Below are 72,089 nucleotides of genomic sequence, written 5' to 3'. Positions count from 1 at the left end.
TCCCATTCACGATGTATTCTGAAAAATTGTTTAATATATGATGAGTTAGATATAAAGGGTTTGAAGATTCTGCACCTAAATGTACACAGCCTCCTCCTGAAGTTATCGGAAATTAAACTGCTTTTGAGTCAGAATGATGTACATATACTTTTTTTGAATGAAACATGGCTTGATGATTCAATATTTGATAGCGATATTTGTTTTGAAGGCTATCGAGTCCTAAGAAAAGACAGAGACAGATATGGAGGAGGCGTAGTTATTCATATGAAAATGAATTTGAATTATTCAATTTTAGAACATAATTCTTTGAGATATTTAGAGGCAATACCAATCATAGTTGGAGAACGATGTCCGAAATCTTTCATCTTCGTATCATGGTACAGACCCCCAAACACTTCAGTTTGTATTTTTGATTATTATGAGCAGTTGGTGTCTTTTTTAGACAGCTTTAACAAAAATGTTTTTATTGTGGGTGATTTGAATTGTGATATTTCGAAAAAGAATGTAACAAATGAAACCAAACATCTGAATGAAATAAATAGATTGTATTCATTACAACACAAATAAATGGTAACATATGTACTAGAATAACAAAAGATTCGTCTACCCTTATTGATCATATGTTATCAAATGCTCCAAATTTTGTATCTGTGTATGGAGTGAAACATACTGGCATAAGTGATCACTCGTTATGTTTTATGGTTCTGAAATGTCACGTCAAAGATAATGCGCCCCGCACTGTTAATTACAGAAGTATGAAATATTTTGAACACAATTCATTCATTCGTAGCCTATAGTCCCAACCATGGTTCGAAGTGTATGATATAGAAGATATAAATGAAGCAGTTTTTCATTTTGAAAAATTGTTATTGTCTGCGATTGATAAACATATGCCTACGTGAAAAATGAGTTTAAAAAGTCTTCCTTTTGGATGTGTAGTAAAATTATCAATCTTATTTATAAAAGAGATAAACTTAAGGTTAAAGGGAATAAGCTTAAAAGGATGATATTGATTGAATCTGATGGAAATAAAGTAATATCAATGGAAAATAGATTGAATGATTTGTGGAATGAGTATAAGAAACTTCGTAATGCTGTTACTTTGAAAATAAGAAAACGAAAGAGATTTTTTTTTTCGCTGAAAAAAAATTTCTACAGCTAACACATCTGGTAAGATGTGGAATATCATAAAAACAGTGTTGCCGAAAGACGTTTCGAACATGTGTTAATCAGTTACAGGTAATAGAGATCAAGATAAATCCGATGAATTTAATACATTTTTCGCAAATGTCGGTAGTGATTTGGCTGCAAACATCCCGAATATCCATCACACTTTACAAGATTCTTACAATGTGTATGAACCGGTTGATTCGTTCTCATTGCAACTTGTCACTTATGAAGGACTTGATGGTATTGCTATGTATATGTTAAAAATGGCTGCTTCTGTTATAGTGTACTCCCTTACTCTTCTGATAAATAGGTCATTGTCCGAAGGCATTATGCCGTTACGATGGAAACAGGCAAAGATTATACCACTATTCAAATCTGGTGACAAGCGTCTCCCTGAAAACTACCGTCCCGGTTCTATTCTGTGTTCTGTTTCTAAAATCATTGAAAAAATCGTTCATAAGCAACTATCCCGTTATATAAAATTAAATGGTTTACTCTCATCAAACCAGTCTGGCTTTAGAGAAAGGCATTCGACTACCACTTGCACTGTTAAAAGTGACGGATGACTGGTTACACGCCATTGATAGAGGCAAGTTCACTGGAGCGGTTTTCATTGACTTGAAAAAGGCGTTTGACACCGTGGAGCATTGCACACTGATATAGAAGCTACACTCTATTGGAGTTTCCGATGAAAGCCTTCGCTGGTTTGAGAATTACTTGACTGGTCGACAAATACGTACACATTTTTGTAATGCAATGTCGGATCCCCTAGAAGTGTGTTACGGAGTACCACAAGGTTCCATTTTGGGGCCTCTCCTCTTTACAATCTATATCGATGACATTGTCAAACAGATTGAAGTATGCAGTATTCATCTTTATGCAGATGACACTATTCTATACTTTTCTCATTCTGATATCAATCAAATTGAACAGGCTATCAACATTGATTTGAATGGCATCAATAGATGGATGTGTTTAGATAAGTTGAGTTTGAATGTTGATAAAACTGAATGTTTGTTGATAGGATCACCCGCAATGTTAAAACGATGCAATAAATGTACAGGTCAATGGTAAGCGTATTTAGTCTAAACAAACAGTGATATATCTCGGAGTTATAATTGATCAAGAATTAAAATGGAATATTCATATGGAAATGTTGTGTTTTAAGATAAGTAATTTGATAAGGTTTTTTGGGTCGTCTCCGTTTCAATTTAAATGAACAAAGTATGAGGATAATTTACAACTCTATAATCAAAACTTTGTTTGATTACGAAGATGTACTTTTTGATTCTGCCCATAAGAAGTATACTGATCGATTGCAGAAATTACAGAATAGAGCGGGGAGAATGATCCTGAGAGACACTAAATTGGGAATCCTTAAAAACTCGCCGTTTAAAGCATACTTTGTTAATGGTATTTATAACTCTTAATAATTTTAGCGCTCCTTATTTACTGGATCGGTTTGATTTTGTATCTCATCAATATTCTTTACGATCTTCTGGAAGATTAACGCTGTCAAAGCCCAGAACAGAATATTGTAGACGCATGTTCGTGTACCGTGGGGCATCCATGTACAATACTGTTCCCTTGGATATAATATCTTCATCATGTAATTCCTTTAAGAAAGCAATAAATTATGTTCTACACTGGATGTTATGATAATGATCACGGATCTCTGTATTATGTTAATTCTGAATGATTATGTTACATGGGGAGGGCTGTGGGTGGGGGAGGGTATAGTGGTAGTCGGTATGGGGGGGGGGGTACCATTTTCACAAACATTTTTTTGTAATGTTGTTTTAGTTGATTTTGTACTGATTAACAATTTTTTGTTCGTATCATATTGTATGTAAGTAAGTGTATGTATGAGTAGTTTTATTGTATTGAGTTTCGACTATTGTACTTTTTCATGTGAAGTTGGACCCCTCGAAAGACCAGCACGGCCATGAAGGCCGAGCTGAGCAGGGCAAATCCGTCAGTTTTCCTTCTGTTATATATCCCAGTTGTATTGTATCATTGTTATTTTTGTGATTTTACGGTGAACAAATAAACAAACAAACAAACAAACAAACAAACAAACGTGTTAACTTTGATGCATTGTAGCAGACTCATTTATTATCATTACTATTATTGTTAAAGGACAAGTTCACCTTCATAAACATAAGGATTGAGAGAATGCAACAATATTAGTAGAACACATCAGTGAAAGTTTGAGGAAAATTGGACAATTTGTGCAAAAGTTATGAATTTTTAAAATTTTTGTGTTGGAATCGCTGGATGAGGAGACTACTACAGCTTGTGAGTCATATGCGTACAACAGTATAAAGAAAATGTAAAGAAAATTCAACATATTTTCACTTTTTTCGCATAATAAAAGAGCACTTGACTTGACTCTTTCTAAAGGCAGGGGGAATAATATTACCCATAACATTTGTCGGTAACGAGTCGGGGGAATGTGTACTTTTTGCAAAAGATGAAATTTTGTGAAATTCTCTTTATATTTTCCTTATATTGTTGTACGCATGTGACATCTAAGTTATTCACACACTGCAGTAGTCTTCTCATCCAGCGGTTACTGCACAAAAACTTCAAAAATTCATAACTTTTGAATGGATTGTCCAATTTTCCTCAAACTTTCAATGATGTGTTCTACTAATATTGCTACATTCTCTCAATCCTTATGTTTATGAAGGTGAACTTGTCCTTTAAGTAGTTGGAGTGGTACACATACACTCTGTAATTTTCCCTTTTTCCCCTAACCGATCGTTTACTTTTGTTTCTATAATTGTTTACTTACCTGTCCCATTTTCACCTTACTTCCTTTACTTGTATTGTTTCATTCTTAAAGTGCATAGAGACTTCTCCCTGAATATGATATGCGCTATACAAGTACAGTTTGTTATCATTATTATTTACCTTCCCCCCCCCTCTCTCTCTCTCTCTCTCCATTATTTTATCCAGGGTAGCTAGGTATAATGCTCTCCATACCATCAAGCCTCGGCTTATTTTGGAGACCCTTCTGTTTAAGTTCCCTAAGCTGTTTGTACCTGTTTTGTTTTGTACTAAAAACTATGTGTCGATATACTGTTTGTCATAAATGACTTGTACACACTCATATCTTATGTAACGGAATTAAGCAGGAATAAATCAAATCAAAATCAAAATGATAATAATGATAACAGAAACACTATATTAAAGCGCTCATTACACCTAAAGATACTCGTGACACACAACTGAAAGGACAAGTCCACATTCATATACATAAGGATTGAGAGAATGCAGCAATATTAGTAGAACACATCAGTGAAAGTTTGAGGAAAATTGGACAATCCGTTCAAAAGTTACGAATATCTTAAGTATCTGCGCAGTCACTACTGGAAGAGAAGACTACTACAGTGTATGATGTCACATGCGTACAACTATATAAGGAAAATAAAAGAGAATTTCACAAAACTTTACTTTTTGAATAAAGTACACATTTCTTCTAGTTGCTACTGACGTATATTAAGGGTAATATTATTTCCCCTGCCTTCTGAAAGAGAGAAGTCGAGGGTTCTTTTGTTATGCGAGAAAAATGGAAATATGTTGAATTTTCTTTATTCTTTCTTTATATCGTTGTACTCATGTGATATCAAAAGCTATTGTAGTCTTTTCATCCAGCCGTGACTGAGCAGACACTTCAAAAATTCATAACTTTTTAACGGATTGTCCGATTTTGCTCAAACTATCACTGATGTGTTCAGCGGCGTATCTAGGAAGGGGGTGGGGGGGCAAGGGGGGCACGTGCCACTCCTTTGGAGCGCCAAAAACGAAAAAACGGAAAAAACACGAAGAAGAAGAAAAAAAAAGAAAAAGAAAAAAGAAGAAGAAAAAAAAAAACAAAAAAACAAAACAAAAAACGACGCCCGGACGGGGGGGGGGGGGGGGCAGAAACCAAATCCAACAAGATAAAAACAAAACATGATGATGACGCGGACAAAATTACAATGTTTATTGTGTTCACACAAGAATTTCATGTTTTGTCAGCTGAAATACAAAAAAAAAAAAAAAAAAAATCGGCTCGCTCGCTGCGCTCGCTCGCCAAAATTTATGTATTTAAAAAACAGACGATAAGAACAAAACGTGATGATGACGCGGACAAAATGACAATGTATATTGTGTTCACACATGCCATCGTTAAAAGGCAAAATGTTACACGGAGCAGCCGCTGCAATTTCTTTCGTTCTGAAGCGATCGCCGATTGGATCAAAGAGGGCGCCAACGGTTTCGAACATGGGGGGGGGGCACAAAAAAAAACACCAAATCAAACAAGATAAGAACAAAACGAAATGATGACGTGGAAATATACACATTTCGGCTCACTCCCGCGTACTAATTTAGAGTATTTTTTCAAGTCCTCGATTTGTTGGTTTAAATCGTTATCTATAAGGCCGTCACTATATCTTGATTAGAATTGTACGTAAAGCAAAAAATGACAAGAATTCCATGTTTTGTAAGCTGAAATACAAAAAATTTTCGGCTCGCTTGGTGCGCTCGTTTGCCAAAATTTATCCCAAAAAAAGATAAGGACAAAACGTGATGATGACGCGGAATAATATACATATTTTGGCTCACTCCGCGTACAACTCTAGAGTATTTTTTCAAGTCCTCAGTTTGTTGATATAAATCGTTATCATAAGGCCGTCACTATATCTTGATAAGAATTGTAAGATTTAATAAGCAAAAAATGCCAAGAATTCCATGTTTTGTAAGCTGAAATACAAAAATTTTCGGCTCGCTCGCTGCGCTCGCTCGCCAAAATGTATCAAAATCTATTACATTCAAATCACCCTCAAAAGACCCCTTTTAAGTGCTTGAAAAGGCATATCATGTGGACGTTTTTTTAAAGTCCCTACCGGGATGGGGTTGGGGTTGAACACTTTTCAGAAATTAGGGGCGCAATTTTCGCGCTTGCCCCGGGGCGCCGTTTTCCCTAGATACGCCATTGGATGTGTTCTACTAATATTGCTGCATTCACTCAACCCACATGTCTATGAAGGTGAACCTGTCCTTTAATGGGCACAACTCCCTCTTTGGGCATATACAATATCACGCGGGATTATATCTGTGTTTTAAAGTTTCGATGGCTACACCATACATACAATGATGTTTCCTCGGCAGCAGACTCAGTACGTTGGATTCTTGAGATGGACTTTGTAGTAGATGCAGCGCTCGAAGTGGATGCCGACCACTTTGTTATCAAGATGAATTATCAAAGCGAGGAAAGGAGGATGCTTCGGTTTAGCCTGTTGTAGTAACACGGATCGAGACTTCATCCACATCTCCACTACGTTTTTATTGGAAAATGAATGGATCTTAGTAAACACGATATGACGACTGACAAACTGATGCAGGGATACAACAGAGTTCAAAGTTACTATATACACCAAAACAACAACCTGGCGTTCTTTGTAATAATCGAGTTATTATTGTTAGTGATTCTTCCTTCTCAACTTCCTCATTCTTTATGATATCAGATAGATAATGTCTCCATCAAAATACAATATATTTTTGACTTTCCTACGTTCAATTTCTGAAATCGACATTTATACACACATGGTCCAATGATCAGAAGCCATTCTGAAACATAAACGAGACATTATTGCTCAGCATGACCTAAATGAAAGAATCACCACATAGGCATAATGGCAGAATTCAAAATATTCATGTTACCGGCGAGGATTTCGCACGAACAGGCTTTTCTTTTAGACCTGGTGCACCCAGTGGCGTATCTAGGGGGGGGGGCAAGGGGGGCACGTGCCCCGGGCGCCACTCCTTGGGGCGCCAAAAACGAAAAAACGAAAGAAAAAAAACGAAGAAGAAGAAGAAAAAAAAAGAAGAAGAAGAAAAAAAAAAAAAAAACCTCGCCCGGAAAGGGGGGGGGGAATGGGGGGGGGGGGGGCACAAAACCAAATCAAACAAGATAAAAACAAAACATGATGATGGTGTGGACAAAATGACAATGTTTATTGTGTTCACACAAGAATTCCATGTTTTGTAAGCTGAAATACAACAATTTTCGGCTCGCTCGCTGCGCTCGCTCGCCAAAATTCATATAAAAATAAGAAGATAAGAACAAAACGTGATGATGAAGCGGACAAAATGACAATGTATATTGTGTTCACACATGCCATCGTTAGAAGGCAAAATGTTACACGGAGCAGCGGCTGCAATTTTCTTTCATTCTGAAGCGACTGCCGATTGGATCAAAAGAGTTCGCCAACGGTTTCGAACATACGGGGGAGGGGAGGGGGGCGCAAAAAAAAAAACAAATCAAAAAAGATATGAACAAAACGTAATGATGATGCGGAAATATACAAATTTCGGCTCACTCGCGTCTACTTATTCGAGTATTTCTTCAAATCCTCAGTTTGTTGGTATAAATCGTTATCTATAGGCCGTCACTATATCTTGATTAGAACTGTAAAATTTAAAAAGCAAAAAATGACAACAATTCCATGTTTTGTATAAAACTGAAATATACAAATTTTCGGCTCGCTCGCTGCGCTCGCTCGCCAAAATTTATCCCCCCCAAAAAGAGAGATAAGAACAAAACGTGATGATGACGCGGAAATATACAAATTTCGGCTCACTCGCGCGTACTAATTTAGAGTATCTTTTCAAGTCTCAGTTTGTTGGTATAAATCGTTGATCTATAAGGACGTTACTATATCTTGATTACAAATGTAAGATTTTATAAGCAAAAAGTGACAAGAATTCCATATTTTGTAAGCTGAAATACAAAAATTTTCGGCTTGCTTGCTGCGCTCGCTCGCCAAAATTTATCTTAAAAGAAAAGAGATAAGAACAAAACGTGATGATAACGCGGAATATACAAATTTCGGCTCATTCGTGCGTACTAATTTAGAGTATTTATTTCAAGTCCTCAGTTTGCTGGTATAAATCGTTATCTATAAGGCCGTCACTATATCTTGATTAGAATTGTAAGATTTTTTTTTAATAAGCAAAAAATGCAAGAATTCCATGTTTTGTAAGCTGAAATACAAAAATTTTCAGCTCGCTCGCTGCGCTCGCTCGCCAAAATTTATTAAAATTTGTTACATTTAAATCACCCAAAAAGACCCCTTTTAAGTGCTTGAAAAAGCATATCATGTGGACTTTTTTAAAGTCCCTACCGGGATGGGGTTGGGGTTGAACACTTTTTCAGAAATTAGGGGCGCAATTTTCGCGCTTGCCCGGGCGCCGTTTTCCCTAGATACGCCACTGGGTGCATCTTACAATGCCTTGTACAGGTAACAGTAGGAAACATGTTCAAATCATTGCAACTCATAGACTAGATCCATGCAAAATGTCATAACGTATTTGATTTTTTTCCCAATAGTTCACTCAGCCACTGACTTTCAATAAAAGGAAGAGGACCATGATGTGCGACTATAACGGAAAATGGAAAAAAATCAGGGAATGATAATACATCACAGGGGGCTGTGGACTGGATCGAAGTAAAGAAGAAAAAGAAAAGAGGTAATCTAAAACAACATAAGTCTATTTAGTGAAACTCTGTAACTCATTCGTTATTTTGATATCTCTTATTCTCAGTGCTCCCTCTCTATCTTTTTTAGTCAAATCCCTTTTTTGCTAATCCCTCTCATGACATTTACACCAGCGTAGGACTCTCCTTCACCCTATCTCAAAGTGGTCTCGTATCACCTGAAGAGAGCAAAAACGGTAACCATAGAGCGTCTTGACTTGGGAACAGATGTATCAATATAATTGCTCGATGATAAGTATGAAAATCAAATCAATTTTTATGGAATATGAAATCACTTGAACGTTTTAATGTAACCTCATAATTTGATCAATCTACATCGCTTAAACTGATAAGATTATAATCACAATGACTTTCGTTACAATTATGTGTACTACCGATTCAGCTTTGTGAAAGGGAAAATAATTTCAGATCATTTATAGAAGATGAAGATTTCCCAAAACATTCTAGCGACGCTTTTAATTCACTCATTCATCGTTTCTCAGCGGTCATCGCAATTGATATTCATATCGGTAATGCCATTTTGGCCCTTCGATGAGTTTTCAAATTTCAGCTTGTTTTTTCCTGATCCTATCTATTTCTATCGATCTTTCAGGAATTAATTCTGCACAAATTAGTAAGCGAGGCAGTGACGTGAATTGCTGAATAACATACAGCAAGGACATGAAGGAGGACAACAATGTATATATCACAGCCTATAACCCGAAACCCTTTTGTGTAGTAAACATTAAAAAAAATTGATCTCCCATATGCTTTGTGTTTTATGAAAATTACGCCCATACGCCGTCAAGTCGGTTGAAGCTTAAAAATCTCCTAGTCATAATAAGTCTGGTTTAGAATGTTCGAAATCAACAGTATGTGTACACCTGTGAAATTTTGGAAATTTTCAATCAAAAGGCGAGGATGATATATATTCAGTGTATGTGAGAAATGATAAAACTTGTTATTTTTGCACCTCTTTTTTCATTATACGAGGATATTTTATTGCGAAGCCCATTTAGGTGCGCAGAGTACGACCATGTATCTGGCCTCTTTCATTCACGATAATGGTGAATGATTTCACAAAAATATTACTACTACAGAAGTAAAATGATGATGTCTACGCAGATGACAAGTGAAGTGCCACTTGTATGTTAATGAAATTGAAGCAGCATTGAATGATTATTAGAAACATATACACTACTGATGAGAAGTAATGTTTTGAGTTAAATCCCACCAAGATATAATTTCTGACGTTTTATATTGCTTATAAGTTAGACTATTTTACGACATGTTTTTTTTTTTTTTGGGGGGGGGGGGTTTAGAGTTGACGAACATTATTCTATCAAGTCAGTGAAGACAACCGTAACTAGTATCTGGGCACACATCTTGAGCCTATGTTTAATTGGAAAGAGCATGTACACTACATTGGTGGTGAAATATCACAGAGACTTGATCCGGCTGAAAGAATTCCTCCTGGTACACAATAGCAAGCTTCTTGCAAATACCTTAGTGTTGCCTGTCTCTAATAGTGGCCTGGTCATGTTGTAACAAGACAGACATGCAGAGAAATTGTGTAAAGGAATAGCAAGGATTGTGTTTTGAAGTTTGAAGTTTGAAGTTTTATTAGCAACAACATTTGAACATGTACATTTTCAATCATTATACAATTGTATTTACATACATATATGAAAAAAAATACTTATCTATTACTCCTTTACAATAACATGATTAAATGAAGACATTTGAGATTTAAATGTGATACATGTAGCGTAATTCTACAAAGTTGTTGTTAACAAGGAAACCAAAAGTTAGCACACGTGCTAGTCGAGATTGGTCACCTTGATCTTCATACTAAAAGCTAAACACAAATGAAAAATTATTACATGGTTGGTTGAAATGGCTGTTAATATTTAAATACAACGTACATCATATATTTTCTAACATAGAAAACTAATTATACTTGACACATTATATAATATCTATTAGAGAAGGAAATCTGCAAGGCATTTACGAAATGTAGATCTTTTGCTTTGTTCACGCATTTCACGTGGCAATGTGTTCCAAAATTTTGGTCCTAAGTAAGAATTGAAAATTGTCCCTGTGTGGTTCTAAATTTTGGTAAGTACAACATCCTTTTTTCATTTGTTCTTGTCCTGTAAGTATGATGCACAATTTGGCAATAGTCATACAGAGGGTGCGGAATAGTTCCATTGCAGAGATCGTACATAAATGTTAAAACTGAGAACTTATGTAACCTAATAACATCGAGAAGTTTGAATCGTTGGAACAATGGTTCTGAATGTGTTCGTAAAGTCGAAAATGTTATACCTCTCAGAGCCATTTTTTAAAGAAATATGTATACAATTTAAGTGAGATTTATAAGTACTGCCCCATACCTCAATACCATATAAGATGTGTGGTTGTATAAAAGATTTATACAAAAGCACAAGAATGCGCTGCGGAACATACTGTCTTAATTTATACAATACACCTACTTTCCTTCGAACACATTTATTTACCAATTGAATGTGTGGTTTCCAAGTGAGATGACAATCAATCTGAGTTCCGATAAAGGATGCAACACTCACTTCATCAATGTCTGTGTCAGATAGTTTTATGGCACCCCTCATCGCAACTAACTGGCGTTTTCTTCTGATTACCATATAATTGTTTTCTTTAAATTGATTGTAATCTAATTGGCATTACACCATGTTTGAACTTTGTGCAGGTTTTCATTTACTTCATTCACATCTATTTCTTTTTGGCGAGCAGCATAAGTATGAGAAATATTTGAATCGTCGCAAACAATCTGAATTTAAAGAAAGAGCAAGAGCGTGGCAAATCATTTATAAATATCAAAAAGAGTGTTGGCCCCAAAACTGACCCTTGCGGGACACCACAAGTTATAGTCTGCGGTGTCGAGACCATTCCTCTATAAGATAGCAGCTGAGATCTGTTGGACAGATAATCAGCAAACCATTGAAGTGGAATTCCACGAACACCATAATGAGCCAGTTTACATAGAAGAATATCATGATTTATCGTATCAAAAGCCTTTTTAAAATCTATAAAGATACCAAGTGTTACTTTTCCTTCATCAAGTGATGTCATTAGTGTATTTACAAGATCAATTAAAGACAATTTCGTACTGTATCTTTTACGAAAGCCATACTGGTGTTTATAAAAGATATCATCGGACTCAAAAAAATCAACCAGTCTATCATTTACAATTTTCTCTAAAACCTTTCCAATTATTGGCAGAACGGAGATAGGTCGGTAGTTTCCAGGGTCCGATTTTGGTCCTTTTTTATATATTGGTGTTACTTTGGCTATCTTTAAGGCTTGAGGATAAATTCCAGTTTCTAAGGACAAATAAAAAAAAAGTAAAGCAATGGCTTACAAACAAAACTTGCTGCATCCTTTAATAATCTTACTGGTAAATTATCATATCCATGTGATTTCTTAGAGTCTAATGCGAATAAAACATCGAACACTTCTTTCTCTGTAACTGGCCTCCAAAATAACGATTTATTATTCTTTTCCCCCAAGAATTATTTTAGATTAATTTGTGTTTCAGGAATCATAGTGGCCAACTTTGGTCCTACAGTAACAAAATAGTCAATAAGCTCTTCTGCTATTTCTTTTGCAGAAAAAACAGAGTTAACTTCATCAACTTTATTAACCTCCAACTCTTCAATTTCTAAACTTGCAGTATGTTCTTTACCAGGATTTAACAACTCATTGACTATTTTCCATGTTTTACCCGAATCTTGCTTATTATCATTAAACATACTACTATAATAAACCCGTTTGGCATTTTTCAAAACAGTAGTTAAAATATTTCGATATACCTTGTACTCCCTTTCATATTTTAGATCAAAATTTGATGACCTATACTTTTTATACAATTTGTGTTGGGAGTAGATTCCCGTGCCTTCCCATGCGGAGTATTAGTACAGTTCAATTGGATTACATTTTGTACTGTTGAGGACATATGGAAATTACTCCGATGTTTGTTTGTTTGTTTGTTTGTTTGTGCATTTCAATTTGTGAACATGGCTGGATAGCCCATATTCAGCTATGTTAAGCTGGTCTTCCATGGGGTTGAGTTGGATGTGAATAAGTCTATAAAGGTCTAAATGATCAGGCTCCATAATGCATCGTGATACAGAGCAGAATTTTTTCTCTTGTCAAACCTAGCCCATTCTTACAGAACCCGGTCCCCCAAAACAATAGTTATAAAATCCCTACAGATAGATCGAACACGGAGAAAAGTGTTATTTATGTTTTATATGCATGTTATTGTCATATAGTACCTATAAAATGCAAACTTTGCTTTTTAGGTCACCCACAAATCATGTTTGTAAAATCGTCTTTACTTGTCTTCTCTTGTAATTATATTATAATTATTATTTCTAGTGTAATGTTCTGTCACTGAAGAAATTATCCTGTCTAAATAACAAAAATGAATAAGTAGATAAATACTGACTGTCTCTTAAATTTTGTAAACTATCGTTCATTACGCTGTTTTTGTTTCGTTTTGTGCTTGTTTTGGCTGTTTTGAATTTGATGATGTTCTTCTTTTTGTTTTGTGTCACTGGGATAAAACCTTTTGTATGAAATACTAACTTTTTTATTGATTTAATTCGTATATTTGTTGTAGATTCATTTATGGATTAGGTATACGTCGATGAGACAACTGAATTACTAGTCCCACACTCAAATAAATTAGTACGAAAACAGAACAGGGAAATGCAAAATTTCAAAGGCAAGTTTAATTTTGAATCAATTATTTCAAGTGCTTTTCAAGTACATTGGAAGAACGGACCTGCTCTACAATCTTTCTCAAAAATTTCAAGAACTGTATAGGCAATCTTAACTACGAGTTACCATGCAGAAATAAATTCAACCTCTCGGAAACTTGGAAAGGTATCAACAGTCGATTAATAATCCCGGAGTATATTCATGATAAAAGTACGCGTTGCAAGTGTGAAACTTATGCAATTGAGTGCATAATGTAAGAAGAGGTAGGTACTATCGATTGTACGGTAGAACCTATTCTTATAAATGATTTCGTTGAAGTATCAAAAAGTCATTACTCTTATGTAAATGATTTCCTAAATACATGTAGGCCTACTTACATACGCCGTCACAATTGTTTCAATGACTAATATATACAAATAACGATGAATTTCAGAACAGAAAAAGATTCGTTTCTACTTAACCCACGAAAATGAAAAGAACTTTAGCGAAATTAATGGCAAAGCATACCGAACTGCCCTCAGCCATTCTGTTTCTTGTACGAATTTACTCACAAACACACACAACACACACACACGCACACACACACAAACAAACACAATTTAAGTCATATGAGGATGTACTTTGAAACGACTGTAATTCACAAAAATGAGACAAAAGAATTACAGCTACTTCTGGGTACTCGGGAGGAATAAATCTCCTTCACTCACTCCCACTCTCCCTCCCCTCCCTTTCTGCGTTCTTTTGCTCGACGACTCTCTGTCACGGTATCGTTATTTACATCGAATGATCCGAATAATCATCATCATATTCAAACTCATATTATTCACTTCAACCTGACGAATAGAAATGCTAGTGCATCAGACTTTACTTACTTTAGGTTTCCAACTTGACCAACGGGTGACTGTGGATAATAGTAATAATACAACGCTCTTCATTCAGCGCAACTCACAACAAGGATTATATTATTGATGTCTCTATGCTCATTTAAGGAGGGAAATAACGATATAAAGGAAAAAAGATTTAAGAGGTAGAAAACGACATGGACTGAAAAGTGTTAAAATGACACAGTGTACACTTTTATCCATCAACAAAAATTGAGAGAAGAGCAATACTTTTTCAAAAAGGCTTTTGAAATCATTTACTCTATCAGCCTGTTTCATATTATGCTACTGTAAGCTTGGTAAGTAACTTTCGTATAGCTCTGCTGTCTCCAGCTGGAAAGATATTGAAGCGTAGACATTTGTTGATATTTTTTGGGTGGCTAAAAGAAATTTTGACTGGGCCTAGTTCTTGACGCACATGAACACCGCTGTTGAAATCTTGAAACGTACAAGACTAAACGACCCCCCCCCCCCAAAAAAAAAAAAAGAAGAAAAGATCCTTGCTGGACCGCAAATGAGGATCTTCTAACATCCAGGGACGTCCATCCGTTTGTCTCCTCAGTATTTTTATGGGGGTATATGGGCTGCCCGACTCAAGGATCGACGCCCCTGCTATCATCTGACTTGCAATTACAATGTATCAGTTATCACGACACGTGTCATTCTCAAAAGAAGATTGAAAACGGGGACATGTTGATGTGCTTTCTGCGATACAGGGCAGGGCTCGACATAAGCGGTGGACCACTGGCCCGCTGTCCCGGGGACCCTAAACAACTATGTCGGGCCACCAAATTTAAAAAAGCCTAATTGTGGTGGCTCGATGTGGCACGTCTAATTCAATATGGATTGTTTTATTTTTATTCATTTCGGGCAAGATATTTCTTTTCCGGCCACCAATATCTCATTTAAATTTCACAATTCCAGTAGCCCGAACGGGCCATCAGGGAAAAAAGATTGTGTCATGCCCTGTATTAACAATCAATTAAGGCTGCTGAGAGCATCGCTCGACAAAAACATTAGACGAGTAACTTTCTGTCGTATGTGATTTCCCGAATGTCTAGCTACGATGTGTCACACCATTAAAAACATCTCGCTATGGCCACTTGAGTTTAACACGCGCTCGCATCCCCTGAGACAGCATAGAAGAGAGCGATCACGCATTGACACTCGAGGCGTTGGTACTGAGGGTCCCGCCACTCGTCAGCTGGATACTCTCGGGATCCAAAGAACTCCCGTTGGTTGACTTCTCTGACGTCACACGCGTGCCGGAAGCTGTACCGGATCCCGTTCCCGATCCCGGTGTCGGCTTGGCCTTGACTTTCTCTCCGCGGAATTGTCCTGGCCTCTCCTCTCCGAACTGGCAGTGGAGCCAGCGCCGCCACTGGTCGCGGATCTCCTGCTGCCGAAGGCAGAACATGACGAAAACGAAGAAGCCCTGTAGCGAGTTAAAAATGAGGAAGAGAACGTTGAAGACAATTCGAGCGCCCCCTATAGCCAGGAAGCCGAAGATCCAGGTCAAACCCAGCAGTACCGAGATGGCCATGGCGTTTTGAACTCGTCGCCATGTCTCTCCTTGGTCGGCCTTGTGTGCTGCAACGGTCTTGCGACAAGTCAACCGCTGTATCACCAACGCGAAGATAACGAAATTAACGAGGAGCAGTACGGCCACTAAGAGAAGGACGCCGTAATACAGACCCGGGCCAGGACTGACGAAGCAACTGGAAAGAAATTAAAACAGCGTATGGAGATAATGCATGGACCCCTTGATTAATTACGCTCTACAAACACAAAAAACAAAAACAAAAATATATCAATGCATATGTTATTGTTGTTTGAAAAGAAAAAAGAGAAAGAGAGAAAAATTGGCGCCCTAAACATCAAATTATTTGCCCATAATCATAATAAAGCATATTAGGAGCACAATAATTGGTCTATCATAAAAAGAATAATTATTGCTAAAAATAAATGTTAACTTTTAATCTTTCATGATTATCATAAGATACTCGATCACAAATGACTATCTTTGTTGCATGACAGCGACTTTGCATACTTTGATAATTTTGTTTCGTACATTGAAACTAGGGATTTCGCGTTATCTCAACTGCTAATACAGCTATTATGTATTTCTGTATCAGCGTCGATAATTAGCAATTAAAGGACAAGTTCACCTTCGTAAACATAAGGATTGAGATAATGCAGCAATATTAGTAGAACACATCAGTGAAAGTTTGAGGAAAATTGGACAATCGATGCAAAAGTTATGAATTTTTAAAATTTTTGTGTTGGAACCGCTGGTTGAGGAGACTACTAATGCTCATGATGTCATATGAGTACAACAGTATAAAGAAAATGTAAAGAAAATTCAACATATTTTCACTTTTTTTCGCATAATAAAAGAGCACTTGACTTGCCTCTTTCTAAAGGCAATGGGAATAATATTACCCATAGCATATGTCAGTAACGAGTCAAGGGAATGTGTACTTTTTTCAAAAGATGAAATTTTGTGAAATTCTCTTTATATTTTCCTTATGCTGTTGTACGCATGCGACATCATACACTGCAATATTCTTCTCATCCAGCGGTAACTGCACAAAAACTTCAAAAATTCATAACTTTTGAACTGATTGTCCGATTTTCCTCAAACTTTCAATGATGTGTTCTACTAATATTGCTACATTCTCTCAATTCTTATGTAAATGAAGGTGAACTTGTCCTTTAAGAATGATATTATTTATGGCGAGATGAAGATCCTACTTAGGCATTCTAAATTAAAAAAGATATATATATATATACATGTATATTTATTCTCATTCGATATACTCATCCATATGCATGCAAGAATTACTGAATTTTTGTTTGCACCTCCTGCATTCCAAACGGATAAAGTTTATCAAATCCTTATGACAAGAGATGGCAAAATAATATAATACTGCAAAGAAATTACCGTATACGATGACAGCAGGGAGGTGTTATACAGAGATGGAGTGGCAACTCTTCGTAATTCATGCGAACACATGCTTGGGTTCAATGCGTTACAATGGGATGTCTAGTATTCCACTACGCTTTTAAGTCATGTGCGCGGCACCCCTCTAGTTGCAAGACGAAGTTCGGAGACGAAGAACGCATTTCACCTAATTACAAGCTTTATTTCACCGTAAAATTTTAAATGAAATACTCGAATTGATTTAGAATAGTTTAGGAAAGAATTCAATATCATAAACATGTATTTCTATTTTCTTCGTAATGCGCAAATCGAAATTAAATGAAAATTAGTCCTTCTTTAAAAAAACAAAAACTAGTATTTTTCTGTAATGCGCACATCTCCGCATGTCAGTTTTTTATCTTTCAATCTGCGATATTTTGATCTTTCAAAGAAAGTACTCCGCTATAGCGTGTTCTATCGTGTTTTTAAACTACTTGCGGTTAAAATTGTCAGTTGTACACTAAATTTTAAATCGCTGCTCAAAGTCAAGTCACACAAATTCATTGTTGCCATCACATTGAAAGAGAGAGCGAATTGCAGTAGGGGCAAGTATTCTAGATGTGAGAGCGCTAGTCCCGATTATTGATGCTCTCTTTTGTCAAAGCACATGGGTAACACCTGTAGTTGAACGCATAACTTCTCGGCGGTGCCGCGCATGACTTCAAAGGAGAGCGAGAGTTGTCTCTCCTTCTCTAGCACCTTCCTGATGACAGTGATTGATCACACAATACATATCGCTTTGAAAGACTTGAGTTTTGAAAGGGATTACAAACTTACTAAGTGTTGTCACCCAAGTACATGGAATGGTCCGAAGCTACAATTATGATGCACACGACAAGAGGCAAACCTATGTGGAATCAAGAACGTATGATACAGTTGATGATAAGGCGGTAGAAACTGACACGGCGAACATGCGTTTAGGACTCAACAGGTTCGTGCGAGCTTTCTTCAATGACACTGCATCTACTACCTCAACCACAACCACTACTACTTCTACTACTGCTTCTGCTAGTAATACTGCTACTACTACTACTACTACTTCTGATAATGATAATGATAAGGATACTAATGACAGCAACAAATAAAGATATCGGTAAAGATAGTATCAGTAATAGTAATGGTGTTTATAACAATGATAATAACAATAACAACGACAAAAGCAACAACAACATCAAAAATGATAATAATCATTTAACATGCAATTATTATCTCCCATTATAATTACGATTGTAATCAATAAAAACATCATACATGCTATCGTTACGAGAGTATTATACGATCTATTTTTATTAGTTATACTGTTATCATGCTGATCAGAATTATTTTGCCATTATCACTATCATTACTACTATTACTTCTACGAGTGGTAGTACTACTACTTTTACTGCAAGTAGGCCCCCTATTACTAGTAGTAATAGTGGTAGTAGTACTTTTGGAAGTACGTATAGTAGTAAAGGCAGTGGTAGTAGTATGTGACGTCATTCAGTTATTTTTCATTACATGGTCCTCTCACAAGGTCAATCATAACTGTATTGTTGTTAATATCGTTATATCAATCATAATCTATAATTGTATGACGGTTTACAGAGGAATATCCATGTTAATGATTATGGACGCTCAGTAAGGAATTTTTTTTAACAAAAACATATACATTATCTAATAATCTTATTCATAAAATCAATCATCTGCATTCTGCAAGCCCTCACCAAGGGATTTATCCGATTATATTAAAAAAGCGTTGGGCCATAAGTTCTTAGTTATTCCAAACTGCGAGCAGATCTTCTTCGAATATCAGTTTTTGAAGAGTTTATAGTAATGATGTTTTTTCCTGGAGAATATAATCCCAGAAAAGATGCATTTAAGAGAGGCATATGTATTGCACTATGCGTAATACTGGTTCACGACTATTCTCGAAATATCGCATGCAATCGGGAGAGGAGTCTCGACTATTGAAATAGTTAATATCATTCGATGAGTCAAACGTATCGTTTCGTATTTCAACACCAGACAAGTGCAGTAATGCCAACAGTTATGTTCTGCAAGAATTGACAGCAACTAGAGTATTGAGTGCGACATGATACTGAACTCTCATCATTGGGAAAATAAACTTCACACACTCTTAAGATGCGACAATAATGAATCTCTAATCAGAGAAACGAGAAAAAATTCCAAAGGAAAGAAAGAAGAAATATCTTTGCTATAATTTATGTTACAATCACCCGCTTCTTAAAACAAATGAGTTCTGACTCCGCCCGCAGCATCACATAATTGTAAACCTTGACCGTTGATTTGTGCTAGTGTAAAATTAGCTTTAGATTGCAGGGATTATAATGGATACAGGTAAGGAGACGGACTGTGTAACTTACCCCACGCACAGAGACAGGCCTTCAGCATAAACTTCGACACGTGGGCGTTGAGAACCTTGACGAAGCGCAGATACATATTGGCGGCCTCGACCGCCATCCAGCACATGGAAGCTAGGAGGAAGTAGTGAATGAGCAGGCCAACGATCACGCAACCCGCCGTAGGGTATCGTCGGTCGATTCCGATGACGAAGACGAAGTAGAGACCGAGTAGAGCGAGACAGAGGTTGAGTAGAATCTGTTGAGGCTGTTTGGTGCGGAGTTTCCTGGCAGTTAAGATATAAGAATAGAGTGCAAGATGGCATTGAGATTGAAATTGCAAATCTGAAAGTGGTACCCCCCCCCCCCAAAAAAAAAAAATACAAATATTGATAATACTATTGATAATAATAATAATAATAATAATAATAATAATAATAATAATAATAGATGAATAACTTTAAAATGGTGAAAATAAAATCGTGAAAACTTCTTCTGCAGTATACGAAATCTTTGTAGATACTTTTACGTTGAAAACCAGACGAAACGTGCTTAATTCCCTTCACTTTTGCAATAAGATTCTGGTAACGAACTGCAAATCCAGCCAAAAATAACTAGCATCGCCATAACCTGTTACATTGTGTTCCTTCATAGCGCTCACATGGGGTAAAGGATATTGTTTTGCCAGTTTATTTACCTTCACTAATTGCAATAGTATATAATCATTAATTCTCGCATTTGTCTACCACAACGAACGATGGCAAAAAAAAAAAATAACAACAAGAAGAGAATAAAGATGTATTGTGTATCTAAGACCGAAAAGGTCGATCACCACACCGAGGTCGCCGAATACCTACTTCATGCCCAGATATGTGACGATTGTGATGACGAGACATATGATAGAGATAACACAACCGATGATGCCGAGTACGTCGAGAACACGGTGCCCGATATCCCCAGAAATGTCCTATACGACAAAATAGATAGATAGATAGATAGATAGATATACAGATAGATAGATATACAGATAGATAGATAGATAGATAGATAGATAGATAGATAGTTAAATAGATAGAAAGATATGTGCATAAATATCATTAAATCAAACGTGATCTCGTGCAACAAAATAATACATTCAGGTTGATTCAGCACTATATCAGCAAACGTGATCTCGTGCAACAAAATAATACATTCAACACTATTATCAGCACCAAACACAGTAATAACAGAAGTCACTGACTATCAAAATGTGTCAGTCATGCCCTACTTTGGGTTGATTTGAGTCATTTAAGTGGCATATGTACTGACAAAACTCATCCTGATTGAAATTCAGATTCGTATCGATACATCGCAACATAATAACGGCGTAAGACGCCCCCCCCCCCCCTCACAAAAAAAGACGTTCTCACCAGAAGCACAGCGAAACTTGTGAGATGATCACAGAGGCAACGAATGCGGTCAACGTCGGGTAGATCCTCTCTTCGACACCCTTCGGATGACCATCGTCCTCCCAAAATCGTCTCCTCCCAAAACACACATGTCCGACCGTCCACCTGTTCGCCTTGCAACGTGACCTGCGTTAAAGCGTTATATGAAAAGAGTAAAGAGATTTGGACCAGCAAGGCATCTTCAGATTTGGACCAGCAAGGCATCTTCAGATCTCTGCCATCGCAATGCATCGCACTTGACAGTGTAGTAGATAGTGATCACAGACTTGATCTATTTCTATTTCTTTCCTGACGATTTTTGCACATTCCATGCACCACAGCGCGGCATCCTTTCACAAGTGAGATTGGTTGTTTCCGAAAAAAAGGCAAATAGTAAACTTGAAGAGATACATCACTAGCAGTAATATTCTACTTAGCGGAGCATCATGAGATGTACATTGCATACAAAAATAATGAATAAAGAACAATGGCTATGATATATATATATATATATATATATATATATATATATATATACAATTAGACAGAAGTATTGGAACAAGTTCACGCGGTTGACTGCAGGTTCATCCGTATTTATTGCTGCTCGGAGTTTCATGCCACCTCCATGAGGCGCAATCATCAGGCAATTCCTGATGATGAATTGCCTGATGATTGCGCCTCATGGAGGTGGCATGAAACTCCGAGTAGCAATAAATACGGATGAACCTGCAGTCAACCGCGTGAACTTGTTCCAATACTTCTGTCTAAAGCTCTTCCTCTGAGGATATCGAGCACTCTACATAGAAGGATAGAATCCCCAAATGTGTAAATACAATTATATATTCATGTATGCTTTAAAAAAATCCAGTGCACACATTTGTGTATATATTCCCAAACTTATTTGAGTTGCTGTCAAAGCAGAAAACGTAATTAAGCGGCTATGTAGTACACGATTTATAAATCAAATCTATAGAAAACTACAAATACCTCGTTGTCCTCGACTGGATATCGTAATCAGTATATGCAAGGGGTGATTTAGGGACAATGAGCAGTAAATAAGAACTGAGAAAAATATTTTTCGACCTTGTACAATACTGACTGTCTGACGTGTAATGTTCCACCTAAAATTGTAAATATACATCAACAGTTACCCCGAGAGTCAAGTATCGGCTGGATGGGTAAATATGTCGGGATCCGTAACGAAGTTTGTTGTTTCTGTATCTGATTGTCATGACACCAGACTCTTTTATCGTCCAACGTCAACATTTTAATACAATAGGTACCGCACTACCAGACCATATTTCTTCAACTTGATCTGAAGTACACTCTATATTACGCTCATGCACCTTACTGTAAATATGTTTCAGTGAATGACTGTTAATACCTTCCATGATTAATTGTACTCACATTACGTTCCAAGAATACGGTTTCCACTTCTTGGCCGGCTGGTAGCCCCTTGATTATGACACCCTCAACTGTAGCCGAAATTACACTCGTGCCAACAGCCAGGCGACGCCCCGGACCAATATCGTACTGTTGATCTTCGCTCTGAAACAACTTACTTTGCTTGAAAACGAAGAAACTGATGGGGACATTGTCTTTGTCTAGCAATAGAATGAGAAGATTTAGTTTGGTACATAGAATTACCGTTGGTACTCTGGAAATATAGATGTATCACTTTGTAAAGAAGGCCTGTTGACTCCTGGTATGAAGTCTATTCAATCGTGCTTCGATGTCTCATCATCGGGCTTTCTTTGTTGGACCAGAACGGCTCAATATTATGCACCCGTTTTAGGAAAGTGTGTTAAACAGACTAATGCATTTCGCAAAAAGTGAAGTGAGATCTTTAACTCGTGGAAGCTGTTACTATATAGCTTATATTCTGGAAGTCTATTCCTGTTCCTATAAAGTAGACGGATGTATTTGATTTCCAACGGCTCAAAAGAAAGCGAACAACAATATTATTCTCGTCTGACGACCTTTTCATGCAGCAATCTTAAACACAAGAATGCATCACAAATGAATAAGACACAAATAAATCCTCCAAAAAGGACCAAAGCGATCGATGCATTTCCTATGATACTGTTGCATATTCTTAAAGAAAAAATATTGCTTATCATCATCGATGCACAATTATCATTTCATAGCAACAACGGCAATAGATGAGTTTCTTCCGAAAACTTTCGATGCATATAACAATTAAGAAATTACGATAAAATCAATTGTAACTCCATTGAAGATGATAAGACAGTACAGGAGATATAAGGAGAAGACTTACCTGGCGGGAGGAAGTCCAATATGCCCTCTGGGAGGTAAATGGAAGCATCAATTTCAGGTCTCGGGATATCCTCCGTGTCGAAGTAAATCATAGTCCCGTTTTCTACCACTTTTTCGAAATACCGACTGTCTCCTCTGAAACCATCGTCCGAGAAAGCAGCAAACCCGAGACCCAGCACCAGCGACTCCTTGGGGAGTTGCAACGCCACCACCGTCAAGTTCTCACCAATTACAGTGAGATTGTTGCCAGGTCCCTCTGTCTGAAAGAGGGTAACCTGGTCCTCCAAGGCGTATAAGATCTGAGTTGGTGCTTCGAATTCAACCGAATCCACGAACTCAACGTTGTCAACAGTGAGCACATTGTCCACCACTCGTATTACGTTTGCGGTCACCTAAAATGTTGGCGGTGACGGGAGAAACAAAAAAGAAAAGAAAAGAATGTTGCGTATGAGATCATGTCGATAGCTTTTCATATTTTGTCATAGTTGGGATAAAACAAATAAAGGTTGATAAATTGCTAGGAGAATGCAATGATTAAATTATAAATAGCAGTTTTATTCCGAAAATACAGATATATAAATGATGCAAACTGGTTCACAAAATGTAACCAAGAGATGGAAATAAAATTGACAAACTGCAGGCCTAGATAATATACAGGATGAATCGTGGGTAGGCTTTCTTATACCTCTGAAGATGAGTTTCGAATGGCTACAATGTTGAAGAGAGCAGTTGCTATAGCAACAAGCCCATTGGCGTCTATCTCGTTGCCGCCTTCAGTTGCTTCTGCCAAATCGCTGGAATACGCTGTCACGTTCTCCGGAGTAACTGGAGCCTGTGAGAGAAGACAGATACATGTACTAGTAATAACTCCAGTCAATATTCGACATTACGTGATTCGTGATACTTCTGGCACGCGCTTCACACTTCACTCTATACATGCCACATGCCACATGCTACACATTGCACGCTGTCTACTACACGTCATGATCAAGCGTATGCTTTAATGTTTCACATTGACATTTCTACAGTAATTAGACTCGCCAAATGGAGAATCATAAGGCCACGATTTAAATCTCACCAGCGCTAAGTCTTGAAGAACTTCGTTCACGTCATCCTCGTCGGTGAAGCAGTCGGTGAACATTAGTTCTCCCCACATAGCTGGTGAGAGGAGATCGCCCATACACTGAAGTCTGGCGCGCGGCAAGTAAGCTTCAGACAGACGTAACAACCAAACAAAATCAAACCATAGTGGGTATTACCGTACATTCCAGGAGTAACATACTACTGAAGTGTATGCTTGGAATTCCGATGGGTACAGTAAACATAGTAAACCTAAAGCGTTGTACACAATGGCAGACAGAGAAAAGGTCTAACAGAGAATCTGAGTTCAAATCCCTGGACAATGTTTGACTAATGCCCTCTTTGATGGTGAATGTTACATCTTGAAGTATAATTGTCAAAATAATGGCAGTGCCATCGCCTGACGGCATGATGAAAGAGCTCTTGTCTCTTTTAAATTAATATCTATGTCAAAAAGCATAACATTACAGTCGAAGATATGTGAAAGTTATTTCAAAAATTAAGTTTTGTTGACTTCTCTCTTTTTTTCATATCGATGTACATACAGCACGTGATGTCACGAACTGCAATAGTACTCTCATCCAGCAATGGATGCACCCAAACTTCAAAAATTCGTATAAATTTCAAAGGGATAGTCCGATTTTCTTTAAACCTGATTGATGTGATCTACTGAAGATTGCCTATTGCTGCATCCACCCAATTCAAAGGTTTCATTCCCTTTAAGGATGAAAAGAATAACAGCCGTACTTTTAAAATGTAAAGTATTATTGTGGCTTACTATTCCTGCTGTAATCTTGACATGATTCCAGGCTGTCCGCAGTCTCGCCAATTGCTGTGGGTTCAAAGGTTAGGGTACCGAACGCCCCACTCACTTCAGAACGCGGGCAGGATGCTGTAGTAATTAATAACCGATGTAATTATAGTTACTTGGTGCAGGGTATTACTGATTCACTGAACTGCGTTATTGGTTTTAAAATCATTAAGTTGCAGAAGCCAACAAATCATAAGTGAATGCACAAAGGTGAATCAGCAACTTCTCACTACCACGCCCTACTATACTATACCAAATTGATCACCGCTTGGGCGTCACCAGGAGAGGTGCGTTTGGTGCGGACGCACCCCCCTTCCGACCAAAAAAAAAAAAAAAAAAAAAAAAAAAAATCACCTCTTCAGTCTGCGAGCGGCCTCAAGCTGGACGCTAGATAATTATTCTTGTTTGTTTGTTTGTTTGTTTGTTTTTGCTTTTTTATTTTGCACCAGGGACAACAAAATCGTGGGAAAAAACAATTCTCATCCTGGGCTCTGTCAGCACTGATTTTATACATATCTACGAGTATTCTACAGTGTTTACTATTCCTCGTACATCCGTACATCCGTACATCCGTACGGTCCGGAGCACGCACACGTTTGCATGTAGTTGTGCTACTTACAAGTACATTATGTAGGGTCTATGTACAGCACGTTACTTCTGACAAATCCATATTGATAATGCGAGCCCAATGCGAGTCTTAGCCTCATTAAAAAAAAAATGGAGGGCAAGTATATCATTTTGCCAACCCCCCATAATTCCCAAGACGAGAAGATTTTCTTGCTTTTTTGCCACAAAAAAAAGTTTACCCCCATAACAACATAGGAAGAGCAAGCATATTATATTTTTGCCCCCACCCCATATTGATAATTAGTGAGATGAGAAGATTATCTTTTTCTTGCTTTTTGACGGAAAAAAAGTTGCCTCGATAAAATGTTCGTGGGGCAAGCGCACCATATCTGCCCCACCCCACATAATTATAATTATAATTCCGGAGATGAAAATATTTTCTTCCTTTTTGTTAGAAATCTGTCCAATTATTTCACCCAAAGTGTGCACCAGATGGCAGGTTGCTGAATTTCAATTCTAAAAAAGCAAAGTCTCTCTCGTGTTGAGGGGGATACCTCTTCCCACACCTTCCCCCGTTCGGTCTATTTTCCATGGACTTAATTCACCTATAGAATGACAGATTTACAAATGTTTCATCGAAAGTGTGCACCAAATCTGTCACTTTACTTAATAACAACAAATGCAAAAGTTTCGTCGTGGGGGAGGGGATATTATCTCTGTTCAATTAACAATTAACCCTTTCCCAATGGTGTAGCCAAGGGGGGGGGGGCGGGGCGATGGGGCAGTCGCCCCCCCCCCCCCCCCAAGATTTTGACCGGGGACTTGAAAGGCGGAAAAAATATAATCGAAAATGGGAGACGAATCTTACCACCCTCCCATTGCCTTGTCCCTTCTATAGACTTTGTACACTGTGGGGAACGACAATTTCCGGATTTTCCACAAAAAGTGTGCTTTAGATCGCTTTATTTCAATTCTAAAAACTCAAAAGCTCCGTCGAGCGGGAGGGGGTATCCCCCCTCCCACATCCTTTTCTAAGCTCTACCTCACTATACTTTTTACATTACACAGAGTTGAAACACACTCGGAATAGGAGCCATTAAGAGCCAAAAAAAAACCGCTTTGTTTAAATTATTATTTTTTGGAGGGGGCTGCAAAAAATTCAAGTACACTGTTGTATTGCACTAAAAGTTTGCACCAGATCGCTAAATTTCAGGTCTGAAAATACAAAATCATTTTCGTTTGGGAGGAGAAATGCCCCTTATGTACACCTTCGTGTGCATGCTTTTTTTCTGTTTGATTGTTTAGCAGACAACGTTCATAATATTCAGTGTAAGAATTAATACAAGAAGGTTATTTAAATTACACCATTTTATAGGCAAATTGTTTAATACTGATTTACATCAAAATGTACTGCTACCTCAGTAGGATTGTTTCAAGTCGATAAAACACGCAAAAACCTGCATCAAATTGCACCATTTACAACATAAAAATGCAGAAAGTTCTCACCGTGGGAGGAAGACAACCCCCTCCCACAACTTAAACCCTCACTCTCTCCGCTTGCTCGGGCTCGGTTGCGTTCATGACATCAGTGTAAAAATTGATACAAGAAGTTTATTTAAATGATACCATTCTATAGGCAAATTGTTCAATAACAATTTACATCACAATGTACTGCTTCCTTAAACAAGTGGGACTGTTTCAAGTCGATATAACAAAGCAAAAACCTGCATCAAATTGCACCATTTACAACATCAAAATGCAAAAAGTTCCACTGTAGAAGGGGGACACCCCCTTCAACAACCCTCCACCTCGCTCCCTCCGCTTGCTCTTGCCTGGTCGCGTTCATGATTTTCGTGTTAATATTAAAACAGGAAGTTTACTTTGATGATACTATTTTATAGGCAAATTGTTCAATAATAATCTATATCAGAAATACACTACCTTAAACAAGTGGGACTGTTCCAAGTACATAAAACAAGCAAAAACATGCATCAAATTGCACTATTAACAATATCAATATGCACAAACTTTTCACCGGGGAAGGGGGACACCCCTCCCACATTCTCCCCTTGCTCACTCCGCTCGCTCTCGCTTGCATGGTAACATTCATGATGTCCAGTGTAAATATTAAAACAGGAAGTTTACTTCGATAATACTATCTTATGGGCAAATTGTTCCATAATAATCGACATCAAAATATATTGCTACCTTAAACAAGTGGGACTGTTTCAAGTAAATAAAACAAGCAAAAACATGCATCAAATTGCACCATTTACAACATCAAAATGCAAAAAGTTCTCGCGGGGGAGGGGGACAACCCCCTCCCACCCCCACCCCCCCACCCCCCCCAAAAAAATCCTAGCTATGCCAGTGCCCTTTCCCTGCTTGGTTCCCCCCCCCCCCCCAAAAAAAAAAAAAACAACAACAACAACAACAAGAACAACAAAAACAAAAACAAAAACAAAAAAAAAACCCAAAAAACAAAAACAAAAAACTCAAAGTCGGGGGATTGAGAGCTTCCTGAATTCCAAATGTCAGTCAAAAAAAAAAAAAAAACTCATGTTCATGTTCATGTTCATTTATTTTCATTTCCAACAAACAAAATAATTGGAAGTACAATGAAACATTCGTATAAACAGATGTCAGAAAATCAGTACCACAATGCGATCAACAGAAATAACATTGTAACATAGATACAGGTAAATTTCCAACATAGGTACAAAAAATAACTCGTGTCGCTGTGGTAAATGCATACACAATATTGCTGGAAATGGAGGGGACTGCTAAAAAGCAGAGCTTGTAGAGTGCAGTCCCCTCGTATATAAAAAAAAAAAAACACACACACACATAGTAACAAAAACAACAAAACAACAATTTCCCTAAGCGGAAAAAAGAAAAAAAGACAGACAAATACACACATACATTCACACATACCAATGCACATTGACAGACACAAGGCGGCTCTCTGTAAGGAAAGATAGATGAGAGGATAGAGATATAGTGAGGAAGGTAGTAAGTCCCGAAGTGGGCAAGAGGGGGGGGGGGGGGCAGAGAGAGAGAGAGAAGGAAACGATGGGTCATAACCAGGGCACTAGAGGCACAGAAGTACGGGCTCACTGATAAACAAAGTGTGTATAGTGACACTACCGAGCAACAACAGTTTTGGAAATCACAAATATATATATATATATATATATATATATATATATATATATACATATATATACACATATATATATAAAGAATGAATCATTATGCTGCATACGACATTTTTAAATATTTCTTTAACTTTAAAGAAAATGTATGAAAACTTAAAGCTTCTTTGATGTTATTATCAAGAGAATTCCAGAATTTTGGTCCAGAAAAAGAGAATAAGGATTTAGCAAAAACCGTCCTAGTCAAAGGCAAATGATATCCATGGGATTGACGGGTTGGATATGCATGAACAGTTTCATTCTTTAAAAACATGGAATCAAACACCAGGGGGAGAGAATTGTTGGTGAGTTTGTACATGAATTGTCCTAATTGCAAACGATAAAGATCATAAATTTTCAGAATATTATTTTCGTGAAATAAATTATTAGTATGACTTCTCCACGATTCGTGACAAATGATACGAAGAGCTTTTTTCTGTAATAATAATATTCTTTCTGTATAAGTAGAAAAAGTGTTTCCCCATGCGAGTATCCCGTAGTTTAAATAAGGTAGTATCAAAGTAGAATATAACATAAAAAGTACATTTTTGGGAAGATAAAATTTGACTTTGTTTATAATACCTATATTCCTTGAAATAACACGACATACAGAATCAATATGCAAACCCCAGGTAAGTTTATTGTCCAGGATCAAACCTAAAAATTTGATGGAAGAGACTTCTTCTATGACCGTGTCTTCCAGAAGAACATTTCTCGGTAAATTTTCCAGCGAATTACTGAACAACATACATTTAGTTTTTTGCAAATTTATTGACAGTTTGTTCGCTCTTATCCAATGAAGTAACTTCATTAATTCACTATTTAAAGTATCAATTAATCGATCGGGATCAGAATCAGATAAAAACACATTAGTATCATCTGCAAATAATAAGAAAGAGAGGATGTTTGAAGAATTTGACATATCATTGACATAAAGAGTAAATAAAAGGGGACCTAGTAAACTTCCCTGAGGAACACCACAGTCAACATTTTGCGTAGTCGATGCGTGACCGTTGATAAATACAAATTGTTTTCGATTAGTAAGGTAACTCGTGAACCACTCCAAGGCCTTTCCCCTGATACCATAATGTGATAATTTGTGAAGCAGTATGTTGTGGTCTATGGTATCAAAGGCCTTGGAGAGGTCCAGGAAGACTCCAATAGTATGATGAAATGTATCTATCGCTTTTGAAACCCTGTCAAGGAAAGTAAGGATTGCATGAGATGTGCAATGCTTTTGCCGAAATCCGAACTGATAATCAGAAATTATTTTATGAGTGTCCAAGAACTTCAAGAGTCTGGTGTAAACAACCCTTTCTAACATTTTCGAAACGGAGGTTAGCAGGGATATTGGTCTATAATTGGAGACATCTTCCCTTTTCCCTTTTTTATGGACAGGAATTACTTTCGAGACTTTCATAGCCTCAGGGACAACACCGTTACTTATAGACAAATTAAATACATGTACAAGTGGATCAACGATATAGTCAATAATATTTTTGAAAAGGACATTATCAATGCCGTCATAACCAGAGCTTTTTTTATTTTTTAAATTCTGAACTATATCTAATAATTCATTTCTGTGCAAAGGCATGAAAAACAATGAGCTAGGATTCGGGCCTTCTAAATAATCTTGAAAATTCAGATGAGTATGTGGAATATTTTGGGCAAGATTACTTCCTATTTGTGAAAAATACTGATTAAAGATATCAACTATTGAAGAAACATCATCAACAAATAAATCACCATATTTGATTGATGTAATACGGGGTTTGTCCTTATTTTTGTTGATAGCCATATTGATAACTTTCCAAGTATTTTGAATATCATGTTTAAACAAACTTATCTGATTAGTGAAATATTTCCGTTTCTCATAACGTAATATTTGTGTGAGGACGTTTTTATATGAAGTGTATCTATCATGAGATTGCTGGGTACGTTTAATTTTGTTAGCATAATACAAATTATTCTTTCGATTGATTGATCGCAGTAAAGACTTAGATATCCATGGAAGTCTAGGGGATCTCTTATAATTTCTAGATTTCTTTTTAACAACAGGAACATTCTTATCCATAAGCGATATTAAAATACTCATGAACGAATTATAAGCCTCATTTGTATCTTCGGTATTATATACAGAAGACCAATCCACATTACCGAGGTCGTTTTGCAATCTCTCTATATTTCCAGGTGTAACTTTCCGGAAAGTTGACACCGGGTCATTCATGGTAATGTCTTTCTGAAGGGGTATGTGAGTGAAAATAGGGTAATGGTCTGATAAATCTGAAAGAACAATACCAGAGACCGGTAAGGGGTTAATGTTACAAAATATATTATCAATAAGAGTTGCCGAGTGATTGGTTACTCGAGTTGGTTTGGTAATAAGGGGTAAAAAAGATGTGGACATCATGATATCAAGAAAAGATTGAGCAGTATTCATTGCTTGGAACTTAGATAAATCTATATTAAAATCTCCCATAATATAACAGTCTTTATTATGAAATACTGAATTATGGAATAAAATTTGCAAATAATCCAAAAAGTCTTGGGTGTTAGAATTAGGAGGTCTATACATCATGAATACAAGTATGTTTTTGGCATGGGCGACCTTGATTTCAACACATAATGACTCGATGACTCCGTTCATGCACATTAAATCTTTGTGCATAACATAATCAAGGTTTTGTTTGATGTATAAACCGACACCTCCGCCCATTCTATCGCGTCTACTATTTTCTATGAAATCATAGCCTGGAAGAGAATATGCGGAAGCAGAATCCTGAGTAATCCATGTTTCACTAAGACCTATTATAGAAAAAGATATATCATGAGTATTGTCCAGAAAACAACAAAAATTATCAAAATTCTTATTCAAACTCCTAATGTTCAAATGCAATAATGAGAAACAATCAGTAAGTCCGGTTAAGGATTTGAACTGATTCATAGTATAATACTTTGAACTTACATATTGTTCATGATTATCCTCATTAAATTCTACATCTGTTTCAAAAAAATCGAAGTCATAAACAGCAGGATACTCATCATTGGATTCATTAATTGTATATGACACAGGGTCTTGATGAAACATATCAAAAAATTCGTCGTCATTTAGTAAACTGAAAGCGAAGTTTTCAATTCGCATCATCTAAAATATATGAGATGAATGACAAGACCGAACTCGAGTTTCAGCGAGAACCATGCAGAGTGCGTTCGAGGGCACGAGGCGATGACCCAAAGAACAGAAGAAAAGGGATAACGGAAGAATGCGAGCATCGCTGCGGAAAGAATGAAGTCGGAATGGTAGAAGGGGGAGAGGGTAGTAGGAGAAGAATACTCGTTACATTTAGTGTCAAAACGCACCCCCCCCCCCCTTGAAAAAAAAATCTGGTGACGCCCCTGTTCTATGACATGTCTAATTGACGACAAGTTTATATAGGAATAAAATATGTAACCTTTAAAAGGAGGAGGGATGTTCAGATTTTTGAAAATCCAAATATGTGACAGTGACTGAGTGTCCTGTACGCTCTACAGTCCATGCTTTACAGTGTGTTCATGCCAGGATATCCTGAATATAGTTAGCTCTAAACGTGATGACAGAAAAAGCAATTCCCTACTTATTTAAATCAGCTCAAATAAACTCAGTAGGCCTTAACAAGTAGGTACATGAAGGCATGTTCTAATAATGTGATTTTAACGGATGAGTCGTCCTATTTGACTCAATACTAATGATTTTTTGCCACATCTTCAAATTGACAATACGAAATTAATTTCTTTCAACAACTTTTTAATCTAACGTGTTTTTTTTTCTCAGTTAAGTCTCATAAATTCTAGTCACACACCACTTTAAAGTTGTCGTGGAAGAAACGCAGCTCTAAGTTGGCATCAACGTCACATACCAAATACTAGTGATATCAAGATTGCGGTGGGACGTCACATTATTTTGATCACTTTTTTATCGTTAGAATCAAGACCGTAAAGGATAGTCAGCTGATTTCGCGAAACCTTTATAATTGTTTGCTTTTTATAGAAAGGTTCGCCACTGAGGTGTAAGTTGCCCATTTAGGTGTTTGTCTGTTATCGATATTATATATATATATATATATATATATATATATATATATATGTAATTATATATACATATATTTATATATATAATTATATATATATATATATATATATATTTATATATATATATATTTATATATATATATATATATATATATATACGTATCCGCGTATTCGCAGTGCTAGAATAGAGAGAGAGAAAAAAAAGAGAGAAAGAGATTAATACTAGTAGTGTGCTGTGGCAAACACGTCGTTAAGCATAATTTTGAAAATCCCAAAGAGATCCCTGTCTATACTGTATAAAAGACGAGCGAATCATCAATCTGTGGAGTAATTTGTCTTGAGATAAATATAATTTTTGTGTGTTATATATATATATATATAGTTTGACGGAGAAACAACACTACTATACTTAAAATGCAGCGCCTATCACGTACAAAACGATATATATATATATATATATATATATATATATATATATATATTTATTTATATATATACATACAAGTATTAGGCAGTATAGATATATTTATATGCCTGCTCGGAGGAACACTTACATGCACTTCCCACGACGAGACTATTGTCGACGTAATTACCGCTTGCCCTGCTGCTCTGATCGCCTTCAAAACTTGCGTAGAAATCCTCAATAGCGGTTGTGAAAGAGTTCATGAGGGTGGTCTCGTTTTCCCAGCTGCTACTGTTAAAGGACGCCACGTAGTCGATAATCATGCTACCGGGTCTGGTGTTGACGATCCGGGGAAAATCATCTGGTTCATCGAGAAGACTGTCTGACAATCGACCGTTTCCAAAATCTCCAAACAAAACAGCAGATCTAATCTGCATACGAGAGAGAGAAAGAGAGAGGGGGGGGGGAAGGAGTAAAGGTGACGGAAGAAAATTCAGGAAAAATATTAATTTCTGCTCTACGCGAAGGTGCAGAGAGCGATAACCTACCCTAAGTTGCCTTCGTTTTTCATCACTTACTCCAAACAATTCTCTTTTTGCGCTATACTGACGAGCACACATTAACCCTGTTTACTCTCAGACTAGAAATTCGACAGTCGCATCTCAAGTATTCATCAAAACAAACACTTACATAAAACAACATTTTTGAAAAAAAATAGTTTACACATCAGTCTTTCCTTTCTTATCTGTAGTACGTGTAAGGTATATTTCCGTATTTCTTCTTCTTCTTCTCCTTTTTTCGGGGAGGGGGGGGTGGTGGGTGGGGTATTGGGTATGGTTCTATATTCTTTTCAGGTCTTTGTTTTGGCCGGCATTAAAGTCAGACTGTGGCTGAAATCGTTTCTTTTATCTTTTATCTTTCATCCACTTACACATGAAAGATCGGATCGATGCTGCCAGACGTGTTTCCTGTCCCGATCTAATTGTTAAAAAACATTCTTAACTTTCTCTTTTTCATGGGATATCTGTTTATGAAATTAGTCATGGTTATCTTTATCTCGGACTAAATCTCTCCCGGGTCGTGAGATCATTGGAAACTGAATGAGTCCGTTTTATGAATATTCAAGAATTTTTTCTGAAGACCCCATGCCCGTTTTTAAATCACTGGACTCGCAAGCACGTTGTAGGCCTACATTATATACCAGTGTGTACCGTCCTTGTCGTATAACTGACACATATCCGGGCTATTTTGCCTTATTATCGAATAATTTTTCATTTTTGCTGAATGACTATAGTATTGTGGCACCCCTTTGAGAATTTCAATAATATCAATGCTAGGTGTGAATGAATGCATATCCATTATGTAATTACTATTCTGAGACATTACACACATAAATATTATATTCAAAATTTACACCGTGATACCAACGAAACGCTTGTGAATCTTGATGTACCATTGGAAATGTCGTATTTCTCCAAAAAGTCCTGTAGCATGCCTTCTTGTGATCCAAGTCTTGTTTTCGGGTCATTCATTTACTAAACTCATCAATTTTGTAATTATGGCATCTCCGTTCATTGACGAAACTATTTCAGCAACAACAACAAAAAAATCTCTACAGTTGTCCTTCAACAGCTTCAACAGCAAAGGACATAACAGCATCTGAAACTTATCAATACAACTTTTCATGAAGCTGTAAAGTTTACAAAAATACCACTCGACTATCTCGACAAACAACAAGGGCGAATTCACGACCGGGACGTAGCCCAGCAAAGTCAGGCGTCAATAACCTGCATCGTTTAATTACGAGCAACGTTTGACGTTCACTTTGACACAATTCAAATTTTAAAAATTCCAGCGCCAACTTAAAAAAAAAAATAGAACCGACGAAATCGTCTGCAGATCTTTAGATTTCTTGAGAGTTGTGGTGAGTGCACTGACGACACTGTATGTGAAATTTGCGATTACCCGTCTGAAAGTGTCACTGTTAACATATAGAGCCTTTGAATGTGTAATGCAGAGACTGAAATTAGTCAGTCATGTTGTGACTTCTTATAGCAATTGGAAATCTGAATCACAATGTTTGAAATCAGTGTAAATTATTGTAAACGAAAACTTTATTTGATATCATGGAAACATATAATTTTTTGTTTGTTCATTTTCCATCTGAGAAGATGGCTGGATAGCCCATATTCAGCTACGTTAAGCTGGTCTTCCATGGGGTCCAGTTGGATTTGAGGTGGGACCACTTCATCGGGCTAAACACCCTGCTCTTTACGATGAATGAATGAAGCGGGATCTTTTACGTGCATGAGTTGTTACTCTCTCATACACGGGACCTCCGTTTTATGTCCTATCCGAGGGACAATTGTACATGCAACTAATCTCACACCCAACAAGGGTAATAAAAGCCTCATCAACTACACAGTTGACATAATATTACTATTATGCACTTCCTGTATTTGCATCCGATGGTCTATATGAGCTAGACATGACAGATCATTTTATGATAAATTGTGCCTTCGGTGAAGGTAAACTTCAAAGTAAATAAGTTCAGCTTGTTCGTAGTTACAATACAGTTGACGAGGAACGATTACCGCGGAATATTCAAAATACTGCATGGATCCTGTTTACATAACAGCCGATCAAGGGACGATGTATAACATTGTTAAACACAATAATTATTCGATCACCATGCACAAATATGTAAAGTGCTGGTTAAACAAAAGGAACCTCTACGGATTGCAAGCAACATTTTGGTTCAGATAGTACCTCTACTTTTTCTCTCTGTATGACTGAATAACCTTCTATTTTAAAGCGCAGTGAAATGTCACCGTAATATTCAGACGAAACATGTTTATTTTCTTCTGCAAAGAAACCCGGTGATGTTGTTAAAAGTGTAAATAAAATCTTGTTTCTGTATCGCATGATTATCGGATAATAAGATGTATTATCCGATAAGATAATAAATTTTATGAATAAGAAGAAATGTATTATACTTGATTTTCTGGGTACATCATCATGTCTGAAGAAAACAGAAACAATCGTGAAGACTTATGTACTTATTGATAATAATGTCATTCAGAGAGTCAGTTATATGTGTGGGGTCATTCCACGAGACCGACATCAAAAATAGGCCCATGAGTCATACAGCCCATGAGTTATACGACTCAAGAGTAATACAGCCCATGAGTTCAACACTACGTACAAAAGGCTGACGAGACCGACACACGCTACACAACAAAAGCTCACGAGACCGATAGTACGCAAAGAAGGCTCACGAGACCGACAGGATAAACAGCACCATCTACATGTCAATTACAAGTATGTACCTGTACAGGGTGTTCCAAAAAGGGGAAAATTACATACTGGCGAGTGCAATTTCGTCACGTTGTCGAGCGAGAGATTGCAACTAATTGAACAGCACCATCTACATATCACCGACATTAAGTGTGTATTTCTACACGTGTGACTTTTATGGGGCAGTTCTGTCACGCTACGGGAAGCGCCATTGAAAGATCTTGAACCGTTCAGGGGGTGAGGGAGGGCAACACGACGGGGCACTACACTAGCAACTCTCCTTTTCCACCTCTTTATCTTCCTTCTGTCATCATCTGGACACCCTATACAAGTAATTGGTCTAAATGTGGCGCTGTTCATCCTGTCGGTCTCATGGACCTTCTTTGCGTATAGTGTCGGTCTCGTGAGCCTCTTTTGCCAAGTGTCGGTCTCGTGAGCCTCTTTTGCCTAGTGTCGGTCTCGTGAGCCTTTTGTGCGTATACATGTAGTAGTTTCGAACTCACGGGCTTATTTTACTCGATGTCGACCTCATGGGCTTAATTTACTAAGTGTAGAACTCGTGAGCTGTATAACTAGTGGGCTGTATGACTTATGAGCTATATGACTTGTGGGCTGTATGACTCGTGGGTGTCGGTCTCGTGACATGCACCCCATATGGGTGATTACCAGGGAGAACTGATAGATGAGAACCTACAACCTACAAGGGAAAGCTCATTATCCACATATTAAGAAACATAACTTTGTATTTGGCGGGATGCACGTATGATTTTATTTGTTAACAGTTATCTATCCATGTAAAGTTGAATACATGCCTATGTTAAAATTCCTTATTAATTCTGTGTTATGTTTTGCTGGGGAAAAATGAAAATAAATGCTTTGAATTGAATTGAATTGTTATTAGAATATACACATATATTTTTCCTGATTTGATTGATTAACGTACTCGTTATTCTATAAATAAATTATACAGTCACACTTTCATCATTGTAGGGTAGTTTTGGGGAAATATAGACAAACATTATCATATAATTGCAGCATCTCAAAAATATTTCTTTGATAATCGTTTAGTGTTATGTTCTCCACAAAGGGCCAGTGCCATCCCCTATTATCTTGATCGTTAAAATGTTTGTAGGTCCTAACAATTAGCTCATTATCTCTTTCAAGCTGTCAGGCGGCTTACCCTACTTCCATCCCCCCCCCCATGTATCAGTGGGCATTATTTCAAAGTCTAAAAAAGTTACACGTTCTAGATACACGATCTGAATATTCTCAATTGAAGTTGCCTATTTAAGTCCAAAACCAATTACTGCATACGAAGATATACATTCGTATAGCTTGCGTTAAATGTTACATTTTTTGATTATCTTTCTTGGAGGATTTAGCTTTATTTTCAGATTTATAGAGAGTTTAATAGAATGTATTTTTTGTTGTGTACTTGATATTTGTTTGTATTTGAGCTCTAAAATATTCCCTGTATCTTATTGTTATTCAGGTACGTGGACCTCTACCTGAGGTGTTCCAACCCATGATGAGGAAATAAATTCAGTTCAATTCAAGTCACTAGAGTATACAATCACACACACACACATTCGCAAATACGCAGTCAGGACTTAACTTTCATAGAAATACCTTAGACAACAGCAATGATCACTTATCTTAAAGGGGCATTCCAGATTTTCATAATGTCACATCATGTAGTACATAAATCGACAATTCCATGTATAGTTTTGTGGAATTTACTGTGGCCCGTTCTTGAGCAGAGAAACAATACTTTGAAAAACCTTAAACAAATTGCACTGAACAAGGATGATGACATAGGAGGTTCACATATTTCAGAAATGTAGCAGTGTAATTCCATCACAATACCGCTTGCTTGCGAGTTCACCTGTGTATAATCTATGCATGCCTTCTTCTTTTGTTCTGCTTCCTTGAGCCCCAACTCATGCATTCTTATGGTGATTCTGCCATGTCATCATCCTTGCTTATTGCAATTTGTTCTTAATTTTGAAAATATTCTTATTCTTCATCCCAAGTATCATAAATGCAGAAACTCGGTTCTCAGTATAACTAATTTATAGTTGTTCAAATGTACAAATTTGAAAATCATCCGGAGGTCTCCTTTAAACCAGTCCGCTATTATCAATATCTGTTGACATCTGACATTATCTCTGCACAGTTTGCACTTCGTTCTGTAGCCGATAATAAAGAAATTTCGGAAAATCCAACCCAAACGCAGCCGTTTAATTCCTTACCTCCTCAATATATCTGAAAGCAATCTCTGTCAGGGTTTCACTCCCAAACTCGATGTACTCCGTGTCATAGGTCATCGAAAATGCCAAAGTGGTCGCGTCTGTGGAAGTGGCAAAAGTTACGCATTCATCCAGCAGTGAAACCACACCAAAAGGCAGATGACAGAAGGCTTAAGAAAAATTACATTCATTTAAAAGAAATCGGTTCAAGATGTGACGCTAGGCGGTAGAAGAGAAACAATAAAGAGAAGTGTTAAGGAATTGAGGTTGAAAACAGTTGCTAAAAATTAAGGGGAGGGATAAGAAGAGTGAAATATTTCTAACGACGAGCGTAGACAAGGTGAACAAGATATAATTTCAGAACTAAACCTTGTGAATTGTTTCAAAAGAATTGGTCGTGTGCTTCACACTATAAAATGATACATTAGTACGTTTGTGTGTGGTGTGTGTGTGTGGGGGGGGGGCATGTGAGGGATAGAGAAGAGAAACGTATGCTTTCTATTTGAAGTAAGCAAAGTATTGATTGCCCTTGTGGGTGATATGGTATCTACATTGCCTCAATAGGTATGATGTCGTCTCACGGCTTTAGACGAGGTTCAGAAGTCTGATTCTGAAATGTGAGAGACAGATACTATTCAGAGAAGAATATATTAATCGGAGTCATCTTGTCCTTACCATTTAAGGCGATGAGAAGAGGTTCGGTCGAGACCGTTTCGTCCCTGAATTCTCCCCCTCCAAGTCCCTCGCAATGATAGTAACCCTGGTCTTGGGCCCCGAAAGTCTGAAAGTGTAGGACAGGCGAAGGGTTGTCAAACAGCGCCACGGTTCCCTGACTAGTGTGGCGCAGCCATTGTCTTTGCACCGCTCCCTCGATGGGACAAACGAAGGTGATGTTCTCTCTATACTGGATGGGCGCAACAACGATCTCACTGGTCACCTCTGGAGCTGTACACAGTGGATGTAAAAGTAATAGGTTTGAACATGTAGCTCCACAGTTAGAAGGACAGAGCAAGAGATGGGTGGAGGGAGGGAAGGAATGCAATGGAATGAGAAAAACAGCAAGAATGTTTCAGTCAGATAGTGTTGAGCACTATATACAATATCATTTCCAGTTTTAGAGCTCCAAGCCATGGTCAACACTATTCTGCTCGGGGCCAGCCTCCCTACTCCATTAACCACACGCTTACCGGGTCTTTAAAGGGGGTCCTCTCTATGATTCTCAAATGATGGTACATGTATAGGATTCACTTACGCGGTCGAACGCTAGATGGAAAACGCCACGTGAGACATTCTCTCGTCATACAGAGAAAAAAAAAACGGTTTGATAGCAACTGACAGACCGGAGTGATCAATATGATCTGAGTTGTAGCTGCAGCCAACACTTCCTCGTGTCTACCCCCCCCCCCCCCCCCCCCAAACACACACACCCCTTTCGATTCCTCCAGTTTGACTTGATATTTACTTACGGGTATTTGTCAATCTCAGACATGCTTGGTAGGCTTGGAACTCAACGGATCTGTCTCCAACGCAGCGAAGTCCAACCAGCTCGTCTTCAAGACTCTCCCATATGTCGAATGTTTCGTAGCACGAAGCGTTGTTCACCGGATCCAGAGGAGGGGATTGCGGACATGGCAAGAAGTTTGCTGGTCTTAGAACCTCGAAGAAGAACGGATCAAGGGGTTGATCATCGAGAGACAAAAAATTGACGTACAGCTGCGATCCTCCACGCACGAAGACGGCGGGGAAGAAATCTACTTGGACGTTTGACAGCTCAACTTGAATTGGAACATCTATGTAGTCTTGCTGATGGATGACGGGTACTATGCTCCTTCTCTTCCTCCGTTGCGGTAAAGCGAGAACAAAGTAACGCTCTGTGGTTATCAAAACGCGAAAACTGAGAGTTGGCACCCTCAAGGAAAAGGGGGCAAACACGGATACGAGAAACCCATCTTGTGGAGCAGAGTACAGTAGAGATGAGTCAAACTGGTTTGGACCAGGAGGAGCAAATCTTAGCGTGGGACAGGGAGGTACCAATCCCTCCTCGGTGAAGTTTATGACATCAGTTTCCAAACCACTGCATCTATAATCTATCAAGAGGACCGAAGAGGAAACAAAGAACGAAATGGAATCTTGGAAACTTGAACCTGAGCAACACAAGAAATATAATTCAATAGTGATAAGGTTATAACTGTAATCGTTTCCTTCAAGACGTGGCCACTTTGCATTTGTAATAATAATAATAATAAGGTCTTATTTACCCAGGGTAGCCTCTTCAGTGTTGCCACTGCTCTACCAGAGGGCCCTTAAAACCTCTTTTTGTAACAAGAGAGTGCCGTCTTCGCAGTTTAGTTTTGGATCATTGTCTGAGTAGATCCGAACTAAAACCGAACAAACTGTTTTATTTATTTCATTTAGTGAGGGGAAAAAAAAACAATGTCTGGATGATGGTGTGGGACCACAATAAATGAATAAAATCATGAAAATAAACACGAATACAAACATGCAAAAAACAACAATAAAATATGTAAAATAATTTGAGCACAAATAATAAAATTATTTTAAATTGACAATCGGAAAATGCAACAGTCCTACTGCCCAGCAGTCACATCTTTGATATCTTATTACAATTACGATTACAGTTCACAGGGTAAAGCCTTCATGAGACAGAAAAGTGCCTCTTGTACAAGGATTTACGTGGATTGTATAAAACTTATGAGATTTTCCTGCTCTCTTCAAAATTAAATTTCTCACCTCTCGCCGTTACATGCACCTGCGCAGAAACCATACCGGCCAGGTTTGTTGCAGAGCAGGTAAATCTGAAGTAGAAGTAGAAATGACAAGATACCATATCAAAGGTTATTTAATTGGCTATCAACCTGGTAGGTATAAAGGGAAATTTCTCGCATGAGTGAACACATTCATTTTTGTCTTCAGACAAAAAGGCAGAAAAGTAAAAATTGCAGAAGTTGACATATTGAAATTCGTTTGCAAGTGCCCCTCAAGACAGCAATGAAAACAAATGACCGATTAAACTCAATGAGAGACATGAATGAAATAGCAGAAATATATTTCCGTTCCCTTGTTTCTATTTATATTCTCAAACAAAACCATAGTGGGGAAACTGAAGGGGGGACATAAGAATTTTTTGTCAACTCAAACGTTAAATGGCATAGGGAGTACGCCACAAAGGTAATACAATGAACAGAATTTATCAGACAACAAAATTGAAATTTTCTTAATTTGGAATAACATTCCAAATTTCTACCATCTTTGTTACCATTGCTTCTTCTCTAATGTGTTTTAACTATGAATTTGACTGAATATTCGTCTTTATACTCCATTATTGTTTGTTATTCTTTATCTTTGGCGGGTTACAGAGACATTATAGAGATTGCAAATTAATTTTCATTTCTTACAGTGATAAATTTCTTTCTTGTTCTCATTGTTATTGGAAGAACACACATACGTACACTTGAATAAGAGCTTGTCCGTGTTTGCAATTTTTACTTTTGTGCCTTGGAAGAGAAAAATGAATGTGTTTACTCACGCTTAAGGTTGGAAATGGGGTAATATTGGGCGAAAGAGCATGTTTTGATCGGATGGGTCGTAATTATGTAAATATAGGTCGAACCTCTACAAATTATATACCATTGGAAAGCTTAGACAATTTTCTACATGATGATTACAGTTTTGATGATGTTTAGAAATTGAAAAAAAAATATGGGTGGTCTTGTGTCAACTTTTTTTTCTTCAAAGTTCTCACTTGAAAATTCAAAATGCATCTACTCCTTAATGCTAAGTCTAATTCAGATAATTTCTGTTTATTATCAATATCCAGAGTGTCATTACTGATGCTATTGGAGCTTTTTAATCCTTTTCAATCAGAAAGTTCTTGAATATATATTTTTGCATAACTCAGATGAATCAAAAAAATTCACTGAAATTTCATCATAGCTCCACCCCTGAAGCAGATATATAAAAAAAAGCCCAAATACGATTATTGCACACAATCAGATCTTTGTTCACTCCAAAGTTCATTACAATTGGAAAATTACTTTCTCAGTTATTACAATTTTTGTCTAAAAAAACATGAATTTAAGCAATCGGAAGTCTAAAGCGAGGGTACAAATACGCAGTATTTGATATATTGATTTTTGTCGATATACAGACATTTTGATGCCATCGAATGGTGTTTGGACCATTTTTAGACAAATATGATGTAAAATTATAATTTCTTGTCTTGCATGAAGGAGATAAGTCTTATTTTTACCACTTTTCACCACTTTTCACCTCTATTTTCTTCAAATTTCAATTTCTCACATATATTTTGACAAGAATTTCAATCGTTGAATTTGCCGGCTCCATGTAACTTCCGTTTGAAAATAAGCACTTCCGGTTTGAAAATAAGCACTTCCGGTCTGGATAGACAGTGGAAGGGGTATTTCAGACCCTATTCTTACATGAAATAATGTGAATTTTGATAAAAATGTCAATTCCATCTGAAAGTACATTATATAAAAATAGTGATTAGCCATTTTTTTTTTCATTTTTTGTAAAAAAATATTATACCCCATTTCCAACCTCAAAGTTTCCTTTTTTGACCTACTAGGTTAATAGCCAATTACATTTCCTTTAACATGGTATATAAAACATTACACAATTGTATTATTAGCCAAATAATCTATGAGAAAGATGAATGTGAAAAAGTGATTACTTTCTCTTTTTTTGCTGAGTGTGTATATATAAATTATGGATCACATATAGCCTTAAAAAGGAGGGACAAGAGTTTAAACTCACGTGGTATCAGTGCCATTCTGCAGAGTAAACGAGAGTGTCGTGATAGGTTCGCCCTGGCTACCTAGAGAAATTCCAACCTGGGGTTGCCACGACGCGATGGGGCTAGGGGAACCAGAAGTCGCACATGATAGGAGAATTTGGTCTCCTGGGTCCCCTGTCTGGTTGCCGGATACCTGTAAGATGCTTGGAGCAGCTAGAGAGATTAAAAGAAAGAGAAGAGATACAGCATACAGCTGCATAACATAACATCAACAACAACAAAGGCTCAAAATAGATCGGAGTGTAATACATGACAGTATTTGTAAACTCAATAAACAGTTGCGCATATCTACACTTGAAAACGGTGCAGTGTATGGTTACAATCATGTTATATTGGTGTGTGTTGTGTGTTGAGCCATGGGTGACGCGGAGAAGGCATCCATACGATATCATAATTATGTATACTCACAGAAGCAAGTTAAGTATTCATGCTGGTAGACTCCTCCGAGTCTCTGCGATTCGCATCTCTCTCCCTTCATCACGGCATTCTCGAAAGCTTTTTGAAAGTTTGACGCCGCCAACAGACACGTGTTGTTGTTTGTAGACGTTAATGTTTCCACGGAAGGTTCCACTTCTAAGGCGCAGTCCGGATAAAAACTGCAACACCCACACACGTACACACACCAAATGAAGTAAATATAAACAAACATTCTTAGCCAATCACCTATTTGAGTACGGATATCAATGATAACCCGGATTTTAAGAGACAGACACTAAATGCAGGCGTCACACTGTCCCGAAACTGAGCAAAGTTGGACCCACAATAAAGGAAAGTTTCAAACTCGACCATCCTCGTACAAACTTTTTTTTTGTCATTCATGAGGCCATCTTAATAAAGCCATCGATTGACCGCGATAGCTTTTCTCAGGCTCCGGTAGCAATTTGGTGAGCGGGGCAAAATCTTTGGGAAGCCAAAAAGTAGTCCAAAGATCTGAAATGGTTGATTTGGTTATTATAGATTCCAATCTTCGTGTGGTCTTCGAGTGTACATGGTTCAGGTGTCATAATGTGACTTTGTATAAGCATCGTATTTGCTTCGGCTCTGACTGTCTTTAACTACGTTGGGAGCGACACTTGGACGAAATTTGCCATTTTATAATCGTTCGGCCATCTTGCGTCAATTTCAGGACAATATGACGTCAATCAAAGAGTGACGGCACAAACGTTCTTTGAGTTCTAAAAGAATAAAATTGTTTCCACTTGTTATTATTCCTTCAAGAAGATAATAACGGATGATGATAAAGATGAAAATAAAACAAACCAAAAACTTGCGTTCCTCTTGGATAGATTGTATTCAGCTCAGTATGATAATCATCATCTATTTCAGCTCCAAATTATGGTATCCGTTTGAAAAACAAGTGTTGAGAACTTTAAATCAGTACAAAAAAAAATGTCTTGATCAGGAGATAGATATAGATAGATAGATAGATAGATAGGTAGATAGATAGATAGATAGATAGACAGATAGATAGATAGCTAGATGGATGGATAGATAGATAGATAGATAGGTTCCTAGTAATGGTCTTTCTTTTTTTTTCGTTCATCAAAGGAAGAATAGTTTACTTTATTCCTACGTTTGTACTCAAGAGAAGGATGCTTCTGTTGACAAGTAGAATTGTGAAAGAACGCAATTATCCTTGATATTTAAAGGGACTTTACAGTACTGGTTGAGGTGGAGATTCATGTATTGAACATTCGTAAGTGTGATTATAAGAAAACGCTTATGAAATATGAAAGAGCATGTAATTTTAAGAAGGATTCAACGTTTATTTGATGAAAATCTGTTTTCAAATGGCTGAGATATCCAAGAAAGTGATAATAATAAAAGGCGACAGGCCACGCCTTTTATTAGGATCTCTTTGTTTCACCTTGTTTTTGGATATCTCAGCCATTTCAAAACCAATTTTCATCAAATAAACTTTTGATACCCCTTAGAATTGCATGCTCTGTGATGTATCATAGAGTGGTTTCTGAATATCTCGCAAAACGTTAAAAGCTAAATTCTCACCTCAACCAGAACTGAATACACCCTTTAATGACGGAGAAAAGAATAATATGCTTTGATTCGTCCAAAACTTTGATCAACAAAATATTCAAAAATCTTCTTAAAACTCCTCGATCCTAGGAAAGTTTCCACAGCCATGTTGCAACACACCTCGGCCTACTTCACAAATACTTTGTTTTTGTGAATTAGATTGAGTTATCTCATTACCAGTTACTTTAAGCTCTATAATAATCCTTAATGTATTGTAAGACTTTGGGTTAAGAATTAATTCATGTTATTTGTTTTCTACAATATCATCGGTTTGTCATTCTGTAATTTCTGTCATATTGTTATGGGCAGTACAGTATATATTCCTATAGACCCTGCACAACATAAATTCACACTTACTAAGTATCATCAAGAGAAAATGGAATGGTCGCCACTTACGTTCGCAAACCGAGGAGAACACTGTCAAGATCCAGGAAATCCGGGCGTCTATACGGGTTCGTATCACTCGGAGGAGCGTCGGGCGCGTAAAGAACTTCGACAATCACAGAATCGGGGTCAACTGGAATGGGTCTTTGTAGTTTTGTGCCAGCTGCACTGTTTAGATCCTGGTATGTTTGAAATTTAGAGGGAAGCAGTGAACAGTAATGGTACGTATTGTCAAGATTGAAGGGAAATTCACCTCGACTGTATTATGCATGTACACGTATATTCAATCGCTAAGTATTGCAGTATTACAAATTATTGAAGCTTGAGGAAAATCGCACAGTCTGTTTGAATGTTATGAATTGTTAAAATTTAGGTTAAATTCATGACCGTCATGAAAGAAGGCTGAGTAAGATCATTCCAATTGGTGATGTCACTGAAGGGTAATGATAAATAAACATAATGAGAAGTATTAATATGAAAATTTCAGTTCTTAATGAAAAGTACTCCCCTGCCTTCCCTGTCAATTATAAAAGCAGTATATAACATAAGTGTTTTCTCATTATGGCAGAAAAATGAAAATAAGTTGGATTCTCTTATATTATTTTCTCTAGATGCCCATCCCACAGTCCTACTGTGTTAGTGTGTTATCACACATTGTAACCTTCATACCAAGAAACAAAAACTGAACAGATTCAAACCTTTCAACGGGCTTTCCGAATTTCCTCAAACTCACTGACGAGTAGAGCTACCATTTGAATCCAAGATATTACATATGGGTAAACTCCCCTTAAACTTGTCTCAAAGTGTCCCGTGAATTGTCAAACAATCGCAGAGTTCCTTTTCAAGATGTTATGCTATTTCTTCATCAGATTTGACTTTTTGACATGTTTGTACTCATTTTAGTAGTTCCATACAGTAAACTTTTAAAGTAGTGAAATTCTAGTGGAAAGAAAACAAAACAGAGGCCTCATTCAATGAAAATTGAGTTTGGTTCCAAAAGGTGCGAAATTCACAAAGATCCCAACTCAAAAAATTGATTCTTCAGAAATTAGTGTAGACTCGTAGATATTTCCTAGACACATTTTCTTTATCCCATTATTAGGTACTATCATAACGGGACGTAACGTCATTGCCCGAAAGGAACTCTTCGTTTTACTATTTTCTAATCTATCTTGAAAAAAAAATGAGAAAATAACAGGAATAGATATTCTGTTCCTGTCTACCTGAGGTTCAGATTTCTAACCTTTACATATATCGTCACATATTCGATGTTTTCAGTCAGTTGCGTTGTGGATATGTTGAAGAGGAAGTACGCGCTCTCGTTCAAGCTGATACCGCCGAATTCAATGCTCATCCCAAGGGTGAAATACACCTACATTTTGACGGAAATTGAAGGTACTGCCGTTAAGAAATTTCCTTCTTTCTTGTTTGTTGATATCGAAACAGATTCCAAGCCCTGTGTCCACAATGGTGAAATCTCCCGAACTCGACACCAACGACTCATACAGCTCATGAACAAAGCTCGACATGTTTACTCCTATTACTCTCTTTTTTTTTAACTTGTCAGCTGATGGAGCTCGGAAGCCGGGAGTGGCGCTAGAAATATAAACTGCGCCCCCACTCCCCTTACGGAATTCCTGGATCCGCCCTGCATAATTACGTAATACGTCTAATTCTCTCATTCCACTTAATGAATAACATTTGCAACATTGTATAGCGAACATAGTACAATGATGATTACCATTTATTATCTTATCATTATCAATACCTATTATTTGTAAACGGATATTAAGATTAAAGATTCTTTGGCGGAAATCGTTACTCTCACCGAATCAATCCAGGAAGGTGTTTCTATTGGCAGCACAAAAGTAAATCGGCCACCTAAGGCAAAATCAAATTGGCGCTCTGCGCTGCTGTTCACTCTGAGGGCTGCGCATCTTGCTTCAAAGTCCAGAGCCAATTGATCTGCTTCAGCACAGTCATCTGGCGAGGAGGGGCCGAAATTAATGAATTCATTAATATTAAAAAAAAAAGAAAATGAAAATTTCCTGTCTCAATCATGGGATAAGGCAACTCATTTTCATTTGTGATATCCCTCGTTCAGCACTAATCATACACTGTAGGCCTACATTCAGCACTAAGCAAGTTTCCTTGCATTTTCAAATTCGGTGGCATGAAAAGGTTTTCTCTACGATAGACACTGCAAGTACAACTTGTTACATATCGGACCTGATATATCAAAACAAGTTTTGATATGTGAAATTTACAAAGTAAGCCTTATATTGGAAAACAACTTGATAAAGTTTACGGACTGAAAGGTTAGGTGTCATTAATTTATGTAAGCCGTATGACACAAATCCCTTACAGTAAATATACAAGTATAGTCTTTGTCCGCAGTAGTGCAAACAGAAGTACACACAGAGCGGGATAAGACGTAGGTACACTAGGAAATTAATGATGCTGGTAGCTTTGAAAGTACAATCATGATGTACTGGCATAAGCAGTTGTATGATACTATACGGTCCTAATGTATTTGTTAATGTATTTCAAACAACTATTTCTTTCTTTTTTCTAAATCTTGAGGGTCACATCCAAGCAAAATTGTTTTATTATACTAGTCTATTTACTTCTACTTACACGTGATTTATCGCGTATTTATTTTCCTTTGTTGTATGATGATGTGTGAAAATAAACGCTCTGTTATGAAATGGACTTACTATTTACACATGCATCTCGAATTATGTTAGCCTATTCGGTTTCTTTGTCAATCTGTGCCTGGAAAAATGCAGAAACAAATTTCAATGAAATCTCAACTTTCAATAAAATCTGACGTAATCTTGAATATTTGTCAAAACGATATTAGAGTCTTCACAATACAGAATAAACTTCCATGTTATTCTGATTATTTCATACCAACTGCTGACACGCGAACTCTTCCGCTTGCGTTGCCCGCATCGTTTTCCACGGAACATGTAAGACTGCAAGAAAACACAGAAATATGAATTGATGGAAATCACCTCACACAGTGTGCTCACATTTTCCTAGAAGTTGTACAAGCCAAGGGCTACCAGGAAATATCAGGACACCGGCATAATTGCTATCCTCAAACCCCGAATGAGTTCATACATCGCGGTACATCGCGGAAAATGGAAATATCGAGTACATCTAATGTGAAACTGAAACAGATGATTATGCATAATTATGTCGCATTTATTGCTTGTCCTCATTTTCCAATATTGCAAAGTTTCATATTTGGACAAACCAACTATCAATGGTACCTGCAGCGTTGATTGCAACTCTACATCATGTTATAGTTGGCTTCAATAAGTAGAGTACAATCATATGAAAAAAGTACATATTATCATTTTTATCAAAATAGGAACAAAAGTGAGAAATGTATCGCTGCTTATGCACGTCTATATACATATTCTCGTGCTTTCACGAATCAGATACAGTATATCGTTGCAACCGTGCACATTTTTTAAATGACAGAGCTGATGATGTCATCACCACGATGTGTACGTTAATCTTCACTAAACTTCTCTTTCGATTGAAGTCAATACATGACTACCATGTGTCCTTTATCAATTATTGTAGTTTTCTAGTAGAAGCATATTAGGGCCATTAAAAGTTTGATTTTCCCGTCTGTTTTACATACAAACCATTAGGACAGTAACTGCTGAGACATGATATCTCTCTGTGTGGCATATTAATCAGGTATGTGTGTGGATTTTAAAAGATTAGATAGTAAATACTCGGTGAAAAAAAAAATGTCTTATAACTTTCTTACTATACAACGTCCAACTTTGAGGGGGGGGGGGGACATCTGCTGTTTTGTTGGTCTGATTTTACTCTATCTATGAGAGCCAGGTTTGAAATGGTGAAGATTTAGGTTACAGCTCGTTATTCCGAAGGTTCGTTATTCCGACGGTTCTTTGGTCCAAAGGTTCGTTATTCCGAAGATTCGTTATTCCGAAGATTCATTATTCCGAAGGTTCGTTAATCCGAAAATGAAATAGGGTCCGTAACAAACCTTCGGAGCAACGAGCTTTGTTTCATTTTCGAATCAACGAACCTTATTTCATTTTCAGAGTAATGAACCTTCGGAATAACGAACCCTATTTCATTTTCGGATTAACGAACCTTCGGAATAACGAACCTTTTTTTCATTTTCGGACTAACGAACCTTTGGAATAACGCCACAAATGTTCGGATTAAGCTGATTAACGAACCCTTTTTCATTTTCGGATTAACGAACCTCTAGGTATAGGGAATTTGTGTGTTTCGGATTAATGAACCTTCGGATTAACGAACTTTCGGATTAACGAACAGCACCAAGATTTACACTTTAACCCTTTTAGAACGGTTTGCTTTGGCGAGCGAGCACCCCACAAATTTCTGGAATGAGTTAGATTCTGTTCGGCTGCAATAAAATTCTCTAAGTTCCTTTAAGCAAAATCTAAAAGCCAATTTTTTTAAAATCCTATGTTTAGTTACTTGCCGTGACCATTTGATTCTGTTCTTATTCGCAATGATGCCTCGCTCGGGTGACTTCATTTGACCACATTTCTTTGACCAATATTGCAATTTTATGGAGCATTGAATCCCTGAGTTTTACCTTGAACATCATAAACTATCTATTGTACATTCCGTAGATTATATTATAATCTCGACATACCGATTTTCGCTTGTGTTTCGTCATCTTTCGTAATTAGCATGTTGTACTAAATGCTTATATTATTTCTTTGGAACCTACATCCTACAAGCATTGCTGTCTAGTAGGTTCCTCATATTAACATATCATCGTATTACATGTCCTTATATACATGTATTTGTTAAATCATGTCTAAAATTGAATGTTGTGTTATACATATTTTACTCCGAGATCAAATGTAATATGAAACCTGAATATGAAATGTGGAATATGGAACTTGAATTTTAAACAAAAAATTGCCAAAATCGAGCATGAACCAAGGGTTACTGGCAGGGGGCGGCTTACGAGAGATAGAAGCAAATGCTGACAATGGAATAATTGCAGGGAGACGAACTGTGTCACTACATGGTACAGAGCTTAACTGATGCGTTCCGTCTCTTTGTTTGCTCCGTCTGATCAGTATCAGATTTTTTTACCATGTATGTCATGGATATGTGTCATGAACTGATTATGAGCCTGTATGCTTGAATCCCGCTGTATTGATATCAAAAGCAACTACAATATACAACTATGGGTGCACCGTGAAATGGTGTCACTATAATTATGCGAACACACTGTGGTAGATGTACAGAGAGGATAACAATGTATAAACTAATGGCATTAATCTATACGTGTCATCTGTGTCCTCGGTGCACTTGCATGGCCAATTATATGCAGTTTGCGTGATAGCTTATCATCATCACTGTCCCACAGCTCATTTCTTGTTACAGGAAAAGAGAAGTATTTGTAGCTCACGTGATATTTGTATCTGCTGCGATCTCGATGGTTAATGCATTGAAGCCCATTGGTTCTCCATTCAGAGATTCTCCAACGGGAGAGAGCCATGACACACGAGGAATAGGAACACCCCATCCAGTGCACACAACAGTGACATGCTCGCCCACTTCACCCAACTGATCGTCGGATATGTCGACTATTATCGGCGGACCTAGACCAAAGAGAGAAAGAAAACAAAATAAAGCAAGATGAAACGTTAATGAGAATCCATTTTGAAACATATTCATATGGTAACAGTCTTTAAAGAAATGATGATAGTAATAATAATAATGATAATGATAATAATAATGATAATAATAATAATAATAATGACAATAATAATAATAATAATAATAATAATGACAATAATGATAATAATAATAATGATAAGAAGAAGAAGAAGAAGAAGAAGAAATGCAGCTCGGTAACAATTATCGGGGGGGGGGGAGGTGGGGTTCAACAAAATTAGGCTAGTACTTGGACTATAAAGGGTTTAAACTTTTTTCAGTTTCTCTGTCCACTTATGCTGTGTCATTTTTGTTTGATCTCAATTTCTTCTAATTCTTATATTACCTAACTATCCTTTCAGTACAGCTGTGGTATCAACTTTTACGTCCTGTCTGAACGAGGAATAACGTGCCCCGTAAAAGTGACGAATGACGTGAATGAGAATGACGAAGGTAAAGAGAGAGAAAAGAATATATATATGCAGGAAACTGTAAGGTAATTAAACAGCACGGCACTTGTGATGCCCGTATATACTCTTACCCGCTCGCTCTTCTGAGAAATCATTACAAAATACAATCTGAACTGGGTTCATTAAAAGGTTGGCATAGTTTTGGTTATGAGGTTGTGATTCAGCTTTTAACATTTTTGGAGGTAAATAAAAACATACATTTCAAAAGGATTTCAAAGATTATTTAATGAAAGTAGGTTTTGAAATGGCTGAAATATCTAAACATAGTTAATAGTTAAGCAGCCCTGATAAAAGGTGGGACCAACATTTTTTTTTATTAGGACCACATTGTATTGCCTTGCTTTTGGATATCGCAGGCCTTTCTGAACCGATTTTCATAAAATAAATATTTCATTTCTCTTATACTAAGTGTATGCTCTTTAATATTTTCTCTGCGTGTTTCTTATTATCTCGCAAAATGTCAAAATCCAAATTACCCATTTTAACCAAAATTATACCATCCCAACTATTTGAGGCATGTTGTGCGGGACTGTCTCTTCAATGGCCTGCTCAAAAGAATCGTTTGCTCCACGTCTGTCATGTCTGTGCATGGTACTCCCTACCAATTCAACTCCAGAATTGAAACGACCTTGATAACTTCAGATCTCAACTATAAAGACCTCTTTTCCAGCAACTTTGTTAGTAATATATAGGGTCTACGTGACATAATTTATATTGATGTTACGTTAAATTGCGCCACATAAAAGCTGTTCATTGGTGAGGTCATCACCATTCTCTTGAAACAGAGAGTTTATGGACTGAAGATGCAAATCAACCCAGCCAAGAGAAACAGTGAATAATGAATGCACTTAAAGTGGAACGCCATGATCAGTTTCAAAGCAGAGACGTGGTGTTCATAAATTATTATAGTCGACTTTCGCAAGTGGAGTAAAATCAGACGCCCAGAATGGTGGAGCTATTTTTTTTTTTCAGTTGGACGAGCATATGATATGTCTCAGTTCCATGTGCGAATCAGATGAAATGGTGATTTCATTGCCTCAATGATTCCCATTTGCATGCGCACAATTGTTTATCATTATACATTTGTAATCTTTATTCTTTTTTTTTCGTTTTAAGACAGTGATATGAAAAAAGAGTGAATTGTTATAGTCGACGTGGTGTGAATAGAGTCAGAACAAGGTAATATTATAACAAAATTGTATTTATTTTTTTCAGCGGCAATGGCTGTGTTGACTGTGTCAACACACGGAAGCTCAGTATCCTCAATGGTAAAAATCATTGTAAGACACTTCTAGCCTCTATTCATTGAAAGGGTAGGGAATCAATTCACAGCGTCCTTGCTACGTGAATCAACAGACTGAAATATAACACCAGCAAGGTTTTTAACCGTGTACTCATAAATAGCTTGGCCTGCATACATCGGCAGAGAACTCTATGTGTGTCCTCAAACTGGTCTAATCCTGTCTATGCCACGGACAGTGTGCACTACGCTATGGGGATTTCTGTACCATCAGTCGGCACTCAGACCACATGAATGGTTAATATCGACAGCGATGCTAATCAATAATCTGTATGACTCTAGGATCCTCCCGTATGGTTCTTCGATAAGTCAAACAAAAAGCACAGAACATTTTAATCATTGTGTGAATTGCTTTCACGGTGAATATAATTACCTCAGCTCAGGATATAATGGCTCAGACTTCCGGAGATTTCTAACGTGCATTAACTTTCCTAGATTGCTCCAGCGCGCTCTTCCGACAAAATACACATCTCTTTTCAAGCATTCCTCGCACTCGTTCAACCAAATACAAATGCATGCGCACGAACACATGTTCACAATCATACTGTTATAGGATACAAGGATCGACACTAACATTTATTGTTGGTAGCCCAACAATGAAATTTGGTGATCCTAAAAATGAAGAAAGGGCCACCGAAACATCTTTTCCTTAAAAAAAAAGAAAAAAGATGGCGGGCCCGATATCTCTTTCTGATAACCATCCCCTAATGTCAAATCTGGATTACATACCGGGGTATGTCTATCTGTATATCGTGACATGAAAACATATGACTCGATTTGAGAAGGATTGAGGATCTGGTATGAAGCAAAATTATATGTTTAAACTTTGTGCCATTTAACTGTTTTTGTTTTGTTTTGGTGTTTGTGAAGGATCTTGATAAAATTCTATTCCTCATATTTTGTAGTAGTTCATGGAGGTACAACATTCTGCCAACATTGACACTCTCATTGGGTGTCGTCTATTCTTTCTTTGCTTGCAGAAACTTATCTTTAAACTCTAACTGATGTTTATGGCGCGCCATTTGCCCAATAATTCCCATAAACTCAGTTTATCGCCGATAAACTTAGTTTTTCGACCGATAAACTTAGTTTATCGCCGAAAAACTTTGTTTATCAGTCGATAAACTCAGTTTTTCGAGAGAAACTCCGCTTATCGACTGAGAAACTAAGTTTATCGCGATAAACCTAGTTTTTCACTCGATAAACAGAGTTTATCGATAAACTGAGTTTTTCGCTCGATAAACAGAGTTTCTCGATAAACCTAGTTTATCGCTTGATAAACTAAGTTTTTCACTTGATAAACAGAGTTTTTCGATAAACTAAGTTTATCGAAAAACTAAGTTTAACGATGAACTCTGTTTATCGATAATCATTGTTATTTCAACTTTGGCGAAAGGGGGCGCTAGTACGGTCGAAATTAGCTGCAGGATTATGACGTGGAGTTTGGCACGCAGTGCCACGCACTAGCCGCAGACTTGCGACTACAGTACCCAGTAGTCACGACGGCATCCCACGTGAAACGTTAACGCAAACCAAAACAAAGTGCACTTTGTCTGTCAAGCCTCAATGGGATGCGGTAAATCCTCAATGAACTGGTCCTATACACGACCACGAGCAGTGGCAACGCTCAGAGTCGTACGGCTCTACTCTGGCAACACTATTCAAAGCTCAAAGCGCCCACTACTGACAAATCTTGAATGACTCTGATTATCGATAAACTAAGTTTTTCGGCGATAAACTGAGTTTATCGCCGAAAAACTATGTTTATCGGTCGATAAACTAAGTTTGTCGACTGAAAAACGTAGTTTATCGCGATAAACTGAGTTTATCGCCGAAAAACTTAGTTTATCAGTCGATAAACAAAGTTTTTCGAGAGAAACTATGTTTATCGAGTGAAAAACTAAGTTTATCACGATAAACTTAGTTTTTCGCTTAGTTTATCAGTCGATAAACAGAGTTTCTCTCGAAAAACTTAGTTTATCGACTGATAAACTAAGTTTTTCGGAATTATTGGGCAAGTTTGCATTTTTAACGTTAATGTCCAAGAGATTCCCCTGCGTCATAAAGAAGAATGAGAAATGTATACCGATTATCTAACCTCCTATTCACTTGCTGGAACTTGTTAAAAACTATATTATCGCATCACAATGTAAAATCTTTGAATAAATACAAAAATTTTTAAACTGCCAAAAAACTTAAATTGTATCGTAAAATGCTGCTTTTGCCATATTTTTTGTTTTTTAGGGGGAGTGGAAAAAATGAAAGAAATTATTTTGTCTTAAAGAAACGTTCCTATGTACATGATTCATGAGTATGATTAGAAGGCGAATTATCTTAATACACACACACACACACACACACACACACACACACACGTAGTATGTATCTATTCTCATCAAGGAACTGATCACTGCAACGTATTGCAAATATTTGCATATCATATATATATATATATATGGGTGAAAACGTTGAACGATGTACGATTGGGCAAATCAGGGGTCAAAATTAAAACATATGACTCATTGATATAGATACATCTCAGTGAAATGTCATTATTGTCAGCTTTCTTGCAAACCCAATTATACTGGGATTGCTCCAAGGGTGTTGTTTTTATTCAAGGTTAAATAGAACTGTGACATAATGGCGAACGTCTCTGACTAAAATAAACATCGTTTTAGTGAAAATTCAAATGAAGGGTAAAAAAACATTCAAATGAAGTTAGTTTAATCTTGTTCATACTTTCGAAGACTGTGTTAATTTGTTCCTAAAATATTGTTTACCTCCTGTGAAGTTTACAAAAGCTAATACACATGGAAGTTAAAGAAAAAGTGGAGTTTTTGTCATTTAAGCAGAGATTTTCATATTCTTATCATCACTTTCATCTCATTTGAACAAAATATGTAGCAGGGGTCTCATTTGTTTAAATGTTAATGTTCAGTAGATACTATTAATGAATTTAGTGCATTTCGTTTGATCAAATCACCATAAAAGCCCTATACAGACGCTGGAAGTAAGCCATGTTTTGATCAGAGACGTTCTGGTATCACTCATAGACGTTCCTCAGGCATAGGCAATACAAATGATGTCCTTTTATCCATACTTAAGAGTCTTGTGAGCAAACAACATTTCCTTTATTAAACACATGTTAATCTTTTGTCAACAATTCAGAATGGTAATTTCAACTTGAATTATTTTTCATACTAACTGATTGTAACTACGAATCTCCAAATTGTAAGAGGAATTTCGATTTCTGCACCAAAAATCAACAACAAGCCTGTTCTTGATATATCATTCAGATCTTACACCTTTTAATGACAGACAACAAAATTACATGAAAAATTTGCAATTTCAACTACTTTACCTAATTACTCATTTATATCAGAGACATTTGCTTTTCCATCAGGGACGTTTCGGCTGTAAGTTATCACTAAAATTAAACATCAAACTCCCTATTTTAAAAGATGCTCGCAACTGGATATTCCACATTCATTGAGAAATCATTTACCTACGCCTAAATGTCGAGAATTGTTTTTGTTTATGATGACCACTACTTTGCATTTTACCTTCAGGTGTAAATGCAGGTGTGCCCACACGCTATCAATTTTGTATATGTTTGCTTTCAATTGTAGTCCAAGTCTATAACAAAGGTAAACACAAATTTATTGATACTATTTTAATATGACCCCATAGTCTAGAATATGATTGTATGAGTATAAGCCAGTTTGGATTTTCATTAGGGACCGTACCTGGGCCATTGTTATGATGTCGTCTCAGAAAGCTGTAATTAACCTTTGCTTATCCAAGAAGCATCAAATTTCGCTGCGCATTTTTTTTCATACTATGGCAGATATAAATTGTAAACAATGTAATGCACTTGCCACAACACCAAACTCAAAAGAATATCGACAGTATGGTATAGCAACTGTTTGTTGACCAAAAGTGAACTCAAAACCTCTTTCAAGAGGTTGACAATGATAACATAACAATATCACATTTTATCTGTCACATCGTTAGGGGATTATTAATCCTTCCTTCAACTCCAAGGCGATGCATTATAGTGTTCATAGTGGAAACTAGGTAAGGGACATTCTTAATAGACGTTTTCTTGTTTCATCACAGACGTTAGTATTTTTCCTTTTCTCATGTATTTGGCTTACAAACCTCAAAAATATCACTAGAATATTTCACCTTACTTCCAAAGGAAAAAGCTTTATTAAAGGGGAAATTCAGCCCAATAAAGTTATTCGCTGATAAGAAAGAATATCATACGGGCTCCACAAAAATGAGAAGGTTGTGACATTTTGAAGTTTCGCTAGTTCTTCCAGAAATTTCCAGTTTTTCATTCAAACATAATTATGCCCCAGGCTTAAATCCGGGTATATTATGTAACTGATCACTTTTCCGAAGGTAATCAACCAGGAATACAAGTAGCATTATGTTTCAGATTTCAATGCCGGAAACATTAAATTTTCGTTATTTTTTGTACACGATCAATGGAAAATGGAGAGGTTATGACATGGTTAGCTCACTCATTTGCATATTCTTATCCACTGTACAAAAACCTTATTTGCAGAAAGTGGCAAAAATTCAAAAAGGCAGTTAAGTAAGGGTGCAATTAAACATAATTAAGGGTTCAAGTGTGTCCTGCCATTGTTTCAAATTGGGTGCAAATTATTTGAACCTTTACTTCTTAGCGTATAAGCCTCAAATTTCACAGGCTCAAAAGCAAACGTAGTGACGTGCATTAAAAACGGAGTCGGCATTATAACATTGAACTGAATTTCTCCTTCATTTGGTATTCAATGTCCTCAATCAGTGCATAGTATCGACTGTGTCGCTTGCGACACCTGAAACCGGGGTTGGGAAAGTCATTATTGTGTAAACAGATGGCACCTCCAAGATATCCGTCCGGTCTTGCCAGTATTACGGCCGTGGTCTGGAACTTGTAGGCTCCATGAACATGACTGAGACCAAAGATCCTAAACAGGATATTCGGAGTGTTTGCAATCCATCCGGTCTTCCCATCCTGCTGTAAGAAAAAAAAAATAGAATAAAAATTATATTAAAGTTAACTTGACATGCACTGGAGCAATGTACGCACAAAATGAACGTCTCTGATCAAAATTATAAAATCAACATTGTTTTTAGATTGCGCAAATTACCTAGAACAATGTATGTATACGAGGGCATCTGTGGAATAATGAAAGATCTACTCCCAATTGTAGTAGTTGAAAATATGTAAAACGTCCCGTATAACGTCTCTGACGTAAACATCTTTGCTTATCAGCACTTAATGGGTTTGATTTTTACAAGATATTAGCATTATATTTGGATTGAGGAACCTATGTGCTTCAAACGTAGGCAGCAATTCGCCATGATGGGTCATTAATATTGGTTTGAGAACAGATCTTATTTGTTCAGAGAACGTCCCTGACCTAAACCTGTTTTTCTTACATTTCTGCTTCTCTCACGAAAAAATACGTAATTCAAAGTGACTACTACATTATAATTATAGACTACTGACCTATTACTAGTCATAAAACACAGTTTCTGTCCAGGCAATGTGTTTACACTTGCTCAATCAACAGAAAACCTTAAATTTGAAACTCTTCTACATATTTTCAACATCTTTCAGGAAGCTTCATTTTTCTTAATATTATAACACGCCCGTGTAAACTTTGTTCTTCTTGTTCCTATAATACTAACCGCACCCATCCAGACCTAATTTTATTTTAATGTTCTCATAATTTGTAGAATGGATGTCTTTATTTCATGAAACAGTAATTATCAGAGACGTTTTTCATTTTGCTCAGAGACGTGCGGTCTTTGATCTTCATGTAGAATCTTACATATTTACTGTCTATCCTTCTTTAATTTATTTCTAATCCAAAGGTTAAAATACATAATTTCACAGATGATACTAATTGGCAAATCTACGGAATGATAACTGTTATAAATCGGCACAAACACCAGGAAAGTTTTTGTTATTACTCACATTTTCAGGATTTGTGGGCATTTCCGTTGTTGAATTATGCCGACTCGATTCCAGGATGGCGCGTCAGTGCGTAATATAAGCGCGCAAATAAAGTATCATGCAGTATGTAAGTGTCAGATGAGGGAATATCCCTTTAGAGGTTTTCAATCAGAGACATTCGCTTTGATCAGAGGCGTTTGCCAATTTGGATTTTCAACCAGAACTCATTTTTATGGACAGTATGTTGCTTTTGTTGCCAATCATCATAATCGCCTGGCTCACACTGACGTACTGATCACCAGTTTTTATCTCAAGCATAATCAACTTTCATTAATGACACCATTAACCAATCGAACATCTCTGATGGTTATTCAGTATAATTTTCTTTAATGAGCCACCACGCGATTATTTTATACAGCTGACTCACAAATTTTGATGGAATGGTAGTATGGATAAGACGCTAAATAAATATGGCCTTACATGTTTTCATATTCATCCTGGAGTTTTTGCGTCAAGGAAAAGATAATTCATTCAGAGACGTTCTTTTTCAGACATGAGTGAATCCAAAAGTTCCTGATAAGATAAATAATAAACACGTTCATGGCAGAAGTACTTGATTAAATAGTTGGAGTATGTGGGCTTACTCACAAGGAAAAACAAAGCTGTAGAATTGGATAAGAACAAAAATTGCGACGTCTGATTCTGGTTTTTTTTCATAAAATATGTATTTTTGTCAATTTTTTCAGCTTTAAGGCATTATTTTTTAAGGAAATGCGGTAACAACAATACAAAGTGTATATTTTCTGAAAGGCACAACCCTCCCCTACCAGATGATACATAAAACTATGAAAAACACCCACAGGTGACAATTTTACAAGGGTTTGAATATCGCAAAGCCCGAAAATGGCCAATTGTACATCGTTCAACGTTTTCACCCATATATATATATATATATACTGTATATATACATGTATTGGTGTGTGCGTGTTAAGAAAGAGAATGAGAGCGAGAGAACTAGATATCATGATATCATGAAAATAAATTTGAATCTTGAATCTTGAATGATATAGTTCATCCCTATTCAAGAACGTTTGTGTCTTAAATGAAAATGTTCAAAATAGTGCATCTCTGTTTCATCTGGACTGTTGATATTAATGTATGCGTTTCTCGCAACATTTAATGAAAGTATCATGCTGGGTTGCAGCCTTGCCCGTCCTATATAGGCCGTTATGAATATCTTGTCATTGATTTTGGTCAATGTAGAACACAATAAGGTACAAATTTATTTACGAAATTGTACATTGTAGTATTCATACTATGCTAATTTGTTAAATACCAATTACACGCTTCTATACCCACTACGGAGACAGATTGCTTTCTGTCTGTAACCCCGCCTACACTCACTTGTACAAACACGATGATCCCTTGTGTTCTTGTAGTATTTCTATTGTACAATAGAGTATTGTCATTGCTCATTTCTATGAAATATCGTAAGCAATTATCATCATCATGGAGGCTTTATCAGTTTCACACGGCAAATCACGGAGGACATTCATTTTTCCATTCTCTCCTGTTTATATGGAAGCACTTATCCACACTCAAACCCACAGGAAACGATGACCTTCGCTAAACCATTCACTTGACCAAACATCCGTGTGTGTTCAAGTTTGTGGCCAGCCACTCATCGACCTCATCGACCTTCCGTGGAGGCCAACGGCGTAAATCCGTACTGAGGAGCGGGGTGGGGGGATGCTAGTCACCATCACCACCATTACAAGCCCATAACCGGACCAGCGCAGCCCTTGGGGGGGGGGGGGAAGGGGAGGGGGGGAGAGAGAAGCTTGGTCCTCCCCCCCCCCCCCCCCCCCCCCTCCCACGGATCGAATGTCCCACTCTTTTGCATGCAAAGTGGGAGGGAAGTGGCAGCAAAAATATGAAGACTTTTTTGTTCTTGTTTTTGTTTTGTTTTGTTTTTTTGTTTGCTTGCTTGCTTGTCAGCCGACTTTTGCATTTTCAGACCTGAAATTCAGCGATCTGGTGCACACTTTGGGTGAAATTTAGGATTTTTTTACTTATCAAAAAAACAAGTAAGAAAAAAGAAATATTCATAGACAATTGAATGACAACATCAGGGTATTTCAGCTCTTGCTCCGCCTGTGCGGCATCACTGTGAAGGCCTACTAAATAGTGGGGCCTATCACTGGCGTAGCTAGGATTTGATCTTAGGGGGAGCGGTTAGATGCGAGGGAGCGAAGTGAGCGAGGGGGGGGTGGGAGGGGGGTTTCCCCCTCCTACAGTGAGAACTTTTTGCATATTGATGTTGTAAATGGTGCAATTTGATGCATTTTTTGCGTGTTTTATCGACTTGAAAACAGTCCCACCTGTTTAAGGTAGCAGTACATTTTATGTGGATTACTATTGAACAATTTTGCCTATAAGATGGTATCATTTAAATAAACTTTTTGTATTTAATTCTTACACTGAAGATCATGAACGCGACCGGGGGTGGGGGGGGGGGGGGTGGAGCGAGCGAGGGGGTGGGACGAGGGTGTCTCCCTCCCCCTCCCACGGTGAGAACTTTTTGCATTTTGATGTTGTACATGGTGCAATTTGATGCATGTTTTTTGCGCGTTTTGTCGACTTGAAACAGTTTCACTTGTTTAAGGTAGCAATATATTTTTATGTCGATGATTATCATACAATTTCGGTATAATAAACTTCTTGCATCAATTCTAACACTGAATATCATGAACGCGACCGAGCCCGAGCAAACGGAGCGAGCGAGGGGAGGGGTGGGAGGGGGTGTTCCCCCTCCCACGGTGAGATTTTTTTCCAGTTTGATGTTGTAAATGGTGCGATTTGATGTATGATTTTGATCGTTTTGTCGACTTGAAACAGTCCCACTTGTTTAAGGTAGCAATACAATTTGGCTATAAAATGGTATTATCTATATAAACTGCTTGTGTTAATTCTTACTCTGAATATCATGAAAGCGACCGAACCCGAGCGAGAGGAGGGGGCGAGGGAGGGGGATGGTGTGGGAGGGGGTGTTCCCCCTTCCATGTGAGAACTTTTTGCATTATGATGTTGTAAATGGTGCAATTTGATGCACGTTTTTACGTATTTTATCGACTTGAAACAGTCCCACTTGCTTGTGGTAGCAGAATATTTTGATGTTTTGATGCCTTACATGGTATTATTTAAATAAGATTCTTGTATTATTTCTTTCACTGAATGTCATGAACGCGACCGAGCCCGAGCGAGCGGAGCGAGCTGCGGGGGGGGGGGGGGGGTGGGGGAGGGTGTGGGAGGGGGTGTCCCCCCTCCCACGGCGAGAACTTTTTGCATTTTGATATTGTAAATGGTGCAATTTTATGCATAATTCATATCAAATTTCAATCCCAGAAGTGTATACTATTTTTTTCTCTTTTTTTTTGGGGGGGGGGGGGAGGACCCTCCTATATTTGAAAGTATCTAGATATCTCCTCCCACCCACGGAACATTTGCATATTTTTGAACTGAAGTAACAGACCTGGTGCACACTTTAAAAGAAACATTTTAAAATCTGTCAATCTAATGTGTATTAAGTAGAAAGGACTGGCGGGGAGGGTATTGAAGGGGTTAGCCCTATCCCCCTCTTACGCGAGAGAGATTTTGTATTTTCAGAATTGAAATTCAGCCATCCTTGGATGAAATATTCAAACAGTTTTCTATCAAAAAAGTAAAAACATTTCCACATCTCGGGAGTTACGAGGAGGAGCAAAATGATATGTTTGTCCCCAATACTTTTATGGGGGAACCATCCCCCTCCCCCTCCATCGACGCGTCTGCATATGAGGGAGCTTTAAGTGAAAGATCTGCTGCACACTCTTTGATAAAATTTGAGGAAATACGTCAATCTAAAAAGTGTACAAAGTCTATCGAAAGGAACCCAGAAGCGGAGCTTTTGCAAATTTATGATTGCGATTCAACGATCCAGTGCATAGGTCTGGTTGTAGTTGGACAATTTTCCATGAAGAAAGTCCGAGATTTGTCCTCATCTCGGGAATTGCTTGGGGGACAAATGATTTGTCTGCCACCAACATTTCCGTAGGCGCAGGGCACTCTGATGTCCCTTTGCCCCCCCCCCCTCCCCCAGATAGATTCGGCGCCCCTGATCATCCCTGAGTATGCCCATAGGTGTATCAGAGTCATCATCATTTCAGGAATGATTCAGGAAATGGAGGGGGAGGGTTCAATTATGGCGGTAAAGTTTTGTTATTGTTTCGCGTCATAGCATGTTTACACGTAAGCCTATGCTATTTGACGTTGCCAATGTCTGGACCATACCTTATGTGGATATTACTTTCTCGTGAGTGAGCGCTTGAGAAAATTATGTATACATTATCCTACAAGATATAGAATACTGTTAAGCTCTGGTACTGTCTGAAGGCGGGCGTACGAACGTCATGCAATATGCCAAAATTCCAAATCGATACAATCACATTTCTTTTTCCTCCATTTTTTTTCTCAAATTTCGGGGGGGGGGGTGATTGTATAGGCCATCCCCCCTCCTCCATTCCGGAGGGGGGATATCCCCCATTCCCCCCCCCCCCCCGGATTTACGCCCATGGTGGAGGCAGCGTCGTTGCAGACCCTTCCTGGTTGTACTTTTAATCCCGAAGACCGGCACATTAAAAGAACCAGCAAAAACAAATGCATTGCCTCTTCGACGCTCTGGAAGATCATTAACTGTACACCGCAACGTTTAACGAGAACCACTAAATGATAATAAAGGCGTAAAGGGTGTGTAGATCGCATGCTGTTGCAGCACAAGTTTTATTATAAGTAATATATGTATATATAAACTGGCTGTGTTTCTTTGAAATGTTGAATAGATAACGAGCATGCATTATAGATGCATTACAGATTTTGATAAATTCAAATCTGTGTTAAAAACTCACTTTTTTGACAATTGTTAATTACATATTTGAATAGAGAAATATGTGATAGATTTGCTTTTATCAATTTTGTACACGCATAGAGACTATCTTATGGTATTATGCGTTTCTAAGAACAGGCTATTATTATTATTATTATTATTATTATTATTATTATTATTATTATTATTATAATCCAGTTATGGACGTCTAGAATTATTTCAGTCTCAGACACAGTCCGCTCGGCTCTTTGTTCACAGAAAATGGAACAACAACCTCAATCAATCAATCTTTCTAAATCTTTCAAAAGAAGGCCAAGTTTGCACAATGAAATGGAGGGAAAGAGTAATGGGAAGGGGGAGGGGTCAGGGAGCCAAAAGTGTTATTTAATTTCTTTCATTTTGCTGAGATCAGATTCAGATTAAGATTCGTCTTTAGTGGTTTATCATAAGAAAAAGAAATTTTGCTTCCACTGACATTTATGCAAAAATAGTTCAAAACAAATCACATCTAGCTCATTCATGTCATTAGTAATTTGTATCTGTGATCGTTTTACCTCGATACATAACACACAACATATGAAACATCTAAAAAAAAAAAACTTATTTGCATTATTCTTCCACTAGACCTCAAACATTTTGACAATGCGAGATAGCAGTTCACTCGGCGAGAACAAAAAAAAAAAAGTTCCGAAGGACAATTTTTGTTTACATTGAACGACCGCCTTTCACAAATTCATTAATGGTTCTTCCAAAGGATTTGTGTTATTCGTCTATACTTTGTAACCGGATTTTAATCAAAGAAATTGTGATAGTGTTGGGGAAAAAAAAACGGGTCTGGTGTGGGACTGTTCGCTGTGCCCGACTGATTTCTAACGTTCAAGCATACATACATCAATACTGAATATAATACGTCGATTAATATCACAGCCGTTCCAAGTCATATCAGCTAGAAGGTAGAGCTTACTCAATTGTTACAGACCCTATTTGAGGAGATATAATTATGTGTTATTGTTATTTGTGAGATTCTATTAAAGTTTAATGACAGTCAATGGCAAAGGTGTGTACATTAGGATGCAATGGTCCATGGTAATAGAGACGTTTCATTGCACAGTGATGCTCTAGCTATAATAGAACGATTATTGGCCAGTTCAAAATATAATTAAAAATGTTAGATATAAATTTACGGTGTGCAGGAGTGCTCTTGATCTGGATCTGGATCTGCTACTCTGAAAGCTCAGGTTGAGCATCACTCATAACGTGACTGTGAATGTAGTGCGCTCAGTCCAGATGCAAATGCTTTTGTAGAGCTGTTTTAAAAGCTCTCTCCTGAGAAGCGACAATGTGTCAAGATGATCAGAGAAAAAAAGGTAAATTATTCATCCACTTACTTATCGGTGGAGATGTAGTGATGTTGTCTGCGTCCACCAAATCTGTGATAAGTTGGGGAGTCTGTATGGTTGTCAACTGACATACTACAGACAAGGGAGCCGCCGTGATCCAGAGCACCACCACCGCTTTGAGAAGCCGACACCACACATCACATATCGATAGAGGTTTCACCTCCATGATGATGGTGATCCAAACTTTCTGTCCTCACAGTATTTCAAAACTAACGTGAAACGAATCTTTCGTAAAAACCTTTGCTCGAGGATCTGCATAGGGAACCAACGTTAAACAATCTGAAGGTGTACGGTGGTCCTCTAAGTACCTTTCCGCCCAAAGAATGAACAGAGAGGTACATGTATGAACTCGTAATGACAGAGTGTTGCAGTTGGTACGCTTCGGATACAGTACTAGTAGTAGCAGGGCCACCTCCCTGGTAGTAGGCAGGGCCACAGTCACAAACGGAGCCGATCACCGGAACTCGTGGGAACTATACAAATTACATTTCGATTATAAAGTGAATGCGTGTTTGCTGGTTGATATACCACTGTATTCACTACCCGTATCACTCCATGGTCGGGTCAGGAAGGCGTAAATTCACACTGGTGGAGGTTTGACCCGGATTGCTCATGCGTGTCGTGTTTGTTTGTTTTTTCCTGCCATTGCTTAACAATACACCCAAGTACATGTGCACTGTGTGAATGCAGAAACATTCTAATAGGAGTCGATTAAGAGCATTACTGAAATTTGAAGAAATTCGGGCAAACCGTTCAATAGTAGTTAGACTACAATAATTCGTCTTAATGATATACAATTTCCATTAACAGTAACATAATTTTCCTTATATGGCATATATAAAGAATAATATCAAAAGGAAAAAGAAATCAGTATGTATAACTCATTTTCATTTTTCTTCCATGACGAAAGAGCGCTGTGACCTCCATTTGTTTTAGCTGCCCAAATTAATCTTTCGATTTTGTGATAGCGCTTGAATTGCCGCAACCGGTCGATATTATTTCTGGGGCCCGTTTCATAAAACTTTTCATCAGTGACAAATTGTCATAGATGTGACAAGCTACTTAAATCCTTGCATCTGATTGGCTGAGAGTAAATTTGTCATAGAAATGTGGCAGTTGTCACTGATGACAAGTTTTATGAAACGGGCCCCTGGGAATTGGAAGCGTAGTTTTCGTATATGTTCATGAATTAATTACTTTCATTAGCCGTTGTTCGTTGTTCGAAGCGTTGGAGTGACGTTGGTCTAGATATGTACAGTGCCCGATTCTTGTTCTTAGCTGCCCAGATTTATTGTTGCAAAGTTCAAATACGGATATGATAATTCGATTTGTGATTGCGCGTGAATCGCCGCAACCGGTCGATATTATTTCCAGGAATAGGAAGCGTGTTTTTCTTATGTTCATGAATTAATTACATTGTACTTTTTTAATAGCCGCCGTCACTCTGGCAAAAGATTGAGAAGTTTAAGATCGCGATCTTTGAGATCTCAGTCTTTTTCCAGTGTCGTGACTAATGTCAGCTAAGTGAGATCAGAGCGAGGACCACATTCCTTTCGCTACCAATGTAAACAAGTGACTAGACAATAACCACAGGTGTGTATAGCGGTCTCGTCATACTCCACTTTAATCTAGTATACTCTTGAAATGACGGTTCCGTGAGCAAAGCACGTCACGAGAGACACCGTTAAAGAATGGAAAAAAAATGACAAAAAATGACCACAAAAATGTGGACTTGTGCTAAACTTGTGCTTTTCGGGGATATCGAGGATGCTGTTGCCCCTATCGAGGAACTACTGTAAACTTTATGTATAGACCAGGAGCTGGCTGCTGGTCAATTTACCCCATCAAGCCCAAAAGGTTTGACCCCTCAAAGTTACTGGGGCCACCCCCCTCATTTCAAAACTGGGCGTCAGCCTGATACCTGAGGGCGGGGTCGTCCCCCAGGGACCCCCCCCCCCCCCCAAAAAAAAAAAAAAAAAAAAAATGGCCCCCGGCGGGTGTAATTTACCCCATGGAGCCCATGGACCAAACCTGGTCTAAAAGAATGGCCTAGGGGTGTACATAATAAAAATATAAAAACTGACAAAATATCTGGTCGGGAAAGGGGTTGCCAGACCGTCCCCCCCCCCCCCCTGGGCCCCCCCCCTGGCGGGTGTAATTTACCCCACGCAGCCCATGCACCAAACTTGGTCCAATGAAAGTACTATGGATGTACATAATGAAAATATAAAAACTGACACGATATCTGGTTGGGAAAGGGGTTGCCAGATCCCCTCAACCCCCCCCCCCCCCCATCCCCACCACCGCCCATTACGCCCCTTCGTGGGTTTAATTTAGCCAACAGCACCCATGGATCAAATTTGGCTGGGGGGAAGTAGGCCCCACTATGGGTGTGCAAAAAATAAAGATAAAAGCTGACAAAATATCTCACTTACAAAGAGTAATCAAACATATCCCCTACCTTTGCTACCCCCCCCCCCCATTTTTTAGTGTGAAGGGCCTATACGGTTTGGAGAGGTATGAATGAGCGTGTCATAAAAAGTAATAAATAGAACTTCTTGAATTAAGATGAAGTTATGACAACAGAAGCATTGTGTGTGTACATATATCCACATGCCCCATCCCACTCCCTCCCCCAAAAGAATGGAGTTATTGATATCTACACTAGAAACATACTCAGACAGTGCAGACCTTTGCCAAGCAGCTCATTTCCACCCATTCACACATGCTAAAAACTGCCAAATTTCCCACATAAAAGCCTTTTGCTTTTAAATGCCATCGACTTCCAGGTGTGTGGTAGTGCATTATACCTTGAGCACATGCCTTTACCTTTAGTGCGCATGGATGCAAACCTCAAATTCATGCAGCTTGAACTCCCAATTCCATTGATCTCATCTGCCATAAGATAAAAATCATCAAAATTTCATAAAGATTCCCGCATCACTACCAAAATTTATATTTATCATCTGTTTTTAAAATGTAATTGTGTTATTATCATCTTTTCATACAAGTTTCATCCAAATGTGTTCTCAACCTTTCAAGTTGTTTTGCATACAAACAATAATGCAGACAATACTATATATAAGTAACATAAAACCTCAAGTGGCAGAAATAATCACAACTGTATGCAACATCCTACAGTTCAACTGTGTTACCATGCATGTGGAGCAAGCTCATGTACAACAGTACAAGAAACTGTTTACCTGTGATACAAAATTGTACATGCAGTGGGTGCATAGGCCATAGTGTGTTTAATTGCATGCATATATTTGTATGTTGTATACATTTTACTTGTTGCATGCAATTATACATTTCGAAGATCGGCAACACGTGTATCATCAGTCTGCAAACAATAAAAAGGCGGTGTTTTCCTGACCTTGGTAAGTGAACTGGGCTTTCCTATTGTAGGTACTATACTGGTAGGCCCCTATGACAGTGAGTACATGTATTTCATCACTGGATGACAATTGGTGTCAGTAACAAAGCAAACAAAGAAAGGTCAAGAGTCTAGATCTTGGACTAGATCTAAGTCTCAAATATGCTATGATATGGCTAGATATCTAACGTTAGGACCTGTATTTCCTATACATGCTATAGCTTGTAGAGTATCTAGTACTATTTGGCGAAACCAAATGAACTGGAACAGGGGATGGATTATCAGCGAGATGTAGTGTATTATGAGTCATAACTGAAAAACCAATAAATAGAACATCAATGTTCTCAGCCTATATAGGTTTAAGTGTCAAAGGTGTGCATTGCTTTAAATTTGCATAGAACACTTAAACCCTGAATTTGTTAAAGTCACTGCACTTCCCATCATTCATAGCTAGAGTCAAAAAGGCAGAATTATACTACATTTCAATTTCTCTATCTAATAGACAACTTTGATTTTAGGATTAGAAATAGCCTTATTAATAGCTATATGTATCATAAGTGTTGAAGATGCAGATGTTCCACTGAATGAATACTTGCAGAATTTGGTATGAAGATTAGGCAAATAATCTGAAACTCTCTTTAAATATAGCAAAAGAAATAACAAACTGTCCCTGTGTTGTACTCTCTAAAAAGAATCGAGTGAAAATTTTCACTCTAAAAAGAGTGAATACAAAAAAGAGTGAATTTCGAGTGAAATTGGAGTGAATTTTGAGTGAAAATGCTCATTTTCACTCATTTTGGAGTGACGTCAGGGATCACTCGAAGATTTTGGAGTGATCCCTGACGTCACTCCAAAATGAGTGAAGGCAGATTTTGGAGTGATCCCTGACGTCACTCCAAAATGAGTGAAAATTAGCATTTTCACTCAAAATTCACTCCAATTTCACTCGAAATTCACTCTTTTTTGTATTCACTCTTTTTAGAGTGAAAATTTTCACTCGACTTTTTTTAGAGAGTAGCCTCTCCCAGGAGAGGCTGCAATGCCAGTGTGGTGCATGTAGTAGTCTTTGTGCAGACTCATTGACAACCAACAAAGGTTTGTACCTGTAAACTATGAGAGCTGCACAAGGTATAGAAAACAAACAACTGAAGTGAAAACAAGCTTATGTGTACTTTCGCCTCATACATCAGTGTAAACAAACTCAGAGTTGAGCATAAATACTGTAGCAATGCACAATTATAGCTTTGGCTCTAACAGAGGTGTAAGTGAATGACCTTTGGTACAGATTCCTATATTTTTGCAGGTATTTAAAATATTATCTTACTACCAATGGATTTGATTTGCAATTTAAGCAATTTGAGGCTTCATTTGGTCACAGCTCTTCAATCTTAAGGCTCTCTGTCCATGTTTCTGGCATGGTAGACATGCTGCATGTACTGTAGCTTGTTAAGACATCGATATCACAATATTTGCAACTTTAATCAGGCTGTTTGTTATTTCTTTTGCTATATTTAAAGGGAGTTTCAGATTATATGCCTAATCTTCATACCCAATTCTGCAAGTATTCATTCAGTGGAACATCTGCATCTTCAACACTTATGATACATATAGCTATTAATAAGGCTATTTCTAATCCTAAAATCAAAGTTGTCTATTAGATAGAGAAATTGAAATGTAGTATAATTCTGCCTTTTTGACTCTAGCTATGAATGATAGGAAGTGCAGTGACTTTAACAAATTCAGGGTTTAAGTGTTCTATGCAAATTTAAAGCAATGCACACCTTTGACACTTAAACCTATATAGGCTGAGAACATTGATGTTCTATTTATTGGTTTTTCAGTTATGACTCATAATACACTACATCTCGCTGATAATCCATCCCCTGTTCCAGTTCATTTGGTTTCGCCAAATAGTACTAGGTACTCTACAAGCTATAGCATGTATAGGAAATATAGGTCTAACGTTAGATATCTAGCCATATCATAGCATATTTGAGACTTAGATCTAGTCCAAGATCTAGACTCTTGACCTTTCTTTGTTTGCTTTGTTACTGACACCAATTGTCATCCAGTGATGAAATACATGTACTACTGTCATAGGGGCCTACCAGTATAGTACCTACAATAGGAAAGCCCACACCGCCTTTTTATTGTTTGCAGACTGATGATACACGTGTTGCCGATCTTCGAAATGTATAATTGCATGCAACAAGTAAAATGTATACAACATACAAATATATGCATGCAATTAAACACACTATGGCCTATGCACCCACTGCATGTACAATTTTGTATCACAGGTAAACAGTTTCTTGTACTGTTGTACATGAGCTTGCTCCACATGCATGGTAACACAGTTGAACTGTAGGATGTTGCATACAGTTGTGATTATTTCTGCCACTTGAGGTTTTATGTTACTTATATATAGTATTGTCTGCATTATTGTTTGTATGCAAAACAACTTGAAAGGTTGAGAACACATTTGGATGAAACTTGTATGAAAAGATGATAATAACACAATTACATTTTAAAAACAGATGATAAATATAAATTTTGGTAGTGATGCGGGAATCTTTATGAAATTTTGATGATTTTTATCTTATGGCAGATGAGATCAATGGAATTGGGAGTTCAAGCTGCATGAATTTGAGGTTT

At 37.5% G+C, this 72,089-nt stretch overlaps 1 protein-coding gene across 1 annotated transcript; it reads right to left on the bottom strand.

Annotated features, from left to right (window-relative positions):
* Nucleotides 1-15,496: 15,496 nt before the first annotated feature.
* LOC139725229 (uncharacterized) lies at nt 15,497-66,224 on the bottom strand. Its single transcript, XM_071636318.1, has 23 exons — nt 66,047-66,224; nt 51,746-51,938; nt 49,210-49,274; nt 48,125-48,279; nt 47,540-47,668; nt 46,309-46,475; nt 44,287-44,474; nt 43,839-44,031; nt 41,793-41,857; nt 40,508-41,128; nt 39,717-39,986; nt 39,045-39,142; nt 33,647-33,926; nt 25,231-25,344; nt 24,451-24,581; nt 24,058-24,204; nt 23,350-23,764; nt 22,503-22,699; nt 21,078-21,242; nt 20,526-20,635; nt 19,693-19,955; nt 18,104-18,173; nt 15,497-16,061 (listed from the first exon to the last, which is right to left on the bottom strand). Exons 1-23 carry the CDS (start codon nt 66,222-66,224, stop codon nt 15,497-15,499), a joined length of 4,779 nt encoding a protein of 1,592 aa, XP_071492419.1.
* Nucleotides 66,225-72,089: the final 5,865 nt, after the last annotated feature.

The sequence above is a fragment of the Diadema antillarum genome, unplaced genomic scaffold (assembly GCF_040938485.1).
Source record: "Diadema antillarum isolate AM-2024a unplaced genomic scaffold, OU_Dant_1.0 seq00000028_RagTag, whole genome shotgun sequence".
NCBI classification, from domain to species: Eukaryota; Metazoa; Echinodermata; class Echinoidea; order Diadematoida; family Diadematidae; genus Diadema; species Diadema antillarum.
Note: the sequence above shows the minus strand (reverse complement) of the source record. Positions and strands in the feature narration are given on the sequence as shown.

Coding starts and splice junctions, on each gene's coding strand:
- LOC139725229 (XM_071636318.1), bottom strand. CDS start 66,224: ATGGAGGTGAAACCTCTATCGATATGTGATGTGTGGTGTCGGCTTCTC. Junction 24,582..25,230: donor TCAAGATTACAGCAGGAATA/GTAAGCCACAAT, acceptor GTCTGTCTGAAG/CTTACTTGCCGCGCGCCAGA. Junction 18,174..19,692: donor GGCCTGTCTCTGTGCGTGGG/GTAAGTTACACA, acceptor GATTCCACATAG/GTTTGCCTCTTGTCGTGTGC.